The sequence below is a fragment of the Vigna umbellata genome, chromosome 5, assembly GCF_029865625.1.
Source record: "Vigna umbellata cultivar VRB3 chromosome 5, Vumbellata_1.0, whole genome shotgun sequence".
Lineage (NCBI taxonomy): Eukaryota > Viridiplantae > Streptophyta > Magnoliopsida > Fabales > Fabaceae > Vigna > Vigna umbellata.
This window is the reverse complement of record NC_142169.1, coordinates 69,709,332-69,768,226: the sequence shown is the minus strand read 5'-3', so window position 1 is coordinate 69,768,226 and position 58,895 is coordinate 69,709,332. Positions and strand designations below refer to the sequence as shown.

Genomic DNA, 58,895 nt, shown 5'->3' with positions numbered 1-58,895 from the left:
ACTAGAAAGGAAAAAGAAACATGATTAGATATTCCAACATTAATCATGTCATCTTGCATAAGAACAGTGGCACAGTTGTCAAGTGACAAGACAAAAGACTTGAGTGAGGCGAAATCGGCAACAAGTGAATCTTTCAATGAGATTAGATGACGGTGAAGGATTGATTGATGCTTTCATCATCAACTACAGTTTAGCAGCATGAAAAAGGATTAGGATGGCATGTGCTTGAAGAGAAAAACCAATGAACGGCTTAGAACATATCACGGCAACAACCAGGAATTGAAGGGTAAAAACACTTTAATCTGTTAATAATTATCTTTCAGTGGCAGTCTTTTTCTTCAATCCATTTGGATCTAATAATGTTCTTCTCTGTGCACATTGGAAGAACTTTATCTGGTATGATAAGCAGAGCGATAATATATATACTCACTGATTTTTCAACCAACTCATAATTATAGCCTCCAGTTTATACAGTGGCTGCCAAGAACCATTTCTGCTAAACAGTGACCATAAATGATTGTTGGCCTTCAGCTGATTAGATATTATTCATCAGATTCCAGAACCTGTCATTGTTGCACTGCACTGTCACCAATATCAATGTCAAATGCTTCATAATTGCATGTTTTTGCTTATATAAACATTCCAGAGATTAGATATTAACAAAAATAGTTCACCATTTTCAGTAAAAAAATCTTAAATACATTTACATCTTAAATATATAATTTAAATTAATTATTTTTATTTTTAAAAAATTCTTAAATATTTAAAGTAATCAGGGAATTACAAATTCATATCAATGATGAGGAACTACTCTTTAGCTAGGGCCCCTTTAGGATTGATAGCAGTTTTTCTTTTAAGTTTTAAAATAAATTTTGTTGGATAAACATGTAATCGAAACATTTTTACGCCGTTTTAAAACATTTTCTTTTTACATTTATTTAAAAAATTACAGATTTGATTTTTATTTTAATATATTAGTGTTATATTTAGGAATGATTTTTTTTGTTGTTATTATTACTACATCAATTTGTTATTACTACATCAATACTATCATCATTACTAATAACATCATTGTCTTTATGACAAAAAAATTATCACTACTAATCATATGCATTATTATTATTATTATTATTATAACCATTACACAAACATTTAATTAAACTAATTTTAAAATATAAAAAAAAACTTAAACTAATTTATTTTAAAATGAAAAATAGAAGTAAAATTAATTTTTAAAACTAAAATTCACCCTAAAACTAAAAATTGATTTTAATATTTAAATTCTTAAAACTTACAAATAGAAATCATTCAGAAGGAAACCTAGAAAGTAAAATTCAATAAAGTTCTGCTGTTCTGCTTCCTAAATTTCATTTAGAAACCTTAATTAATACTTTTTTTTCCAAATTAAAAATTCATTCTTTTCAAATTGAAATCCCTTTTGTGCTAAATTTAGTTTTATATCGGACTGAAAATTTTCCAAACTTGAAAAAGTTCTGAAGAAAAATAGCGTTCGTTCGTTTGTGTTTTTATTTTGATTTTTAATTACAAAAATAGGACGCATACGATGCGTTTACTTCAGTTGCATAGGTAGCATCTTCTGATTCATGGTTGACCGATTAGTCAACGACGAACCATCTTCTGTTTCCGATTTATTTGAATTTGCTATCTCATGCAAAAACTTGAGAAATAAATGGTAAAGTAAAACCAATATGAAAATTTTATAATAACTAATAAAAGCAGAAAATTTTCTTAAGGTGTTCATGTTTTGTGGATAAAATATCACAAATTTGGAAGTGACGGCATGATTGAGAGATTAGTGTTCATTTAATACCATTGCTTTATGTCAAGAAAGTATGACACAAAAGATAGACCTACAAAGCCAAAACTACTTGGACTAAGAAGTGTGACGGGACTGAACAAAATCATTAATTAAACTTTAATTTCCACACAGATCCTTAGATTAACTAACACAAAACAAATTCAAATTATTGATTATATTAAATATTGAAGAAATTATTATCATGTAAGCTACAAGTGTCGCACTCGCACAACGCAGACAGACAATATTCTAAAGTTAATTTGAACTTTTGTTTGCATAAAGATTTTACCAAACTGGTGGGGACCCATCTCATCAGGTTTGAGAAATTTCCAGTCTTTCCGTCTCACAGGTGAAAAGATAGGGTTATCACTTTTTTAGTATTTCTTATTGCACGTTTTCTGGCTCACTTTAATGCAAAATCTACTGAAAACAGAACAAGTTATGAATGATGGATTGGTAGTATTTAAGTATTGATCAGATAAGACAATGACAATGAAGATAGAAAACATGAAACCGGAATACAAACATTGACACTCCAATTATTCAAACAATCACACAACCGACAGATACATACATAGTAACATCATGAAAAAGAAATATAGAATACTCAAGCCACCTCTCAATTACAACGTAGAAAATAGAATCACCTATGATTCCACCCTCAACACGTAAAACAAAGAAACCTTTACCATAACGTGTTGTTGTGTGTTGTGTGTATCCAACAAAGGGCCCCAACAAGTCATGATGAAACACCACGCTCCTCATTCAAGCACGCCCCAACATGGAACTTTCTTGGTACTTTATAGTCTACGCTAGCATTATATGTGTACAAGCCAAGCTTGGAAGAGAGGACAGAGCATAAAATCAGGAATTAAAGGGAGGGTGGAAAGTGGGACCCCAGTTACCTAACGCGCATGCATTCAATCAACAAGAGAATTCAACACTCCGGGAGAAAAAAGTGTCCTCATTTACAGCACAGCCATCCACTACCATCACCCATCCCTTCAATCTCTCTGACCTTTAATCCTCCAAAAGCTAAAGGATAAAATATCTTTAATCCTCATCAAATTTAAATCTCCTAAACCCCATATTGCAGTGGCAAAGTGTAGTACCCCTCTATTGCCTCTTTCATCCCTTTTATTGGCAAAATATGAATACACCTCGAGGAACAAGATCAAAGAAGCAAGGATGATAAGTTCAAACTTATAATGCAATAAATCTAATGATTCAACACACAACTTTTTTCACCATCAATGTGCCCTTCAACCATTTTGTAACCACCACAATGGGCACTTAGTTATATTTCAGTGTACCAGTTTGGGACATCAGAGATTCCAAGTACTCAATGGTACCATCGATGACTAATAGGGGGTGCTTTCCTTTTGCTCCTGGAATAAAGTTCTCAAGAACTCTCACCAGTTTACGGATTTTATCCTTTTTCAATTGAATATCAACAGCTGTTGAGTTATCTTTAGTTTTCCTTGTAGCATACACCCCACCACTACTAGAACAGTTTGATTCAACATCACTGGCATACTCACACATTTTATCTAGCCTTTCGGAACTAGCACTCTCCACAAGTGGTGGTAATCTATTGAATCCACCATCAATTAACTTCTGCCTTTTGTTTGGCCAATCAGTGCTAACAACTTCCTCCTTCATATCCACAAACTGTTCTTGAATCACACAAGTTTTTTCAGTAACCAACGGAGAATGACCTGTGCTAGTTACCTCATCATCATCACCATCATCATCATCATAAAAATCATCAGAATAAAGCAATGCATTGATTTCTTCTGTGTCTTCATGCATTTCACTTTCTTCATTATCTACACGATCCTTACCAGTCTCTTCTGGTGAAGTGTACACGGGCCAATGCTTTGGACCTATATTTGTTGCCCGTGCTTCTTCGTTTACATCATAAACTTGAGTAAATTGGGTAGCGGTAACAATTGGACTCTGGACAAAAGGGAAGACAGGACTATAAAGCAACCTTGTCTTACTACCAGAGTGGTCAAACACAAGCAACTTCTTCTGCAAAGATGCATTTTGCATAGCCTCTCCAGTATGTGTTCCGTTCAAACATGGTTCCAAACTGGGATGCTGAAGGAATCCTTGCACTTCCTTGGTCTGCTCACTCTTCAAATCTGGGATAGCAGGAGCTGTGAACCCGGGAAATATGCTGACAGCAGGAAAGATGCAAGTGCTAGAGTTCATGTATGTTGAACGAACCAGCGAACTGGGCTCTGCTGAGGTGCAAGGGCTATTAAAGTAAGGTGATGGCCAAGCCACGTGCTGTGGGTAAGGCCAAGACCAATGAGCCTTAACCATCCAACGAAAAATATGACCTAAAGAACAATAGAACAGACCGATCAATGCTGATGATGAAAGACTTGAACCTTTCAGACGTGAAAATGAAAAGAGCATTTGAAAATACATACCAGTAGATGTTATGGCGTCTTGATATGGGTTTTTCAATGACTTGCTGCCTCTCTTAAGAACAAATGACAGAAACAGAAAATTCCAGCTTAAAGAGAAATAAATGCAAAGCAATCTACGTGACAGGCTTAAGCAGATGACGGAAGTACTCAGCCTGCAAAGAGTTAGAAGATATCACTCATAAAATTGTCCAATAGCTGATACCATAGATCTAGTGATCATTGATAGTAAATGTTCTATACGCAGAAAAGGGGCATAATGAAAATTTTCTTCAAACAGCTGGTTTCAAAATCATGTCTACAGTGTTAGGAAAGAAATGCAATTGCAAAACACTAAGAATCAGCAATAGGTTACTAACCTGACAATCGTGCAAAGGTTGAAAGCATGCTATCACTCTAACTATAATTGTCGGTTCACCTTCAATGCCATTCTCATGTTTCAAAGCCCGAAATCTTGTTTGGCTCGCTGCTTGGCACACCATAACTTCTTTTGGATCCTACCACACTAGAATGTAATGCACACCCAAGAAAAGGTCCCAATGGAATGTGATAATGAAGAAACCAAGCTAATTATAGATCAAAATCAGCTAGAACCACAGAAACATAACAATACCGAAGGCACAAATACCAGGCTCTATCTTCCCTCCCAATCTTTCACCCAATTCTATACTTATCTGAAGAAGTTATCAAACAGCGCTCGTCTTCCATGGCAGTAGTTAAGAATAAGGAACCTAACTCCAAAAGTAACAAAGTAAAAGGATTGACGGGACTGGGAACCTATAGAATAACTTTACAATATAAGTTCAAGCGTACAACTTGACGATATACATAAAACATAAGACCCAACCACCGCATGCTGATTTCTTCCTGTGTGACTTAAGATTTCACAATCGCTTAGAGCTTCAGCAAGATGTTATGCCTTCAGCACCAATTTCTCTGAAACAAGATTAAAACAAATTTGATGCTAGCAAACACAGTAGCAGCAAGGAAAACAACAAAGTTTTATATTATAAAAACCAAAACAAAGTGTTTTATTTTATTATAAATGAGAAAACATCAATAACCAGTAACAACGGAAAACTAATTCCAGAAAACAACTCATCCATTCATTTCTTCAAAAACATGAAACTGTAGAAGCCTCGGTCTTCTCTTAATTTTCTATCCAATTGGGGGAGAGACTAATCTGGCTAAACAAGGAACATAATAAGATTACAGAGAAAGTAATCATCATGATGTTAACTTGTTGGCAGCTAAGGAAGAAGGCCGTGAAGGCCACGTGACCCAGTAGGGTAATTACCCAATTACATTTTTTCAATTCCTTGAAATTTACAGTTGTTCTACTCAGCGACAAGAAATAAAAAGTAAAATTGAACCAACTCTGTAATCCTGAAGTCTGTCAGCAACCAAAAAAGGTTGTTAATTTAGCCAAGATGATCCCAATTAAAAGAAAAAAAAAAAAGAGACTGAATTTAATCATATCGGATATGGTAACCCCAATTGAATTAAAGCCTTCACCTTTAACATGATTTTGTGTTACCCAGTAACAAACCAAACGACAGATAAGAAAAATGAGAAGCAAGGAAAAAGTTACTCAGATTTGGAAAGACTTACAGTTGGAGGGATTGGCTGAGAGAAAGAAAGGCAAAGACAGTGAACGGTTTCAAGAAAATGTGAGAAAGAAGCAGTGGAGGGAGTTTGGGCAGTGGTGTGCATGCCCCCCACTATATACACAATCAAATCCCACTTTTGCCCTTCCTTTTTTTCCCTTTTTTTTTTCTTTTTCACCATTTATGCTATTTTGTTAGGTAAAATAATGATTTTTTTTCCTTCAAAAATAATTTTTTTCATTCTGTTTTGCCTTTGGAAAATTTCTTTGATTAGTATTTAATGATTTGAAAGTATATTTATCATTTATTTCAAGTAATAAATTTGAAGATATACTTTTTAGTTTATAGTAGCTAAATTTGATTATATTTTGTACTTTAAGTAACAGTTAAGTCTCTCTTGATGATTTGAAACCCAGATTTTAACCCATTATTTTCTATAATATTATAAAAATATTTATGCATTACATATGGTATTGTAAGTTCAAACATTAACATTTTTGTGAAATCAATCAAGTTAGAAATTCGCTTATCTCCTGTTCTGAAAAAAATCTTAAGTGTCTTTCTTAAGACAATGATAAATTCTATTAACTTAGGTATTTTTCTTAATTGACTTAAGAAAAATAAATTTAAAATGCATCACTGATGATCAAATTGTGTTTATTCAATAATCTTTTCAATAAAGATTCTAATGTTTTAATGCTATTGAAATAATTAATGTTAATCTAAGTATATTAAAATGACAATAATGATGATTTTTATCATTTATCAGAATTATATTTTACTTTTTAAAAATGTTGTTTAAATTATCCGTCGGAAAGAAGTGAAATTGCAAAATTACACGATCTTACTAGTTGTTATGTAATGATTGAAGATTTAGCCATGATTTTCTTTTGGTGACATGTAACTTCCACAACAGTCCTTATTTATTATTCATTGCTTCCCAATGTATGAAGCAAAATGTGAAAGTTGCTTAAGAAATGAATTGATGAATTATCTGGCGATTATCAAAGCAAAAGCATTGGCACATTTGTCATAGCGTTGAATGGTTATAATTATAACAATTATGATGACAATAACATTGCCCAAACAAAAGCCAGAGTTCAGTGGAGCAAAGACACAAACATGTGCCGTTCACTCATGGATAATCTAATACACTCATTAACTTGGTAATTTGTTGTTAGCTAGTCATTGAAATGAAACCAAACTCCAGGGCCCAATCGCCCCCACCAAAGAGACCACATTGGCACGAGGTACATGGAACCAATGATGCAACAAAGCACGACCATAAAAATAAGAGAATTATTATGCAAATACTAGATCATGTTCATCAAGTGCAGCTCCCATTTTTAGCCCACTAACCACAATCATCCAATCTAACATACTACACCCGTGCATTTCATGAAAAAGCCGAAACATACACAACAAAAGACTCCAAATTTATTAAAGGGCAACAATATCATTATACCATGGAATAATTCATGCATATATTGTAAGTTATCTATATGGTGTTGGGGTGAGATCTGTTGGGTACAAACAAAGTCTCACATCAGATAAAATAAGAGATGAGCATGAATTTATATACACATAAGATACATCTATTAGTAAGAGACTTTTTGGAGTGGATACCAAAAACAAACCCGTGAGGGTCTAGTCCAAAGCGGATAATATCTTACCAGTATAGAGACCTGTGTGTATGTGTGTGGTTAACCTCCCTACAAATTCCTCAGACAATGAGTTCATACATTGTGCTCATAAATCCATATAATAAGAAGTTGTTTATATTGACCGGAAAGATACAAACACCAAATGAGATTTGAGTCCAACCACATAAGAGATTGACACCACTTTCTACTCAAAACTTTAAGACAATGAGTTAATAGGTTTTTCATCTTTATATAGTGTTATACTCTCTCATTTCTATCTAATGTGAAACTTAGACTCACACTTGAATTTTCAACCGTATAATCTTATTTTGTACGAAGACTTATCAAATCAACATAACCATGGCAATATGAATAATAGGTAGTGTGGTGGAATGGGAAAAAATATGTCACATAACATAAAAGAAATAATACCATTTTGCTTGGAGAGGGCACAAGCACCAAATACCAAAATCTATAATGAAGTCTTTCCTTTGGGTTACAGCTACACCTAAGTGCGGTTGGATTGCAGAGACTGGATGCTACAATTCAGGGATTCCTTCCACCTTTTTCATTAAATAACACATACATGAATTGATTACTTTCTGATTTTATTTATCCCTTTTAAAAGGGAAAGGAAAAAAATTCATACCTTTAGGCTTCGCATCACTTTCTTTCCACTTCAAATGATATTTCAGCTAGCTTTATCAGAACCACTGATAGTAGTTGTCCTACTTTTTTCTGAGCAAAATGGCAAATTATTATCGTGAATACTGTCACGAGATCTTTGTTTGTTCGGAATTCCTCTGCTTGAAACCAACTTTAGCAGTATTGGAATATTGGAATGATTTGCAGTGCAGAATTATTCTCTTTGAAAACCTTCATCATAGTTTAATCATCACTGCATTGAAAGAAATCTTGCATCCTTTCACCGTGAAAATTTAGAAGGTCTGGTGATGGGAATGCAGCGTTGACAATTTGATTTATTTCCCACATTTGAATGTTATATCAGGTAATAGTTTAATTGAGTGTCAACAACGGTATTAGATAACTCCTTGTTAAAAAAATAAAATACTAAAACAAATATTCTACAAAATAATATACGTTAATTTCACTTTCCTTGGAGAACTTTAAGGAAATGTACCCATAAAATTGGTTTGGGTGAATGACATCTATACGTAAAATTTCCATTACTTCTCTCTACTTGCTTATTTTGAAAATTTTTTATACAATGAAGAAAAAGCTCTTGATGGAAATTTTTGTGTGCAACCTGAATTGAAGTCTGAACAAAAAAGGTATGCTCAATTAAAGACTCCTTAGTTTTTTACTATCTACGAAGCATTGGTCTTTTTTTTAGTTTTGGATTGTCTAATTAATATATAATTCAAAATAAAAATATATATTTTAGATTGCAAAATACGGTATTTTTTTAATAAATATACACAATAAAAAGAAGATGAAGAGTAAGGAAAAAAAGGTGGGGAACTAGAATAGGAAAAAGAAGATGAAAATTGAAACAGAGGCCCCGATGTAAGAAGAATACGATGAAGAATGAGGGAGAAGGATGCAAATAAATCAATTAGAAAACTATATGAAGATGTAAGTTGGAAGAAGCTACCCTTTCTAAGAAGCAATTGCATTCGACTGACAATGGCACAAGTCAACTAATAGGCTGAAGATCGTGTGATTCTATTTGCACTTAGCGCATTACTATTTACACAACTCTATTTTCATTCTTTCATGCTGCTTACAGCTTTTATATCTCTTTAAAAAGAATATCTTTCACAGAATTTAATTAATGAAAAATTAATAATATAATAAGTAGTTTTTGTAATGTAAACAAAAAAAAAAATACATTTCCGTTATGTAATATGTGAAATACACAATAGATATTAATTTTCCCGAAGATAATTTTCCAGATTCTTTTAAAAAAATGTATGATATGGATTTAATATCACTAATTTAAAAAAAAAGTTCTTCCGGCAGGGGCCTCTTAGAATTATTGTTACCTTGTTGATTACAGCCCACTTAACTGGAGTAAAAGTATTCGTTTAGGGTTAATCGTGCTAAGTGTTTATCCACAATTCAAGGGTGAAAGCACCATTATCATACTTTCTTAACATCCTTCATCACTTCTCTCCATTAATAACAACAGTTATTCTCATAACTGGGCCAAGCCAAGAAATTGAAGCAGAAGAGGAAAATAACTCAGTAAAAGATGCAACATATGAAGAAGAAGAAGAAAAAGAAAGACCCGGAACCGAGGCTGCATCAGAGGTTCAAGCGATACCTAAATGCTCATGAGATAAGCAATGTTCTACATTCAAGGATGGCTTAAAGCCAAAATAGTTCTATTTCCATGCAACTAGCACAAATATAGGATTGTAGCAACAGCTTTACCAACAAAAACAAATCGTGATAACAATATCCCTATTATTGCTATTAACAATAGAAAAACATGCTATCAATCTACAAGTGCGATGATCATGATAGACTAGCGAAGATCGGTCAAATGATCAAAACACTAGATTCTGTAAGATACCAAAAAAAAATTCATCCTTTCCCATGGAAGCAGAATTTAAGGTAATGTCGTTGTCAGATAATATTAATTTCCTCAAGAAATGAAAAAAAGAATAGTAAAGGTACGGAATATAATATTAAAAAAGTTTGAGATAGTTCAAGAAGTCATTTAGCATTTAGATCAAACAACTCAGCCACCTTAAATATCACTCATTGCATTGGGATACTGTTACACATGCCCATGGAAAGAGATGCTCTTATTCTTTGCGCGGAGACAGACAAACTAACAAGGTTTTCAATTCACACTCAGGACTTCGATTTCAAATTCCAGAACAGAGTTGGGCTGTATTCCCCAAGCAGGAAAGCCACCAGCACCATAAGCATAATCAGGAGTGCACTGCAAGATCATCAACAATGTGAAAAAAATGCTCTATAAAATTAAATAACCCTCCACTCCCAAAAGAAGCAACAAACAAACAGCAAGGAATTAATAAAAGTACATCAGCGCCAACAAATGGTAAGATACAGCTAATTTGAATTGACACCAAACACTCAGTTGGATGTAATATTGGGAAAAAAATCGACTAATGCAGATAAAAGCAAAGCATGTATATGTAGAGGAGAAAAGATGAAGGATATTCCTAAAAGTGAGAATGCTAGTTACACAAAAGATTCGAGAAGCTATGAGATTTTTCAAGCGGGAACATGTAAGAATAAGGAGTTGCTAGCATTACCCGGAGACGAGCAACTTCACCAATTTGCATGCCAATCACACCTTCATCCCATCCTACAGACACAGATAGTTGAAAAAAAAAAAAGGATATTACAATGAATTTACATTAGAAAACAAAAAATAGGAAGTATTATAGAAATAATGAATAATCAGTAAGTGAAAACGGTATACCTTTGATGACAGAGCCTTGGCCGATTTTAAAGGAGAAAGGGGTTTGGCCGGGATCCTTTGTGCTGCAAGAAAAAGAGTGATGAATGAGTATATTGAAAAGCAAGGAAGACGTAAATGAAATGGTAATCAGGTAACCTCCAAAATTTCTGAGTGAGGTCGCCGTTCTTCCCTGCACACAGAATCGACAACGGTAAGCACATGAAAGAAGGGTGAGATCTAAGAACGCTGGGAAAAGAGAGAGATTTAGGGTTTAGAAAGGGAAAGGGAGAGAGAGAGAAACGAACCGAAACCAGTGCAGTGAACGGTGACTTGTTGACCAGGAAGTGGCTTGGGACCGGTGCCAGGCCTCAACAATTGCTTCTCCACTCCCATTTTCTTCTCTGATTCCTTTTCTTTTCTCTGTTTCTTCTTCTTCTTCTTCCTTCTTCTCTTCACTCCTCTGTTCTGTCTCCTCTTCCGTGTTCTTCTTTTATACTCCTTCCTTCGCGAGATCTCTACTATGATATTTATTTATTAGTTATAACAATATACAACTATCTCAATTTTAGCATATATTTCATATTTTTTAAATTATATTATTTTTATTTAATAACTAGTTTACTTATAAAAATATAAACTACTCAATGAATAATTAAATATATTTCAGTTACTCTAAAATGGAATTATGATTCTTTTTATACCAACATTGATTTAAATTAAAAGACACGCATATCACATATAATATATAATAATAAATAAAACAAAATTAAATATAATAAATAAGTATATAATGTGAGGGATAATAATAATAATAATAAATTACAAAGCTCCTAGCTAGTTAAAAAAAATTCATAACTTATTATTACTAAAGTTTTCTGCTTTAAAGTATTTACCAAATGAAAAATTAGTAGCTGATCTTTTGTCTTAGTAAACAAACTCTATACGTTACTCAAGATATTTATGAAAAATAAATAAAGGTGAAACTGTTTCAAAGAGAATCAACAATTAAGGTGTAATTAATTAAGCATTTTGAAAATTTTGCTAAATGTTTGGATAAAAGCATACACAGAAACAATATTTCATTATATATTATTATAAATATAAATACACTAAGATTAAATTAAATTTTTAAATTTCATAGTTATTTTATCGTTACAAGAATATAACAAAATATTTTTAATCTATATAATCAAAATGGTGCATACAAAATATTTTTAATCTATATTATCCAAAAACCAACTTTAATAATCTTCCTAACCCAATAATTTTTCATTATTTTGGGGAAAAACAGTGGAAAACCGCTTGTCGGTCTCATGGGTGAAAACCGCTGGTCGGTTTAATGGGTGAAAACCGCTTCCAGGTGTCTCTGTCTCTGAGTTTATCTCCTTGCTGGTTTATTTGCTTTGTTGGTATCTCTCCTCTTTGTAGCAACAACGTAACTGCGTCTTCTATCGTAAGAGCTTAAAAAAAATTATAGAAAATTTAGATTCATTAATAATGATAGCTCCTAAGTCATCAAATAATATATAAGTTACTAACTTAATTTAGGTAGAATATTTTATATCTTACAGAATCTTAGTAGTGATGTGTATGGTTTTAATTAATTTCTATTACTCTATGTAACCATTTATAAATTAGTAGTTTAATAGTTATGTGATCAAATACATGTTATGCATTTTTTTTGTTATATAGAGAACACACAACTTTATGGTTTGATTTTAAAATTTGAACTTTAATTAAACAAAATATACTCATTTTTTAAACTGAAAAACAATATCATGTTGTTTACTTTTCATATATTTATTTAGCTAAAGGAATCGAAAAACTAACAATGTAAAACAATTAACTCAAATTCGATGAACTTTAAAGTCAGAATTCTACACATCTCTCGGTTACAAGTATTAAATTTTAAAGGACGAACTTAATATAAAAATAAATCAGAGAAAAGTTAAGATTAACCGAGAAAAAATATTGAAAAATATGAGAAATAAAAAAAAAAACTTTAAGTTTTAATTGCTATTAGTGTATACTTTTCAATGTCGACAAATTGCTATTTAACATGGTACATAAGCATAAATATTAACTTTAATAGTCTAACATAAAATTGATTAAATTTGTTCTTAGAAAGAAACTTTTCAATAATCATGTTAATTTGAAGGACTAAATTAACATTTTGTGCGTGTTACGTATAATATGAGATTAATCAAATAATTTCATACATGAAGTGGCTGTAGTTTAGTGGTAAGAATTCCACGTTGTGGCCGTGGAGACCTGGGCTCGAATCCCAGCAGCCACATCACATTTTTGTTTTGCGCGTTAAATCGTTGATATAAACGACGGCGTTTAGAATGTGGACAAAAAGTCTAGGTCAACGCACACACCCTTGCTTCTTAAAGAGTCGGGGGCTGTGCGTGTTCCTCACCGTATTGCGATCCATCAAACAGTCTCATTCAACCCCTCACAAAAGGTCGATTTCTTATTTATTTAATTATTTAAATTTCTCTATTTGCCGTGTTCGCAGATAATATGACTGAGATTTCAATTCCTTTACGTTGATTACTGTGAAGCAATTCATTTGATGTGTTTCTTAATTATTTGATTTTATTTTATTTTTGTCTTGTCCAGATCTAGAACGTAAGAGATATGATTGATGATGAAGCCTTGGGAGTCATTGCCAATTTTCTCGGCATCTTGATTTTTGCTTTGGTTATAGCTTATCACTTTGTCACAGCAGACCCCAAATATGAAGCCAGCTAAGATATATACTTTGAATTTTATCTCTGATATGTATTCAGTTTTGCTGATTGAAAGGTTCTATGTATGACTTTTTGATGAAACTAGAATTTGATTGAGGCTTATTATACCGGCTGAATCTTAATACTTTCGAGTCGAATGTTAACCATGTTTTTGTATATCTAGATTAGCTATGGATGCTTAATGGTACAATGCGCACGGAATTGTTTGAATTAACTAATTGAGAATGTGAATTGTTGATTGACCCTTATTAAATATTTCCCTTGTACACCAAAATTGTAGAGGAAAGATATGTACTTTAATGCAACAGAACAGACATTTTATTAGAAAGCAAATGGGAAAAATGTTATTTTACGATGCTCCATTACATGGGGCTACTTGGCATAGTTCACTCAATCAATGTACAGCAAACTAAGTAACTAAACATGGTGGGAATTGAAAGCTAGTGCTGCGGTGTGAACCTTTGTTTTACTGCAGAATTGCACATAAGCAATATTAGCTACGCTATATGTATCTGCTCTGGTGCATGTATACGTTGTAGCAAATTAATAATGGAACTACCTAATGTAGGATTGGTAATTGTGGGAGGAACTGGTGGAGAAGGGTGGAAGTGTGGGAATGAAGGGTGAAGGCAACCTATACTCAGGCCAGTCAGCTATTGGAGGGAATGAAGATAAATCACGCGGACAGGAGAATTCCCAATGTTGGGCAATGTTGATGCCACAAAATTTCTTGGGGTTAAATTGGTATGGAGATATTTCTAAGGATTGTTTGAGAATGTCTGAGTTGTTTGTGGGGAGGGGAGGGACTTCTTGTTAGAGAGCGAGTAGTAGTAAAAGGTTCTATATTGGATAGAATGTACAAATTGTTCAACATGCATAGCTTATAGCATTTGAAGACTTCAGTTTTCAAGAAGTTGAATGTAACTTTGCAGAAACATCTTTAAACTCAATGTAGTTCGGAGGATGCAGAATGCTTTCCAGAACATAGGTTTATAGTAGTTTGCTTCCGTGGTGGAGATGTGAATTTTCGTATCTAATAATTGGAAGTCAATAGCTTAAGCCTCTGCATTTTTTCAAGAGAATTGGGGTGATTTCTTTAGTTTTGTGTTTTTAAATTTTGGGTTGGATGAAGTGCAGATAGATTTACCTGTGCGATTTTTCTTATAGCATATTTATGAAAAAAAAAAAATCGGGTTCTTCCCTATAGATGGACATCGTGCATTTTATTGGTGTTCTGTCTTTCATTTAGCTATTTAGTTTCCGTGGCGAGAGTGGAGGAATAGTTTGAGAGTTTGAGTATCAGGAGAAGAAAACGATGGATATTTATTTCCTATTTTTGTCTTCAATATTAGAAGAGTTTAAAGAAGAGAACAGTGATTTTATTATATCTCATGCATTGTATGAATAACATCTTGATATGTTACTTTATTTCTCATGTCCTTCATTATGCTTAATCATAAGAATATATCGGTGTATTATTTGTATTTTTACCTTTGTCCATCAACTAAATAATGTGATGTTTTTCTTTCTTTCTTCTCTATTGAAATACTTAGTAATAATATAAATGCTGTTAGTTAGACATCTAATTAGGATGTTGGAAGAGTTTAAATTAAAGGATAAGACATTATAATTTGTATAGCTGTAATCATTCGCAATCTGTAATCGATAATACAAGAAAAAGTAGAAACAATAGCGATAACTCACATAAACTGAAAAGAAATACAGTTTTTCACACCATACGACAAAAGTAAAAGGAAAACACCACACAAGGCTCTCACACAAAAGGAATCAGGCCATATCTATAGGAAGCATGCAACTTGGCACTGCTACGAATCAGACTGAGACGGTAGCTTGCCCAGGATGAAGAAAAGAAAGGTAGTTTAAGGGGTGGAGGTGGAAGGTGGTGGGGAGAGGAATGGGATGGAGGGCATAGTAGTTGGAATTGTGAATGCTGGGATTGAGGGCAATGGAGGAACGTTGAGCTGTGGAATTGTTGGAATGTTAGGGATGTTGGTAGGAAGTGGAGGCAAAGTGGTAGGCAAAGATGGGATAGTGGGCAGTGGTGGAACATTACCCTGAGGAAGGGCTGGAATTGAAGGCATAGTTGGCAATGTTGGCAATGTTGGCAATGTTGGTGCACTTGTCTGCATAAGATGGCGAGCTGCTAGGCTCATGCTCATCATGCCTGAGAAGGTCAGAGCAAGAAGAAAAACTGAGATGAATGATTTGGTGGAGGCCATAGTATTCTGAAGTGCAATAATGAAGAGATATTGCTATGTAAGAAAATGGTATGTATTTTGTTTGAGATTGTATGAAAGGCTGAAGGATATATATAGGGCTTGCTATGGTTTCAGCTGAACTTTGTTTGGAGAAGAAAATAGAGCCTAAGAATGCTTTTGTTTGTTCACCTTCCTCTTTTATTTGAATAGATAATAATTATATTATGTTGGACTGATAAGGTGGTTGGGTGATATTAAGTTATAGCTCCCAATATGTCAAACGTAGGATGACCAACTCATACGTATTTAGGGGTTGGAAAAGGGGAAATAGCAGAGTTGAATTGAGTTGAGTTGGCTCATCTAACACAGTTCATTTCAGCTGCCAAACGTCACCTACATCTCACACACTCACGCTTTAGACATTCCGAGTCACACTACCATTTTTAGGCTTTGACCAAGTCCATATCACCACCATGTAAAAGGACTTTATTTTCATAATTTTTTAAAACAACCTTTTCCACTATTTTCATTTTTATATCACTGAATACTGATGCAAAGTTTCAATTTAAACTTACATCTTCTCACAAAATAAAACGAAAAATTCATATTGCATTCTCTTATTTAACTCTTAAAGACCGTATTATATCAATCAAGTAAAGAAAAAGGTATCCTTTAACCAAACATACTTTAGAACAAAAGCTAAACCGAGATACGTATACATATTAGAAGGCAGTTTTATAGTGTCTTCAAATTTCGTGTAATTAGAACGGTTTTGATAGATTCAATAGGTTTTTATCTTTTAGGAATCGATGTCATTATTAATTTAAATATTTTTTCTTCTTATTTTTAAGGATAAAATTGTTGATAAAAATTCTGAATTTCAATAGTTTTAAGGATGAACTCTGGACGAGAGAATAAAAAAGTGGTTACAAAGATGGAATTTTATTTTTCTTTAAATAACTGAGGTTTGTTCCAATATATTAAATAGTTTCATATTATTTAAGAATTGGGTTAAGAATAATTTAAATACACGTTCTTACTTCATTTTTCCAATGTGTCATTTAAAAGACAAAATTATCATGTTTATCATAAAATTTCAAAATATGGAATATTTAAGAGTTGTAATTATTCTTAGTTTCCAAAGCAACTTTTAGAAAAGGCTCACAAGGAATGGCCATATTATGCCATATGACAAAGTAATACAGAGCATATTCAACCCAATCATGACAGAAAAGTAGTAAATAAACATGAGACTGGGGAAGGTAGTGCTTTAATTTTTATTTTCGTGCATATACGCAATACAACATCAGCATCACCACATATATGTATCTGGTCGGAGCATGTACGTGAAGGAAATGGAGGGAAAATAATTCCAGCAGGAGAATTTCCCAAATCATGCAATGTTGGTGCTGTACCTTTTCTACTGAATTCAACATTAAGTCACAAAAGAAGAAAAGTAAGAGAAGTGTAAAACAAGTTTATAGAATATAAAAAGATACAAATTTCATCTTACAGATTTTGTAAAATTGAGTTACGAAATACTTCTTATCTATTTAAAGTCTACTCTAATTATGATATCATAATTATCTTGAAATTTATGATATAGATTCTTGATGGTGATATTGTGGGTGCATTACGTGCAACTAGTTAGTACTTTCTCGAATATAGATGCAAAAGCTAACCAGTTCGTTTTAATGCTGTTCTATCTTGCTGTTAAAGATCTTCTTCTCCATGTTGAATATTGGTATACGCGCAGACAATATTTCCAAGATCGATTATTTGCAGAAATGCTTATTGTCCAACATTGCACCAATTTTTATTGCTTTTTAGGATTACTCTGAATTTTGTTTTGTCAAATATTAATCTACTGGTGATTTCAGTGGAGCGCATGCAGATAAATATTTACGACAGCGATTTACAAGCCTTAACAAATCCCTTTATTCGTGTTCTGAGAATCAGCGAAAACAATATATTGCTGTTATAACTTGTTTTTCTTGATTTCTTTCTTTACTTATACTCGTTACATGCTGCTGGAAGATTTCAAAAGTGAAAGACATGATAATTGTATAACTGTGTAATCAGTAACAAGAAAGAGTACAAGAAAGAAGAAGAAATTCATAAACTGAAAAGACAACAAACAGGGGATATATGAGGTATGACATAAAGTAAATATTTCAAGGAGAGGAGGTGGAAGGTGGTGGGGAGAGGAATGGGATGGAGGGCATGGTAGTTGGAAATGTAAAGGTGGGAAATGAGGGCAATGAATTCATTGGAGGAAGGTTGAACTGTGGAAGCGATGGCAAAGGTGGAAGAGTGGTCTGAGGCAGTGTTGGAAGTGAAGGCGAAGGAGGCAATGTTGATTTAGGCAAAGAAGGAATGCTTGGAAAATTTGGTGCAGTTGTCTGCAAAAGATGGCGAGCTGCTAGGCTCATGCTCATGCTTGAGAAGGTCAGAGCAAGAACAAAAGCTGTGATCAATGATTTGCTGGAGGCCATAGCTGAATTGCAAAATATGAAATTGGTATGTATTTGGTTGAGATTGTATGAGGTAGAAGGATGGTGCTTGCTCTTATATAGGTTAAGAGAGGAAGTTAATCGAGCCTTAGCATTCGTTTATGTTAGTTCACCTTCTCGTATATTTGAATAAAACATTTTACTATAAAGATGATTGACTATTAATATTCAAACATGTAGGATGACAAACTACATTTGTTGAAACAAGGAAATCCAACAACAAAAGTGTATCTCTTTTATAATAATTTTAGCAGTGTTTCTATCTAACAATAACCGAACTGGGAATTCGGGGAAAAACCCAAAAGTTGTTTCATCTAACTTTGTTAGCTTCAGCTAATGTTTTGATTGATCACTTAAAATATCCCGTTGACTACCATATAATTGCAAAAAATTTGTACCCAGTAGATGAGTAGTTGGTACCTGCATATCCTACCGTAAAAATAGATTACAATCCACGGATTAATTCGATTAACCACTAGTTCGGATCAGATGAATTTAAAAAAAATTGAAATTTGTTTATACGAACCAACTCAACTCACTAATCCACATAATTTAATTTAATTATTTATTATTTTATGTTTCAATATTATTAGTTAATATATTTTTATTGTATTGTAATTGTGAATAAAGAAAAAGATGTTTCAATAAAACAAGATATTATAAATTTATCCGTCTTATAAATGGATAAGTACCACAAAAATTATCAATATTATAAACTTATTTATTCTCTTGTTGGATTTGCTTTTGAATTACATTTGAGGTTAAATTTTTTTATTTTGAATTGTCTCTCGAGTTTAATATCATTTTAGAGTGAAATTATTTAAATTTGAATTACAAAAGAATTGTAATTTTTTTTAGTTTAAAAACAAACTTGTAATTAAGTGAGCTGAGGCAACTTGTTTAAGATAGACCGAACTAGATTCAAATTTTTTTCTAACCTGTGGTGGGCCGGGCCGGGTTAGACCGGGTGGCCCGTTTTGACAGCACTGTTAAGGTATTTATTACTCGTAGATTGTGAATAGCGGATATTTTAATACCCATTTATAAACGCCATAAGATATATACTATCACATCACGAGTACCTGTTACCTGCACAAAATAAAAATAATGTTTTAATTTATATATTATTTAATTAAATTTAAAATAAAATTAATTTATATATTATTTAATTAAATTTAAAATAAAATTAATTTATATTTTATTAGATTAAATTTAATTAAAATTAAATTTTAATTTATATTAAATTTTATATATTTTTATAATTTTATTTTAAAAATATATAAAAAATATATTTTTTAATATTTACAAATATCAACGAATTTTAAAATATTTATGACTTTTTTAAAAATGAATATCTACACGGATAATAAACAAATTACTTAGTTTTTATTTTACAAGTCAGGTTACTATAAACACAAAAGTCAGATTTATATCCAACTCTATCACAAAAAAAACCAAGAAATGAAAGATGATCACAAAGTGTGAATAATTCTCCATTCCGGATTCTTAAACACTAACCTAAAAGTGTCTCTGCGTGTATAATACATTTCACTTTATTTATCTTTTTTTCTCTATCCCTGCACCACTGCTTTCCGTTTTTAATCACACTCACTTCAAATAACTATTTATACACACATTATCTTTTGGATGTACAATTTCTATTAGAACACGTCTAAATTGCATATCATCTTAATTGCATTTTTCAACCGTTTAAATTTGTATTTCCATTTTTAAAATTGTACAACGCCCATTAAATTTGTATATCATCTAAAAAAGAAACCTTTTAATTGAGAGGAGATTAGTTGGTGCATCTAAACTATATATGTTTTAATTTATAACTAATTAATCAAATTTAATATTATATGAAAGAGTAATGACTTTTTATCTTTAACATTTTCTGAAATCCAAGTTTACTTTACACGTTTATTTAATATACTTTTCACAGTTAAAGAATATATACCAGCATATAAGTTATCTTAAGATACATAAAAGGGAAGAGACTTGAAATGGATTATGTACTAGTAATTTTGTTTTACAATTATATCTTTTTTAATATGAAAGGTTGTGTCTATGATTATGTGGAGATAATAAAATGGATTTGATCCAAAATATTGTAATTACATTAATATTTTGAGTTATTGTTTCTCTTGGATTTCATACTTCTTGTCTAATACTAAGATATTATTATTATTATTATTATTATTATTATTATTATTATTATTATTTGGATTAAATATAATTTTTAATTCTAAATTATTTCAAAAAAAAATTGTGCTTTTTTTAAACTAAAAATATACATATTTTGTTCATGTATTTTATGTAAGTTATTAAAACATTCTCTTTAATAAAAATCATGGGAGTGTTTACCATATGATAAAAAGTATTTTACAATAAAAAAATCGAACCCTTATATCTTTATATTGAAATTAAGACGTGCAATTATAGGTTTTGTTTCCTCATGTTTTTTTATTTAAGAACTTATAATTTTTCTTCAGTTCGCTAATACTATTTTGGTTAAAAAATAATAAATTAAGAATTAGTAAAACTAATTAAAAATAAAGTTAATTGACAATTAAAATGCTTACTTTTTTTTATTCATTTTTTCTCGGGCATCTAAATAATTTTTTTTACGTAAAACAATATATTAAAACTAATTAGTGGTCTAAAATTACTCCACAATCAATAATAATAATAATGAATACCAACATGGACCAATCACAAAATAACACGTAGATAGTATTAAAATATTGTCAAAGTATGATTATCTTTTTACTAATAATAACAAAATTAGTCCTTCGGATAAATTTAACATTAATTTGTAGTTGAAAGGTAAAAATAATGGCATTAGTTTACAAGGACAGAATTGGATGTGTATATGTTCGGAGAATCCACCAAAATTACACTTTTTAGTTGAAATGAATATTGAGAATTACAATTTGTTAATGTCTGTAGATGGTAAACGAATCCTGCCAAAAGAGAAAACAGATGAAGCTTAAAAATAGCTTAATTAGTGACAATGAAAGGAACTTGTGCCTCCACAACAGTCAGAGCATTCAGAAATGGAAGATTTGTACCAAACAAAGAAATTCAATAATTTATTGAACTAGAAGACAAGAAGTCCGACGCAACATCACGAATCACAATAATTACTATGTTTCAGTAAAACTGTCTGAAACAACTTGCAAACTGAACATGACAAGTAATTGAAGGACACATAAAGCATCCGACAGAACCACACCTTGGGATTGCAGCAACAACAACAAATTTATAAACAGTACATTGAAGATGTACTGATAGATTTGAGGAAGTGTAGGCAGTCATGGTGTTTTTTTGACGTCCTCAACATCAATTAGGTCGGGAATTGGCACTTTAGGAAGCAGAAGCTCATTACATGGCAATTCAAGATGTAACACGCAGTCAGGGATTGTGATATTTGGGAGTGTAGCTTCCACGTCAGGAATGTCATCTTCTTCCGGTGGAAAGAGTATTTTTGTGGTGATCGACGTGCTTCTGCAACCCTTGTGATGGATGAAAATGTTAGAAGCAGAAGAGGGAAAAGGATAAACAAACTGCTACGACCCATTGTTGGATAATCAATGGTTTCTGCAAAGAAAATTGGCTTGGGTATGCTTGAGGTGGTAGTGCCCTTTTATAGACGACGAACTTCATCCTGTTGCACATGTTAGTTATCACTAAATCCAATCCAAATCTGTCTATGCAACCCCAATAATTACTACTAATTGAAAGTAAATCTTGAAAAAAGTCCATATGAATGAGGATTTTTTCATAATATTTACGAAAGATATACGAGTGATATTTTTTGAGATTTCGTAAGGTTGCTATCAGAGTTATTCAATAAATCTTTCCGTGTGATAACACGATAAGAAGAACTGATACATCCTTTAAATTCTCAAATTACGCATCTTATAAGTTCTTCCTAATTAATAATGTCTACTTGTTTTCGTAAACATTAAAGATTCAAAAGTTCTATATAAAGAAATAATATAAGCTTAATTGTAGTAATAAAAACGGTGTAAACTACTTGTTTCAAGTCTCGAATATAAGTTAAAAATCTGACTTTAGTTAACATAATTAATCAATATATATAATTTAATTTTACTGATCTTATTTTAAAATAACAATTCTCTTAAATTATACTTTATGAGAGAGAGAGAGAGTATTTTACGATAAAATATAAGTTAAAGGAAGAATATGTTAAAATATTTTAATAAATAAGATGAAATTAATTATTATTTGGATATATTTTGAGCCAATATACTAAACTTTATTTTATTTTTTTCATTTATATATAGTGAAGTCCTGAGGAAATAACTATTTTAACATTATTTTATTAAACTAGGAATATCGAGATTATTATGTTAGATATTTTGAATAGAAAGAAGTGAATAGGGAGCTGAGAAACCAATGAACTATTATTTATCATAACGTGTATGTATCCTACAACAACAGATGATATTCAAGTACAAGAAGTATAAAGAGAGGGAAGACAAAACAGCAATCGTAAGCATGCAATAAGACGAAAGAACAAAGCAAAATGAAAAGTCCCGAACAATAAGAGAACAAACAACGTATAACATAATCATGGATGAATGATGAGAAGCAAACTCCAAAGACGAAAAGTAGGTTCATTCAAGGAGTGGAAGGTGAAGGTGGTGGAGAGAGAGAAGGGAATGAGGAAGGGATGTTCGGAAGCGAAGTGGCAGGAAGTGGCGGAAGAGTGAGCTGTGGGATTTTTGGAACGGTAGGAAGAGATGGTTGTGGCAGAGATGGGATTGTAGGCAGAGGTGGAACAGTGGCCTGAGGCTGAGGCAATGTTGGAAATGAAGGCAAAGGTGGCAATGTTGGGTTAGTCAAAGAGGGAATGGCTGGTAAATTTGGCGTTGTTGTTTGCAGGAGATGACGAGCTGCTAGCCCAATATCCATGCTTGAGAAGGACATAGCAACGAAAAACGCAAAGATGAAGCAACTGGAATAGGAGGCCATGGCGGAACACTTATATAATGATCTTGCTTTCTTGATTACTCTTGAGGGAACTTTTGCTTTGAGCTTTTGTGAGTTGTGTTCATTTTCAGGTTGGCCTTTTATACAAAATTCATGACTCCATGTTTGCAAACCTTACGTAGCCACGTCTGAATATGTTGTTGGACTACCTGGTAGTGGTTGGCTTGTAAAGCATGGGAATCAGAAGTAGGACATCCAACTTTGTTTTTTCTTGAGGTTGTTGTGAAATATAAGAGTTGTTCGGTTTTAAAATGTGGTAAGTAGTCCAACGTTGAAATCAACTCTTGTATTTTGGAAAGCCAGACTCTCGTTTTCTTCCTTTTCTCGATTGACATGTTCTTTTTTCTTTTATTTTTTTATCCTTTGTACAGTGATATCTATACATATATATATATATATATATATATATATATATATATATATATATATATATATAATTTCTCTAATTCAACTTCTGATAACCTACATTTCCTAACTACAGATACTAACATGTTTAATTATATTATAGCTTCTTAATTATAAAAATTAAGTCTTTATTAGAATGGTATGATGCGAAAAGGTGAAAAAAATGAAAAAAAAAACGATAGAGAGTGAAAATAATAAAGTGTGAAATTATTTATGGGGTGATGATTCATTGGCCCTCCCTCATATTTTTTACTCCTACTTCACAACTAGTTTTATTGTTTTTTTTATTGAATAATATAATTTATATTGTTATTTAATGTCTTATTTAATTTTAATATTTTACTATTAAAAACATTATTTGTAATGTGAATGTTTTTAAATGAGGGTGTCAAATTTTTTTTTGAGATGATTCATTTTTTTAACTATTGTATCTTGACATCATGAAATAAAATATATATACTTACTTAACAACTTATAATAATGATAATAACAATAATATTTTATGTGTATTTATTTTATTTTTTAATTTAAAATTTTAATATACAGTACTATATTTGCATAAAATTGTAAAGTGAGAGAATTTTTTCTAACACTGTCGAACTATAATTTGGGTGATTTTTACCTAATAAGAAGGTTTTCTTCGTAACATTCCGACCATTCAATCTGACGATCACGGATTCTTTTTCACGAGGGGATATTCGAACTTTCACACAGTATAACTGGTCCTGCTTTCAGTTTTATTTTTGTGGTGTAAAAGTGTGTTGATGGATGTATATTATTAAAATTATACACACCAATTTCATATTATTTATTTAAGTTTTAATTTATAATAGTGATGATCGCGGAGTTTTAAAGGATTTTTTAATAATCATATAATATTTAGATATGTTAGAATTGATATATATATATATATATATATATATATATATATATATATATGATGCTGCTAAGTAATGCAGTCTAATAAGATCTAATTATATGTGTGCATGTGTTTGACTTATTTTTAATTAATAATGTTCAACACCTTAGTAAAGTAGTTATATCACGTTGAGTTAAAACTTAAATTTTATTATTTATATTATAATTATTAAAAGAAATTTTTATATGTTATAGATCATATATTAACTAAAAGTACAATTAAATTAGCACATATATAAATAAATGCAAAATTAACTTTATCTACTTTGTTGGTCAATTTCTTTTCCTTCATATTTATTTTTCATAAAAATAATATGCATTGAAATATTATCAGCTTTGTTGGCTTCGTCTTTCCAAAGTAAAGTTTTGGGAGATAACTAATGAAAGACAACCAGATGAATCATAGGAGATGAAATCTGACAATAATCATGGGTTTGCAGATCATGGTGTACTCGAGGATAGAAAAAAAGACTTTCATTATAGGAAAGGTAGGAAACCATTGATACAAACAAAGTCTTACATAGAATAAAACAAGATATAGATATAAGTTTATATACACATAAGATATTTCCTTGCAGGTCTTTTAGAGTAGTACCAAAAACAAATCTGTGATGACTTAACCAAAGGAATGTTTTTCTTAGAAAAAAATTTGGATAAAAATGAAAAAGTAAAACATAATTTAAAGTTACATTAAGGTTGAGTAGAGAGTGAAATCAGATTCTACAAACTTGATTTTATTTTTTAACTTATAATTATCACAAGTTTTGTTCATCTAGAGTCAGTAGTGATAGTTTTTTATTTACGTGATCAAGTTTTTTTTTTTTTTTTGGATTATCGATGACAATCATTCTCTGATGAATCGTTGAGTATTAAAGTTACTTTTGTATCAATATCATCATCATCATCATAATTCGAGGTTATTTTAAATACATATGCTATCGTTAATGAGGTTTGAGGTTTACTTGGCAACGTCAGTGGGACTGGTCTTTGCAGTAGTCTATGTCATCCAGAGTCTAATTCTGTGTGCTTTAGTTAGAAATTGACACAACATATATAAAAACTGACTGAAACAACATATAAACTGAAGATTACATTATTGAATGACACATAAAGTAAGTAGAATTTAAACGGGAACGGAACAAAAAGAACAAAATATAAACAGTACAGTGAATGAGTAACAATGGAAGTGAGCAGAGCAAAAGCAGCAGTAGTAGTGAGTGATAGATTTCAGGAAGTGTGTAAGTGCTCATGGGATTACTTTCACGCCTTCAACCGTTAGCTTGGGAATTGGCAAGGCAGGAAGTGTCACGGCAGGAACTGGCACCGGCAGAGAAGGAACTGGCAATTTAGGAACTGGCACCCCCAGATCAGGAACAGGGACAGGCAATTCTGGGACTGGCAAGGCCGGAGTGACAGGCAAATCTGGGAGTGGCACTGGTAACTCAACTTTGGAAACCAATGGAAGGTCTGATTTTGGCACCACGCGTGCCTCTGCAACCCTTGAGTCAATCATCATGGACGAAAATGTGAGAACCAGAACGGTTAAAATCGTTGAGAAACTGCTACAACCCATTGTTCCAGCTACCAAATCACAACACCTTTTTTTTATCAATTCTCTCTGCAAACAAAATTGCCTTTGGTAAGCTTGAGGTCCTAGTGCTCTCTCAGTGGCCTTTTATAGATGAGAATCAATGCAGCTGCACATGGTAGCCATTATTGCGTGTATTAGCATTGATGTTAACAGTTAAATAACTAAGTATAAATTCTTTTATACCATATTCATACTATCAAAATATTAATTTTGGCCTCACAAATTAATCATATAAACATCAACTTAAGTTATGTTCTGATGTGAATCTGAACATACACATAATGTCAATGACACAAGACACTTTACAATATTTCAACGTCAGTGCATGATTGACGATGCTAATTTTATGACAGTAACTTATTTTTTGAGAGGACCGTATGTAGCACAATAAACAATTACATTTTGTTCAGAAGTAGACTTTAACCGTAGCTCAACTCCATAAAACCGGTTTGTATACTCTAAATTTGTTTTATTTCTAGTCGATGTAGGACTTCTAATTCGATAGTAGTGGAACAATATGCCTAACAAACAACAAATATAGCTAGATAGATTCTATCGATAGCTCTGATATCATGTTAAGAGGTGGACTTTAAGCCTAACTCAATCCATAAAATCGACTTGTAAAGTGAGGTTTATATCCACTTATATACTCTAAATTGGCCTTTAACTCTGGTCGATGTCGAACTTCTAACAATTTTAATGACAAACATAACCAAATACATGCAGGTAAACTTCCTTTTTCTTTTACTTCATCAGGTTTTGATTAACAACGTTGACAGGATTATTCTTTGAGGTCGATGTTATGTAGAGCTTTTTTCTCAACATTAATAAGACAATTTTAAGGCAGATGTTTTTCATTCTGCGTTGTTAAGAGATATTCTTTTTTATTGTGAAACATTATACAAAATGTTATAGTCAACCAGAAAAAAGCAACTTTTTTTGGTTAACGAAAATAATTTGGATGTGCTGGTGATAATCTGAAAGGCCGTCGCTGTGTACTAAACCAGCATTCGCGGGTACATGCATGCAATTTAACACAAAAGCATGCAGTGCCAATGTGATGTCTAAAGTAATCATACCTATTTCATAGTTTCGATAATAATAATAATAATAATGTTGTGGTGGCATTTCAGTGGAGGAGGGGAAGAAAAGTTATGGTGGAGAATGAAGTTTACCAGACAACAAAAAACTTGAGCCCTAAAGGTTTGGGCCAGAAGGTATTGAGATAAGAACTAGTTGGCTCCAGCTTTTCTTTTACGAGACGATAAAATGTAACATTTTGTCATATTGGAGGGGTCGAATCCAAACAATGAGGCTGGCACATGTAATAAACCAAAACAACATAGTAATGTAAGTTGTCTCATTATGGATAACTTGTGGCTTTTGTTCAACTTATCATGATAGTATTCTATACACAGATTGAGCCACATGCACTTCACTCTATCCGGTTCTTCTCTGCTGCTTACAGCTAGATTCCTTAGCCTGATTCATTTACTTTTCATTATACGTGATGTAACACATGTAATTATTTCAAGAAACTACTGAAACAGATGTAAAAATAGTTCATATAGCGCAGCTGCTATTACTTATAGTATGCCAGAATTTGAAGATTTGATTTCCATCTTTAATGATTAACTATGTCAGGATCAAATAAAATATTTCAATGAGAAGTAACAATCTTGAGTACTAAAAATTCTTGTCTTACAGTACCTAGCTAATTATGATGCACAGGTTGTATTAGTAAAAGACATGTGCAATTTGCAGAAGTGACACTGAAACCAAATAAGGAAGACACAAACACCAATTATATCCGAGTCCAACCATACAAGGGATTAATACCACTCTTTATCCAAAACCTTAAGACAATATGTTAATGGGTCTTTCACCATTGTATAGTGTTCTACTTTTTCATTTCTATCTAATGTGATCCCAACAAGAATGAATAGTATTGGTCACCTTCCTGTAGAGAAGGTGTCCCTGCTTGGGAGGATGAAATTACAGAAGGGTTTTGATTGAAATGCTGATAATACAATGTCCTGCATGCATCTAGAGCCTCAACTGTTCTTTAGTTTTAAATATTGTAGATAAATGCAATATGGCCATGAATGCTTTGATAATTTTTGTATGGTGTATAAATAAACAACAAATCCTACAGCTCAGCTCTTACCTATGTGAAGTGAATACAAATAGATGGAGTTAAAAACCCGTAACTCAATTTGGCTGTATTGGAAGAATTTTTGACATTCATAACTATAGTATGCAGAATTTCAAAAATTTATTGGACTGGAAGATTGAAAACTTGATATAATAATGAACAAAGTACTAGTTTAAGGAGAGAGTGGCTGGTGGGGATTAGGATTTTCAGAATCTTAGGCACTTATGGCTTTGTTACAGATAGTAGCTGCAGATCAACCTCAGTAGGTTTGGGGTTAGAAGTGGTTGAATCATGTTTTGAAAAGCTAGCATTTTTTTACAATAGGATGTTGATTATAGTAGAATAATTGCCTCTGCAGACCTTGTTGAAGAGGTTAGTGTTAGGATACAAATAATGTCTCGTATAAGATAAAACAAGAAATGTACATGAGTTTATATACACAATATATCTTTATTGGTAAGAAGCTTTTTGGAATGATACCAAAAACAATTGAATTAAGATCCTTTTTTTTTCTCGTATACGCGTATAAAAAGATTAGGATATAACATTCCATCATAGCAAGTAGAAAATATATTTTCATTGATTATCTGGAGACACAATTCCAATATAAGAGATTGACACCACTTTCTATTCGAAACTTTAAATCCATGTGGGATTTAGATTTACAGTTGGATTCTCAACACTACTACATAGCAGTTACTCCTATTTTCAACAAAGCATAATAAAAAGATCCTTGAGTAGTAAGTATAACACCATTGATACCATATGCGAAATTAACTTTTTCTAATAGAGTTTGCAGTTTTCACACATGACAATTAAGATAAGTTATAAAAGTCGTGTACTGGAAATTGTCTTTGTAAGGCTTTTTCATCACTCTGTTTCATCAGATCAAGAAACTCAATTGAAACACCAGAAGAAAAGATTCCCGCTATGAACATGGTCTTCTTTCATGCCATGAAATAGCAAAATTTCTGCGTTGGCCACCCTTTTGAAGCACATGACACCGTTGCATCAAATGACTATATGTTATGTATTTACAACAAGAAAAGTGACAAAATGTAGTAGATTATACAACTATGTCCAACATGAATGTCTATATCAGATGCCAAACATTTTCATGTGCTGATGTGTAGACAGTGGACACATCCATGTTCTAAAAGCTACAATGATAACAGAATTATTAAAGAATCATGTAACAGGCAAAAACAGCCAATCAGCTAATCCCAATCAACAAGATGTGACATTATTTTATGGTTTAAAATAAATAAAAAAGCTAAGAATGAGGAAGAAATGCAATGAATTAACTTCTTTCCTGAAGAATTTATGTTTGGTGTACCATGTCTTATTGTCATTGCATGTAACATCTTTTTTCTGTCAGACAGAATAAGGTAATTCTTAGGCCTAGCTGATATAGTAAAAGTTACAGAAAGCAAGCTATTATGTTTCTTAGCCTATTTTGAGCAACCAAACTTGATGAAATTTCATGAAACCAAGTTCCAATCACTAATTTCATCAAAGGTTGATTAAATCATTCACAGTGATTGCTCTACCATTAGTGTCAGTTTTCCATTGTATTTGGTAAACTCATATTAGTTACTTTCTAATTTTTTCATCAGTGAAAAATCTTATTTAACCTCATAAATAAATAGTATTTTCTCTATTTCAAAATTATTCTTTTAACATCATAATCAACGTTTAAGAATTACTTAATAGATACAAACTTGAACAAAAATATCTTCTTCTTTTAAAATATTCTCTCTCTTTTCAATACAAATAATAGGATGTCATTGGAATTTCTGTTTTTATTTAAAATGGCTTAAAAAGGCCAAAGGAACTATTATTTAAAAAAAATTAAAAAGTTAGAAAATTTATTATTTGAATGGGGGAGGGTATTCTTTGGTAAATAGTTTATTTAATAACTTGTAAAAGTATAGTTTCCAATATTTTTTTTATAACTATTCATTTCTCCTTTTAATACTTAATAAATTTGTGTTTTACCCCTTTTCAAATAAGGTAGATTTGATTACAGTTTAGACATTTTAACTACTACTCAAATCAACATATAATGAAATTGTGAAGTTTACTTTTCTTTTTAATATTGGATAAGATTAACAGTAAAATATACAATATGAAACGAGTATTTTACTTGAAACGAAAAAAAATGTAATTAAAATCATTAATCTATAAATAAAAACTATAATAGTTTAAAATTAATTAAAAAGAACTAAATTGTAAATTGCCAATAATATAGTTGTATCAATGAAATAAAATAAAATTTGATATAAAATGTCATTTAAATTTGTCTTTTTATTTTAGATTTATATAATCTACATCAATTATACAAAAATTAACTCTAACTTTCTAGCTGTGATTAGGTTTTGTCTATCATGTTCTTCAGCTGGTCCTGGGCTATGCCACTATCTCATAAGGCTTGCACAAACATGCAATGAAACACAAGTCATTTATGTCCTGCACTCCTATAATTGATTCCTGTACTTCTCCACTACATTGAAAAGATAAAGTAACCACTCAGAATTTTTTCACCTTTACGTGTATTAAAAAAATAATCTATAAAATTTAATTATGGAATGAAGAATATAAAATATATAATCCAGAATAAATATTATACTATTTCATATAATTCAGTGGAGAATAACCTATATATTTATCGTTATAAAATAACATCTTTAAAAAAGAATTCAAAAGCATTTTGAAATGTTATTTCCAAAAGATAAGTAAAGGTCATTATAAACTTCTTCCTTCTTTATTCATTTCTTCGTTATCATGTTAAATAAGAACATGATTGTTTGTAACTTTAGAGTAGATAAGAATATGTTAAAGGTATTTCTTTTATAGAAATGCAAGAAACACTAAAGCAGACAATGGAAAGTTTAGCTTCAAGCCCAAGGTGTTCATTGCACTAAAGCATACAACCCAAAGGAAATGAGAGAATCAAATAACATAGCTTTCATCAGACCCAGAGTTCATTGCACTAAAGCATACAATAGACACACTGACATGGTAGGGTTTTATTCAAATCAATCCATCTATCTATCTAATAAATACTATAAAATACATAACTCGGCCTATGCTTCTTAAAATTCTAGCAAATTTCGAAAATGCAATTCGAGGAAAATAAAAGTGCAAACTTCAACACCAAAATATTTTGTTTTTGGCAGCAATTCTTCCATTTTCCTCCAATGTAGTTCCCCGGTAATCAAGCGTCCATTTCTCAAATGAACAATCAATGAAGTTGTAATAACCACCATGAATAGAGAGTTCTTTATTCGCCACCTTTTCTTCTATCCAGGGGTAAGTAAGAAGGTTTAACAAGGAATGGTTGATTGATTCCTGCATAAGATGAACATTTAAAGCCTTAAACTTGAAAGTATTCAACATTTTGCATGACTCCTAGTACTTAGATCGTATCAATGATAGCAATGGGGTGGGGACATTCAATGAAGACCACAATACAAAACTCAAAGAAATACACTTTTGTTCCTAAAGATGCAGATCCTATTTTTACAAGGGCAACATAAATAAGGTGTTTTATTTCTCAACATGAACTTCAGTTAAGGAGTTAGGACTGTCAGAAAATAGGGCAGAGTGATTCATCGAGGCATCTTTTCTTTTTGACTGGTTTCATTTCTACAATGCATTGGAAGCCAATACAGAAGTCAACATTCGCTTCCCAGTTCCCAATCCCCAATTATCCATTACAATCAATCAAGTATTTTTAGATACAAAAATCCAAAACTGGGGAGAAAGATTAACAGAATGAAAAAGCAACAGAAAACATAACGCAAACACACACATCAAATCTAAGAACAAAAATATATATCACCTTCTCACAATGCGTGCACTGCTCATCAAAGCTGAGGTTAGAAGCAGCAGCCTTGGCTTTTGTTCTTGCCTTCTTCCCACCAATGACCCAACTTTTTATAAAACTACAAGTAGAAAAATATATTTTCAATTTAGAAATGTATGTCACATTTCATTCAAAAAAGCATAAGAACAACCAAAATCTACAATTAAGTACCTTTTTTCAACATCATCATCTTCCATACTCATCAGGGCACGTATACCGCCACAGCAGCTGTGGCCAATGACTAAGATGTTCTCAACCTGCAATGAATGAAAGAACAAATGTTATTAGAATCTTGTGCAATCAAGTATTCCACAGATATTTCTTGCAAGCCATGTCTTATGAGATGTTATTATGAAGGTTGACTTCGGTTGTTCCCAATTTCAATCAAGTATTTTGCAGTCAACTTAGCATCGCTGCTATAAACAAATAAGACAAAAAAACTCATTCCTTCAGCCTCATTTCTGAAACTTAATATTAAAAATCAATCTCTCCATAAAAGTTATAGTTATCATAAAATCAGTCAGTATTTAACAAAAGTCATTTTGAACTTCAAAAAACTACACAATCTGCCGGAAGAAACTGAGAATAATTAAATAGATGATAGATAAAGTAACAAAAGCATTAGAAGTTTCAAATGATGAGGATAAATCTTGCCTTACACCTTTTAAGTAAAAAAAATATGCTTACCAGAAGGGAGTTCACAGCAAATTCCAGTGCGGCATTTGTTTCTGAGGGTCCACTCTGCACCGGGAAAAAGGAATTACAGGAAGGGTATCTATTTCGTTCAAACTTTAGCAATGATAATAATATGGTCAACACAAGCAGCCAAATCAATTGCAGTGAGACTTGTACCTCAAAGGTAGGAACCAAATTAGCAATATTGCGAATCATGAATGCTTCTCCTGGTTGAAATCCCAGGACAGTAGAGGGGCATACCCTAGAATCTGCACAAGCAATAACCATGAACTGTTCTGGCAATTGTTAGTAAAGAAGGCTTATTTGTAAATGCTTCAGTAGACAACTTGATATGAACTGAATGGAATAAGAAACAAACCATAAATGATAAGTTAATAAACAACCAAAGACTTGATCGAAAGGGTGGGTAGGTAAAATAGAAGACAGAAGACAGAGATCAATTACCTTTGGTGTTTGAACCTTCGCAAGATTTTCAAAGTGGTCAATATCTTTCCTGCCATAAACAGTATATATAAGCTTCTCCCTAAACTAGGCATAAAAAATGAACACTTCAAATAAGGGCTTTCTGAAGCTTACAAGTATTTATTCTTTTTAAAATTTAGAAATCTGTCTTTCAGGTCATTAAATATATCACACCCGTCTTCAGCATCAACTAAAGTATTTAGCTTTTTGTTATTAAGTTTCTCTGTAAATCCCGGAGGCCCCATTGAAGCCTTTAAAGTGTAACCTTGATTTCTCCTGCAAACATTAGAGCATCATATAAAATGCACGTAAAAAGAAAAGGAAGACTTCATCAATTAGTTAATTGCTTTTACTTCTAAGAAATAGCTGCAAAAGATGTAATCTATTCAAACAAATATTAGAATTAGGGCCCGAACATACTGAATACACGGCAGGAAAATTAGATCTGCATACTCATTAATAGATTGTGTACAAACAGATTTAAAGTTATCAAACAGGCAATTCAGCACAAGGAATCTGCAATTCTGTAACCTAAATCAGCTAGGGATCAGAACGGAGAATACTCAGTTTCATCCATTAAATTCGTTTTCCACTCAACGTTTAGGGGATATGCAAAGTTTATAACCATTTTCATTTATCTTTGCTAGAATAGCATTTACAAATCTACTATGAAACTTGAAACGAAGTAAAGATTGAATCTTGCAAGTTTCAGCTAATTACACTAGCTAGGAACGAACACCCAAGACATGAAAATCAACACAAGACTAGAAAGTAAGAGAACCGAGCACGATTGAAGCAGAGGAAGATGGGCACTGACCTAAATGCAGTGAAGAAAGTGAAATGGGAATGGTCAAAGTTCCCCTTTTTCGGCGCGGCGCAACCAAAGATCTGCTTAGCTATAATGATCAGTTTATTCACAATTCACAAGCAGAATAACAAAATGGGCACGTAAGAGATAAAACACATGAGATGTGAGTACAGAGCAATAAATACCGTTGATGTGGCAGATTTGGAAGCAAAGGGATCAGAGGAAAGAGAGAAGGATGCAGGAACTGCCATTACTGAAATGAAACTGAAATGAAGGTGGAAGTGTGAATAAAAAAGGCATTTTTCTGTTGGGAATTAAAATAGTAGTTGGTGGGTGAAGTTGGTTGGATTGTCTCCAAGAAAGACGGAGAAATCAAGGTATTTAAACAAAGGTAAAAGGGACAACAAAAAGGTTATTCCTTTGCTCCTCCACCACCAGTTACCCATGATGTTGTGATGGTACTCTCAAGCTTTGCTTTTGACTTTCTGACCTCTCTCACAGATCACAATTCCATTTTAGCCCACCAGAGGATAAGACCAAGTAAATTTTTGGAAAGTTCTCGAATATTACATATGTACGGTGAAAATAGAAAGTACCCCCAAAGGAAATGCACGTATAAGCCTCTGATCATATCAGATCAATCATACACCCTATTTCTACTGTTACTCATCCAATATTTCTTCTGATAAGTAGATTTATAGCTTTTGTAAATATCCTTTTTTTATTATTATGAGTTACATAACATACAGTTTAAATTATTTCAACTTTTTCTAATATTAATGGTTATAACAATATATATTTGTGATAGAAAATTTACACAGAATATATGAAATGAGATGATAAATTCAATTTTTAATATTGTAGAAAAAAAAAACTCAGATGTGTGACTGGTCACTTCTGGGTGATATGGGAATCCTTTAAAAAATATGACAAATCAATGAAAATAATTGAAAGAGCAAAATTGAATGAAGCAATATTTGAAATAGTACATGTCTTATTATCTAATCACTATGCATGAATGGCGTAAAATTGAGATTCCTTTATAAAAGGTAATTTGACCAAAAGGGAATTAGAACCTTAGAAATTCTCTAGAGTTTATATCCAGCAAGTCCTCAATGATATAAAGCTGATGATATAGAGAATTTGAACTCCTCAATGATAAAACACAGTGATGGAATTAGATAGGATGAAATAAAGAAGAGATGAATATGTCTTCTTTTAATTTATTTTGTTAAAGAAAGTAAGAACAATGAAATAATTTTTGGTAAATCTCACCTTTAATTTTTTTTTCTTTTTGTATAATTTTATGTATTTTAATTTTGAATTCCTGTGTCCTCTGCTGCTTTTCTTCTTTACATTATTCCCCCGTAAACAGAGCAAAAGACGACAAGAAAAAAAAAGCATGGAAAATTCCAAATGCTTTAGAACGGAGAATCTTTGTCTTTGAGGTTGTAGCTCTCATTTAGCCAAGACGTCTATTTATATGCATTACACGTGTAAGATGATGAAAAACTGAATACAATTGTTGCAAAAAGACCAAGAAATGAACTGCAACAGCACAGATTGAGGCCGATTCTAAGGATGTAAACATTTATGGAAGTGTTGGCAAAATTTTAAATAATTTATTAAACGCCTTAATTTGACCTTGTTTTCACCTAACTTTAAAAAATATATAAATAAGTAATTATACGAAAAATGCTAATAAAAAAATAGTTAACATTTTTTTCCAACAACAGTAATTGAAGAAACTAAATCTGGTAATTTATGTAAAAACATTACTTTTGTGGTCAACAAAACATTTTACTTGCAAAACAGAAATGGCAACAGTTCGTAAATGGTAGTATTTAAGTTGTTTTTATATTCCAGAAGTGGGCTTAATGAATTTATATTTCAAGGTTTATTCAAATAGGAATAAACACGACACTAAAAAATGAATATAATATTAAAATAAAAGAAAAGTATTTTACTCGATACTAGAATAGATTATTAGTGAAATAGGTTGTGAATGGATAAAATTAAAAAATAATAACCCTAAAAATAAAATTTTACTGAAGGACAAAATAGTAAAAGAGAGGTGGAGAAAGAAAGGTGTGGTGGTGGAGGAAGCAACACCCAAGGTTAAAATTTAATTTCGACCAATTAAATGAATTTGAACCGAATTAAGTACATAAGCATGCGAATCCAAGCAACTTAATGAAACCCACACAGATTGAAACAATCCAACCCTAACGGTTACTTGGAAAGGTTTGGGTCTACAAGCAACAACTTATAGATGAAGTTAGATTGGGCTTTTCTTTTAGCCCAATGAAGTTAGATTGGGCTTTTCTTTTAGCCCAAACCGGCTTTTGTTTAGTCTTCTTAAAATATAGGGTGTTGCTCCCTCCACCATCATATCTTTCTCCCTCCACCTCTCCAATTTTTTTTAATTCCAATTATATCCTCAAAATAAAATTTTTTACTTATATTATTTTAATTTATTTCAAATATCTCTCAATTCCGTTTAACAATTTGTCTTCAGTTTTACTCTACAACTCCATTTGTCTTCTTCGTTTCACTTCTCCTCGTATGTTTCTTTCTTCTTCATTTTCCTTACATTATTAAAATACATTAAAAATATATTCAAAAATAATAAATCAAAACATTTAAATTAAATTATTAAAATATTTCTAAAATAAAGAATAAACTAATAAAACAAACCCTAAAATTAAAAACGTAGGTGACATCCTTCAACGGATGTCAACATCCGTTTAAGGAAAAAACGGTCCGTTGAAGGATGTTGACATCGGTTGAAGGATGTTGACATCGGTTGAAGGATGTTGACATCCGTTGAAGGATGTTGACATCCGTTGAAGGATGTCACCTCTGTTTAAAGGTTACGTTTTTTATTTTAGGGTTTTATTTGAAGGTTTATTCGAATACGCACCTCGAGGAAGTAACACACGCACTGCATCACTCCACACATTGCACCACGAGAGCGACACTACACCACGAGAGCGACACTACACCACGAGAGCGACACTACACCACGAGAGGGAGACTGCTTGATAATTCTTTCCACCACCATCAACATTTACAACTTGTAGTATCTCACACCGACAAAAGAAAGAGAGGAAGAAATATAATGTTAAAATAAAAAAAAAATATTTTACTCATAAACGAAGGACTGGAATAAGTTATTAGTGGAATAGGTTGTGAATGGGTAAAATTAAAAAATAACTCTAAAAAAAATTTTACTTAGAGGCAAAATAGTAAATGGGAGTTGGAGGGAGAAATGTGTGGTGATGGAGGGAGCAACACCCTAAAATATAACGAATCAAATTAACTAATAATAAAGTTTATAAACAGCAAAATTTCTAATTTCATGCTTTGTAAAACCAGCATAATCGTTAATACTTATTTTAACAAATAAATCAGTGTTTCAGTGTAATTTTTAACAAAGAGGTGCACGACGAAGGAAAAATGGACAGAAAAACATGTTCAAACGCAGACCCACTCAAATTAGGATGTTTGGTTTTGGTCAGAACATTTTCTTGGGATGATCGTCGTGAGTCTGAGTGAGGGACCAGACTACATTGAAAGCGTTACAATTTAGAAGAAAGAAAAATCGACATAGTTCAACATATTTATAACAAGTACCCTTAAAACACGGTTAAAAAACTATAAAAATCCTTTTTTTATTGAAATTTGGAATGAGAACATTTTGTAATGAAAACTTCCATTGGATATTTCTTCACGAGGGTTTTAAAGAGAATTTGTTAGGATTTACTAATAAATAAACGGGGCAAACATCCCCACAGAGAAATAACAATCATTTGAGAGGAAGAAAAGAAAAAACTCAAGATTGATTTTTGCACAGCAGAAAGCAGAAATTCTTTCTGCTGAATCCTTCACAAGATTCAAAATGCACCGCAGAAAGGAAACAGAGGACTAATACTTATTCTGATTGATTTTTGCTTAAAATCATGCAGAAGACTAGAAGCACCAACCAAAACATCCACCCTTAAAATTATGAAAGCAGATTTTTACTAGATCAGCTGTTTCTGAAAGCGAACAAAAGCACAGGCACAGGAACAACAATTTAAAACATACAAGTACTATTAGGTACAAATCCAATACTAAGTATGACAATCTTTTAAAAACAAAATGCTCTTTAATCACATGAAATGAAATTGTGGATGATACAGTATGAGACATTTCATGAATCCCAATCAATTTCAACCAACACCATACTAACAGACAACCAAAGACCTAATGTTATACACACACCCAAACACATTCCATTCTAAAAAACACTACTTTGGTGAAATGAAAAGAGAGAAAAATACTAGACATGACCGAGAAGGAGCACCAGTAATGCTCCAAGATAAAAATCTTCTTCCTTCAACTTTTCCCATTCACTACATTGTTCAGGAAGTCTTTCTCTCAAAGCCACAAAATTACCAAAGCAGAACCCAATAGATAAAACACACGAAAACAACAATGCAGGATGGTGAATGATTGTCACACATACAGTTGAAGTTAAGGACTAATTAGTGAATGTGATGGTTAGAGAGAGAAAAGAGAGAGAGTAGACTAAACTTGAATGAGTAATATATCCTTCCTGAACAGAAGAGAACAGAACAGAACAGGAGAGAAACAAAAGAAATATTCCCCCAGATACTTATTAAAAGACTAACATAACAAGAACAAAAAAGGAGGATTAACACTAATGACCCTTAACCTTGTCATCTGCAACAGCATTCAGAATGGGCAAGCTACTGAGGAACTCGTCCAGCCCTTCAAAAAATCCAATCCCTTCGATATTATCCTCAGCATTCCCATTCCCATTTTCATTCCCTTCATCCACTTCATGCAAAGACTCCTCCACCTCATTGCTGAACTCTACATTCAAATCTAACTTCCCCAAGTTCCTCTCACTCCTCCTCCGAGAACCACCCAACGCACCCTTCTTACCAGAATCTGCCGCCGCCGCAACACCATCACCTTCACCATCCGCAACCTCACCATTCTCCACATTTCCGTTAACATTCCCCTCATCACCACCCGTATGACTATCAACGCCTCTCCTAGGCCTCTCAATCGGTTCCCTCCTGACATCACCACCATTACCATTTCTTCTCTTCCTCCCCCTCTTCCTCTTCCTCGTCCTCTTCTTCGCCACCGTCTCCATTCCCTTCTGATTCCCGCCATGCCAATCATCATCGTCGGAATCATCCTTCGTCGTGTCGGAACCCTCCGCGAACTCCGCAGACGCGTCATCGTCGTAGAAAACATAAGGCGCCTTCTGGTTCTTCCTACTCTGCTGCACCTCCCTTTTGAAAGCGCAAGGAATCAAAGGGGAAAAAGGGTTCCACTTCGAAGAAGAACCGCTGATGTCTCTAAAATCTCCAGAAAATCCCACAGGGAAAAAACCCCAACTGCAAAACGAGCCAAAACCATCTTTCGGCGGCGACCGTACCACAACCGCATGAAACCCCCTCCGACAACTCTGACACCGCAACGTACAATCCACGTACACCTTCGGATACTCGTACATAACGTAACAATAAGGGCACGCGGTCCAGAAACTCGCCCCTTCGCTCTCCGTCTCACTCGCCCGAGTCAACTCGCTCGCATTGTCCTCCTGACTCGGCACCTCCACCTCCACCCTAGCCCTAGGGCTTTTTTCCCGCTGAGGGACTTGGTACGGGGTCGTGGTCGGGTTCGGGTTTAAGTTTGGTTGCGGAGGTTGAATCGGGAAGAAGGTAACCGGAGGAGCGGGAGGTTGCGGCGGCGGTGGAGGAGGCGGAGGAGGAGGAGGCGGGGGTGGGGGTTGAGTGAGGAGTCTGAGTTGGTTGTCGTAGAAGGCTTTCTTTGTGGAGTTAGAGAGTACGGACCAGGCGTCGTTGACGAGCGTGAAGGCGTGAGCGGCGAAGGCAAATGGGTTGTGGTGAGGGTCGAGCTGGGTGGCGAGGCGACGGTACTGGACGGCGATGTAGTCGATGTTCTGAGTGTAACGGAGGACTTGGAGGATGGCGTACCAGTCGAGGTGGTCGTTGATCCGGGCCTCGCCGGCCATGAGGGTATCGATAACCGTGAGAAGAAGCTGGGTGGGCTCGTATCTCGGGTCGGACTCTCGGGCCCGAATCGCAAATGAGCGAGCCCCGTGCAAGTCACGTGCGCTTAAAACCTTGTTCGCCGTGTACAGCCAGCGCTCCGCCTCCCCTCTCGTCCCTCCGCCGTGACCATCCATTCCCAATCAAAAACCGAAACCGCTTTCTTTCTGTGCTACTTCCTCACTCCCTCACTCACATTCTCTCTGTGCTCACCTTGATTGGAACGAGTAAGATACTGCAGAGGGCGTTTTGGTAATTCCGCTGAGAATTGCAGAAACGAGTTTCACATGGCCGTTGAGTGCTGACATTAACATTGACCTTTCTCATACACGTACAAGAACAACCCTCTTCATCTTCTACCATTCCTCTCCCTTCTACCATATCTCATATATATGCCTTCTTCAGACAAAGACAAACTATGTTTCACGTTGGGACCCACTTTCCCACGTTTGACTTCCCTCCTCAGATAAACGCTGTCGCTTTTAATTTTTCATTCTTTTTTAAATTTCCACTTTACATTTTTTTATTCTAAACCACTTTTCAGTTTTCAGTTTTCTAAATTATATTTAAACGTTCTTCAAGTTAATTAGAAACGCTGCATGCACTGCCTTGTCGGTCATACTTCTTTCTTTTGTATTTTTTAAACCTGCTAAATGTAACCTCCACACACTAATTAATGTACTTAAAATATTTATTGAACACAGTTAATGCTAAGTACTCAAATTAAATATTTTTTATACTTTTAAATGCATTTTTTTATTATTTTCCTACTTTTATTACCTTAATAAATATCTCCGCAAGCATTCATTGTCGTTTTTTGGTGTTTTAAATCATCGGAAAACGCATGCAATTTGTGGAAACATTTTTTTTTTCAGCAATAAAATTTACAAAAAGGGTAAAATCCTAAAGTAAGTCAATTAAGTGAAGTTTTATTCTGAAAATTATAGTATAAGAAAAAGCAATTTGGTCCCAACTTTGGTACCAGAAAAATCCACACCAAACAATATTTATAGAAATTAAAACTCATGCCTATTTTATTTGGAATCGCCAATCATTAACGTTAAACAACAGTATGTTATTACGTGTGCAATCCTCCACCGTCCATTTAAACAACTACTAGTAATAGTACTTCAATATTTTAGGAAAACTATAATTAGCCGAAAAAAATAATAATCGGATATTTTTTGTCATTTCTTTCTAAATTTGACCTAACCAAGACCCTACAAGAACGATTTCTTTTTTTTATTATTATTATTAATAATCTTTTCGATTTTCAATTTAAATAATAACAAAACAAATGAATTTCATATAAAATAAGTACGCCCCGTATGCAATAATTAAAACTGCATATATAAAAAATAAAATACCTTTTTTGTAAGATTTACTCATGGAATTTACATAAATTGAAAGCAAAAATACTAAGGCTTAAAATCATAAATTTTACTTTCATTAATAACAATCAACTTGAAAAACGATAGTTTTTAAAAATGCATGTTACATAAAACAGTTCATTTAGGGACAGAAATTAAAGTTTTTCAATTAATTAAGGATAGGATTGAAAGTAAATCGCTTGATGATGAAGTCATATAAGGTTAATGATCAAAATAATAAATTGGATCTGAAAAAAAAATGAGTGAAGAAAAGTATTTAAACTAATTAACAGAAATTGAAACAAATGAATTAATTGCACAATAAAACGGCTTTCTCAATAATTATTATTCATAGGCGTTTTACAGTTTTTTAGTATTTCTTTTTTTTTTTCTCAGACCCCTCTATTCCAATAGTGAGTATTTTAGATTTATAGGAAAAAAAATTGATTATTTTGTAATTCAAACAATGGATCCTATGCAAAAATTACGACAAAATAAAAGAAAATTAAAAATTATCATAGAATTATGTTTGATGTTTGGAGGTCAATTATAACTCATGTATATTATCGGGTGAATTAAAAATTTTACACAAATTTTTGAAGGAGTTAATTAAATTACTGTCTTACTAATAAATATACGGAAAACATTTATTAAAGTTTTAATACTATAAGTTAATGTATTAAATATATTTTAATTGAGTATTTTCTGCTTTTATTATCACCTTAATAAATATTTATTCACTCGTTTCTTTAATCTTAATTGTATCGTATATTATTTATAAAAAAACTCATTTAAATATGGTTCTGAAATAAATTAACTAGTTTTTTAATTACGATGAACTAGTTAACGTTTAAGAGAAGCATATTTACCTAACAAAGAAAAAAAAAATAAGGTGAAAAAAATGAAAATAGTATTATTAAACGTGAATATTTTTAAATTAATATTTTCGAGTTTAATTTTTAAATATATATATAAACATCGGTAGTTTCATTATTTCCAGAAATAACCCTTTATTCTCTGGTGTGATATGATTTGAAGATGATTTTTCAAGATACTAATAATCAGACCCATTGTTCTCAACAGTGGTTGTCACAGTTGTAATAATTAAGAAGAAAAAAATAAACACGAAAAAAAATAGTAGAGAAAAACAATAAAAAATAAATTTGTTTGAATTAAATGAAATAAATAAATAATTAATCATATTTATTTGTTATTTTAGTAATATTATTTCAATTATTTATTTTATTATAGCTAGAATGAATACACGTGTACTCACATTTTTTATTACATTAAAAAAATATATAATTTCATTGTTTTTATGATTAATTAATTAAAATAGTTTGATATATATACATAATTATAATTTTTGTGAAAATAATATTAAAAATTATATAGAAATTGTTAAATAAATTATTCAATTATCTATTTTGTTAAATCAATAAATTATTTTTTATTTATTAAATCCACTTTATAAAATGATATAAATAAAAAATATAAATATTAATAAAATTAAAATTATAGTCAAAAACATAATCATTATATACTTAGAGCAACGAAATATGTTAATTATGTATGAATTTTGTGAATCTGGTGCGAAAAGTTTAATTTACTTGTATTTTATATAACTAATTATGTATGTTAATAACTAATTCTTTCTCTCTCTGTTTTTTTTTTCTCCATGGTTGGAATGAAGGAGAGCATCGATAATTCTAATAGCTGTTGAAGTTGTAAATTGATTCATTTTATACTCTGAAAATTAAAGAATCTTATCTAGTCGAAGATTGGAACATCTTTCACGGTTCCACCAATGACATCATACTGTATTCCACGTGCTTTCGGAAAGTGAGATAAATATAAAACAGTAACATTATTAGTTGGTTTAAAATCTTTTATGGTTACAATCTTTCTTCATTCTGGCAGGAAGTTTAACACCTTGGGTTTTATAATATTTTTAATTGGAGCATGCTCGTATAACAATAAATTTAAGATTTTAAGTCTTAAATAAAACTTGATTCACAAAAGTAAAGAACAGTATATTAAAAGTAATTTTTAAGACCTTTATATTAGAAGAAAAATAGATATAAGATTTTAGAAATTATGTGACTCAACTTCAGCACCAATAGTAGCTTATATTACTGCGTATAATGTTTTTCGAGTAATATTAGGTGGAGGTTTCACGTTACTTTATATTATATAAATATATATATATATATATATATATATATATATATATATATATATATATATATATATATATATAAATTTTATCTGTTAATTTTATATTATTAAATTATATTTAAAAATATAATATTAAAGTTTTCATGGATTAAAGTTTATTTTAGCGAGATTTATTTATTGAATTTATTGTATCACTCGTTATCAGTATATATGTTGTTTGTTGGGTCTATTATACCACATGTTATTGAATCGCTGTCAGACTACTCATTAATGTTTAATCTCACGCTCAATATGTATATATCTTAGTGTGAATGAAAAGTGTTAAAAATCTTACATCGACTATAAATAAAGCAAGTTTATAATATATAAATGGAGACAAACTTTAACTTATAAATTGATTTTGTACAATTAAGTTAGATTTAAAGTCTATTTCTTAACATCCACACCTAAAACTCTAGTTCAATTCACAGTTCTCAAAGGTATTAAACTACAAATAATATTTGTCCTTTGTAATTCTTTGCTCAAAATTGTGATAATTTATTTTTTATATTTTTTTCTCTATTTGTTTATTTAAACTTTGTTTTTATTTATAAGTCTACAATGATGTCATAACTGATGATACACTAGTAGAAAATAAGTCAAATAACAAAGACATGTTAGTATTAAAAAAATAGATACGTGAAAGACCTTAAACACTGGAAAATACGAGTACAATCCAATCTCGTAAGAACAAAGCTAAGGCACAACTTCTTCCACTTTAAAAATTTGTAGTATGACGTAGATTTTTCAAAATGTAAAGGAATATCTTTTAAAAATCGATTTAATATTAAACAAACAGAAGATGAAAGAAAAGAAAAAACCGAGATACAAAAAAGGACAATGATATTTTAACAACATTTTTTTTATAACATTTTAACACTGTTTACGTGTTATTATATGATTGGTCCAAAATTATTTCACAATCAATAATAATAATCATAAACACCAATATAGACCAATCACAGAATAACACGTAGACAATGTTAAAATGTTGTCAAAAAAATATTGTCAAAATATCATTATATATTACAAGAAAATTACCCTTTTCTTTGTTACATGACATAGCACATCTTACAATAGAAGAGAGACAATAAACAAATGCCAGCGTTTCTCGTACACAATATATAGAAGGTTAGAACTAGGATGTTGAGTTCTCATTAAATGTTATACGAAGGTGAATGTCGTGCGGACATAACACATATGTGTAATAAATATTCTGGGATGTAGAGGATAATGTGGCCATAGAAGATCTAACCACTACCATCCCCCAATTTATGAATATCAAATAGTACGCGGTTTCATTACACAAGGAAAATCAGCAATTAAAAAGTATGTAAAAAAATAACATATTTTTCTTAATCAAATCTAAACTTAAACATACAAATTTCAAATGAGAAATATACTCAATTGACTTACCGTAATCGTCATCACATCTGTTGTAATAAATATAATTTGGATACAAACTTTATTATATAAGTCAGTTTTGTAGAGTTGAGTTAGACTTAAAAATAATTTTTTAATATGGTATGTTGGAGTTTTTTCTAGCAAGATCTATATGACCATTCTGTTCCACCTGTTGTCGAATCTTGGACTACCCATTAATTATCCTCTCACGCTCGAAATGTCTATACTTTACAAATCTCATCTTATAAATCGGTTTGTGGGGTTGAGTTAGATTTAAAATCACTTTCTAATAACATCATCAAAATTTTCAAGTTTATATAATTTTTACTTACTATAAATCAACACTTAAATTATCCATTACAAGACATACAAAATACGACTATTCTTTTAAACATTTCAAACAAATAACAACTTTCAGTTGATACATAAAACTAATAAGATTTTAAGAACATTAATGCATTTAAAAATTATTCGAAGTCCAAAATTCAAATCTAATTACATGTCCCATAAATCAATTTCTTAAGAGCCATGATTTTTTAGTTCAAAACTTTAATGACATAATTTAGGACAAAATTAATTTTTTTTTACCTGTGTACTAAATTATTTTAAGGTTGAGGAGAAAAAAAAAAACACAAACTGAATTGCTTATATCTCTTACTATCAACATTTAAGACCACTCTGGACGTCTTGAAATGTTTTATAATAATAAACTTTAATTAATTCATTTTCATTAGTTAGTATGTATATAATGAATAATTGAAATAAAAATATTAATAATTTAAAATCAAATAACTTTAAAATTTGGGTCATGATGACTAACAAGGTCATGCTTGATCTAAAATAAATAAATATTTTTAATTACTATAAACCATATATAACATTTTCTTTAATTTTAAATAAAATTAATTAGGGATACATTATTTACATAACAAAATTAAAATATTTATTTTAATTCACATGACTATTTTTCAATCTAAATCTTTTATTTCAATTCATATCAAGAAAGACATTTAGATTTTTATAATGACTTTTTTTCAATCTAAATCTTTTATTTACAATTTATATCAACAAAGACATTTATATTTTTACAATAGGGGAAAATAGATTTTTATATCAACAAAGACATTAGGTCTTCACAAAACTGCCTGTTTTTATGTTAAATGGAAAAGGTATTCATTGGTTACCTTTAGAATTCCTTATAAATAATAAAAATATATAGTTTAATAAAGAAATTAGGAATAATTTATTTTCGTAATTTTTGTTTAGAAAAAATGCTTAATTTTGCTAGTTTTTTTTATGTAATAAGTATATTTTGTCTAATATTTCGTAAAATATAACTTTTATCATAATATAAGTTTTTCATATTTATATTTTTTATTTTAATTATTTATAATAAATTTTCATATAATAATACAAGCCTAATAGTTTTTCGAATAATAGTATAGTTTTAATGTCAAAATTCATAATAATACTTAATATAATTTTATTTTAAAAAGTAAAAATTTCTTTAAACGCTACTTTATAAAAATATAAGAAGGTGAATATAATATATTTAAAAGATAAAAATGAAAATGTTATTTAGTATAATATTTTAATAAATAGATCATGGTAAATAATTTTGATCAGATATTTATGTAAAATCATTTTATTTGTTTTTATCAGATATTAATCAAATTTAAAAGTTTAATCGGGTTTTTATTTTGGTGGACACAGAAAACACGAAAAGAAAAAGTAAGAATTTTTAAAACTCAAATTAAAAGTAGAAACATACATAATTTGTATTTTGTACAGCATGCTCCCAAAATGGGACAAAAGTTTGATGGAAATCGAGTTAGATAAGTCATGAAGTGAAAGGAAACCCTAAAGACTTTCTTTAACATTATTATAAATAATTACACCAACCTCAGCCAATTAAAGGTTGATTCCAGTAATTAAACAATCATTATAAAATATTGTCATATTCTGCGCATTATAAATTGATCAATTCACACACACGTATGTGAATAAATTTTATTAAATTCGAATTACTTTAAGGACGATCATTGTCGAACTAATCTTAACATAAAAAATTATTAAAAAGACATTTTCCTTACTTTAATATAATTTAGTTTAGAAGTTGACGCTTAAAAAAGAAGTATGCAAAGGGATTACTACAAATGGCTAGACATGAGATCACATCGGTTGTCATTATAGCTGGCGATTCACACAGTAGTTTTCTATACGGAAAAAAGAATATAAGAAAAAGAAAAAAGAAAAAAGAAAAATCTCTTAACTAGAAAAAGTAATAAAATATAGAAAATACTTATTTTGGTAAGCACCATAAAAGGGTCTTTATTTCTCCTATCTAAATTCGAAAGTGAGCAATAGCAGCCAGAAATTGGAAAACAGACACACACGCTACTCAGATATTTGTTGGAATCATTATCAGAAATCGGTATAACCCCAACTCTTGGAAACATCATCCACTCTCATCTCTTTCACCAGTTCATTCACCAAACATCCTAATCACCCATTTCTGGTAATATAACAACAAAAGCTAGCTAGGTAAGGTAAGCCTTCATGTCTTCCCTTTTACTCTTCAAACTCAAACTCAAACTCAAACTCTCTCAGATTCCTTGCAAATCAGCCCTTTTTTCTTTCTCTCTTTCTTTTGCATATCTCTTATGATTTCTTGCTTGTTCTTGGAAGATCTATCATAGTATATATCAAAAACCGTTTTGTCTGAAATTAACCAAAACCAAAACCCCCGACATACCGTACATGCACCGTCTGCTGAATTTTGAAACACTGATATGGGTATGGTTATGTGGGTTGGAAATTGGATGATTATGAAATTGTTTTTGAGTGTAGAATGGCAAGAAAGAAGATACCGATCAAGAAGATCGACAACATAAACGCGAGGCAAGTAACATTCTCGAAGAGGAGAAAAGGTCTTTTCAAGAAGGCTCATGAACTGTCAACTCTCTGTGATGCTGAGATTGCTCTCATAGTCTTTTCCGCAACCAGCAAGCTCTTCGAGTACGCCAGTTCGAGGTATTTGTCTGTCCGTACCATTCTTTATCTTCTTTCCTTTTTTCTTTTTTTCTTTTACCATTTTCTATTTTATTATATGTAATAAACATCTGCATGTGCATCCCCTCACCACAACTTATCCATTTTTCATCCTCTTCTGTCTCTCCTTTTGCCTTTTCTTTGCACAACTCACAGTAATTCACACATCTTCGCAATATCACCAAAATTCAACCTTTCATAATTTAACCACCATGAAATAACTAAGACAAAAATAGGAATATTTATATTAATATTTTAAGAATGTGTTTTCTATACTATGATTCGATTATAAATTATTGTATGTTGACTTTTAGTAATAACTATTTGAAAGTTCTATATGAATTGATTCACAAGTAGATATCACTGTATGTTTTTGCAGCATGAAATTAAAACTCTAAATTTGATTTTACCATATATAGTGTTAATGATTGCCAATATATATGCTGTTTTTTTTATAGCTTTCTGATTTTTGGAATTCACTGTACAAACAGTTCTCTATATACCTAAACAAAATGCTTTGTTTACAATCTTTTTCCTTTCTGAACTCATGCAACTTTGTTTTTCCATAAACAGTTTATTTTTTCAGGTTATGTTCTTATGCTCTAAATAACGACATATTCAACACTGTGTAGAATATGTTGATTTTGAATGCTTGATTAAAATTTAGTATTTTTAAATTTAGATGATAAAAACAGTAGGAGTTAAAACTTTATTATATGAAATACATTCAACACTGTCTATCTACAGTGTATATTGTGTTCTTCTTTTCAATCATCCAATCTTTGTCGGGGTTTCTGCAAAGCTTGTTTGATGGAAGTATGAAATTTGTTCTAAATAACTAGAACGAACTTCTGAATTTGCCTTAAGACTTTCTTCGTGGCTTCTCACGAACACTTGACTGTGCATGTGCACTGGGAATTTCTAAATTGTCCAATTCTTTCCATTGTTTGAAACTCTATCAAGAAACCAGAACTTGAATTTCGTGGCTCTTCCACCATCGGAACATTGACAAATTTGGATCACTCCCTCCATTTCTCAGCCTCTTGAACAAAACTAAAATATAAGCTATGATTTCAAGACGAAACAAACAAAAATGAAGGAAACCAGGGATATGATCTCATGTACAGTTCTAAAGAATTGAAGAAAATGATTTTAACTTGCTAAAACTGATTTATGAGAAAGAAAGTAAATGTGGTATAATTATACATATAATTGATAATAAAGTTAAGTCAGTTATATGTGTTCGTGTTGATAGATTCAAAGAGAAAATTATAAAATAAGTTTTTATCTTTTTACTAATTCTTTCTTCTTCTCTTGTTGGAATTATATATATCCAATTGATATGAGAAGGAAGAAATATTCTTCATATATTTCTCTCCTATCATTTTTGTTAAGGGTTAAACATTTCTGTCCTTATCATTTTGTTAACCGTTAACTGTTTTTTTTTTTTTTCTTTTTCACAAATTAGGTACAACTTCATTTTGTTAATAGTTATTGTCTTTGTAAACATGTTTATTAGATTCTTAGTTATTTTTCTCAATTTTAACACCCCATGTTTTAAAAAATATATATTGAAGTGATAGAAAATTAAAATGATTTGTTTTAGAATGAAATGTTGAATTTTTAACTAAATATATTATATTTTATTTACTAATAGGAATCCTTGAAGACCAGATATGCTAAAAGGGGTTTAAATTTGTGAGTAAATTTGTCTCATTACTTGTTTGAGTGGAGTTGAGTTAAAAAAAAATATATATATATTTTTTTTAAATGTAGATTAAACTGAAAATAGGTCTATTTCTTGAAAATAGATTAACCCGTAACCTATCACTACTAACCCTTTATTTATTCTTTCTATCACTTTTTTTTATAAGTTATGTAGTATAATTATTTATTATTTTTAATTATATAGGTTGATAATTTGATTTTTCAAAAACTAAAATGTTGTTTAATAATTAATATTTAAATAGTTGGGATGTTTAATTTATTTGTTTGTTAAATTATGTAAGTTCACACCATAATTTTCAACTAGTATCTTAATAATGATATTTAGTGAAATAAGTGAACAATTTGAATGTATTATTATAAAAATAATAAGTCTTGTCAATTTACTTTAATTTTATTTCAATATATATATATATATATATATATATATATATATATAAATTAAATTTGAAAAAACATGAGTCTACCCCTTACTCATCAATCTAAAGTGAGTCGGGTTGGGTTACAATTTTTTTTTTACGAAATAGTAAGTTGGATTGAGTTAACTCATTTTCAACTTAACTATGATAAACCAACTAGTGTGATCTGGCTTGACCCACTTTGACACATCTATTTAAGACTTATAAGTTCTTTGTTGGTTATTACTACACAACTCAATTTTTTTGAAATACATCAAGTTCTTTAGGATGAAACACTTAAAAGATTTCATTAATTAGAATATTCTACAAAGCTAATATGTCAACCAATATTGATTGTCCTTCTCCACTTAAGATTAAGAATTGAGAGCATTCTTAACTACCACTCTTAGCTACAATTACTTTCTAGGAGATTGTTTCAAATCATGAAAATTTATTTTTCTTGCACATTTACTTTTTACCAACCAACTCAAAATTTTCCAAATATGTCTTTGGAATATCTCCATACAAATGCCCAAGGAAGAAGGGTGTTCACATTATGTTGCTTCAACTCTAAGTTTAACTTTGCTATTAGAGTAAGTAAGGCCTTGTGTTAGGAGTTTAAAAATAAATAAAAATCTTATATTAAATGGAAATGAAAAAGTTGAATGATATATAAGAAAAATAAGACCTATAAACGTTAAGCCTTATAAGAATTTAGTTGATATAAAGTTATGTCTCTTATGTGAACAACTTATACCTTAGATGTGGTCAATCTATTAATCTATTTGATATCTGATAAAAGAAAAGTTTTAAGATGCCAACAACATTGTGTAGTATACTAATTCTACAAACTCAAGTGCAACAAATCTTAAAGAAAAGCTCATTTTTTCATCGAAATGTCCTTAAACTTATATGATATATATCCAAACCCTATACACTAGTGAGGCCTATATGTATATTCATGGAAAATAGTTCGTACACTAGTTGTGGCATACTCAAGTGCATACGTAGAAAAACTTTTTTATACCAGTTAAAAAATGTATTTTTATACCAATTCCAGAACAAGTATAGATTCAAAGGGTATAGAAAGTTTCACCTTTTATACTGTTTAAGGTCATAACCAGTATAAAAAGTGTATTCGCATTATACCTTCAATAGACCATCATTCATTCATGCATACTAGAGTCATTCTCACGTAGGAACAAAACTATCCATCACACGGTAAGTGAAAAGGCAAAAAAGCATAATCATCCAATGCATTCAGTTCATCATGTTCCATAATCATAAAACATTTTTAGAGAGCCAAATAAGATTTCTATTCCAATGTCTAATTGAATTGTAAATTACTAGCCCAACCTTATTTCATCCTTTCTCCCTTCCTATTACAATGATAAATAATGATAAAAAATTATAAGTCAAATATAAAAGAGGAAAAGGTTTGAATAGGCTTGGAGAAGGAGAAACAAGTGTGGTGACGTTTGGGGTTTTGATGTAAGAGTTTGCATATGAAGAAGAAGAAGTGGTGGTGTCTTCAATTGGTAGTTCCTTCATTTATAGATGGCAATGTGAATGTTGCTTCATGGTTGTGTGTTTAGGGGAAGAAGAAGGGAAAACATATCCCCAACTATGGGCTCTGTTTAAGCACTATGGCAGCGTTGAGGGTGATGTCCCTGACAACGATGGAGTTGCATGGCGGTGACATTGGCTAGATGATGGACGTGCGAACTGGGAGAGGCGAAGTCAAGAGCAACATCGATGCTGACAAGGCTTCTAATGGTGACTGCCATTGTCAACGACCTTGTGAGGAGCAACAATGGTGTATGCCTTATGTTGGCCTTAGTTAGGTTGAAAATGTAGATGGAGGAAGAACATACAAATGCAACCACTTCAGCTATGGTAGATGTTGGGTCGAAAAGTACCTTAGAAGAAGAAATCCTATAAACACTATAAATTAAAAAAAATTACTTTTTATATTAATTATAATTAGAATAAGTATAAAAATTATTCTCAAAAATTACAAAATTGTTACTTCATCACTTTCTATATCACTTCTAGTTCCAATTGGTATAGAAAATTTTATTTTTTATTACAAAAATATCAACAAACCTACTTTTTATACATGCTCAAAAAAAATTTCACATTAATTATTTACATAATTACAATGTAACTTTTTATATTGATGAATTAAAACTAATATAATATAGTGTTTTTTACAATGACGAATGACCTTGATGAATATAAAAATTTCATTCTCTACTTTCCTACCTTACCACAAAATCACTTCTCCCTGGTTTGCAACACTCATATTTAACATAACACTGGTAACCTTTCTCATCTATGACTTCAAAAAGTCACTTAATTAAATCCACGAGAGATATGTTAAACTGACAATCAGGCCACAGCCTATTTTGTTAACGTTAATGTACTTCTAATCATAACATTTTTTTTCAAATTAAGTTAGTGAGTTTTACATAGAATGCATGAAACTAGTGCATGGATCTTGTAGCATATGTATGTATTCTCCAGTAAATACATTTTTTTATATATATTATGACAACAATAAAAATAAAATTTGATCTTAGATTGCAAGTCTCCTGCCTAGACCTTCACAAGTAAACTATTATAATGAATTTAATATCTAATATATTTAATTAGTATGTGATCATGCAAGCAATAGCATATATGTGCCTTTTGTAGAATAATACCTTCCCTGATTTATTGTATTTTATCTCTCAAGAAAATTATCTATGCATGAACAAGAATCAAGTTATATTTTCCCTCAGTTAAGTCAGAAAAAGAAATCAAATTGCTCGATTAAATTATATCAAGTATATTTAATAAACTCCATGAGAGTATGGTTTTTATTGTAAGGGTGTATTCTACACTATGGGGGTTCAAAATTAAATTAATTCATAAAAATAATCAAAAACTGATAAAAAAAATAAAAACTAATAAATATTAAAAATTGAATTTGTTTTCAGAAACTTTTAGATATGTTTTTTTTTTCAACCGAGTTTTGGTTCTAATATCAGATTGAAAATAAAAAATTAAACAAAAATCAAACTATTTATGATATTTAAATATTATATATATTTGAAGTTAATTAGAAACTGACAACACTATGTGGATGTCTCTTAAGATTGTTTTTCTGTTTGATTATTATGTAGTTATATTACATGTATACTTACTAAAATATGATAACACATTTGTATTATAGTTTTTAATTATGAGATTATATGATTTATGTTTTAATCAGTAAGAAAGATGAAATTATAAATATAAAAATTATAAGAAATTCAAAAACATGTTTTTTTAATTGATATAAATATAAGAAAATCATGTTTAATTCATTCAAAAAAGAACAGCATACATATATCTTGACATGAAACACTAAACACTATATTTCTATCTAAAATTTCTAGTTTCAGTACAAATTTTCTTCTAGATAGAAAAGCAAGTTCTCTTATATGTGCATTGCCTATCTTGTTTAAATGGCATGGATAATAGTTCTTATAGTAGGAATCATAGGAAATCATTTTTACTAGTTAAAGTATATCTATAGAGTATAAATTTAAATAAAAGAATACAATTTTATTTTATTTTTTTACAAAATTGCAATTACAAACCTCCAAACCTTCTGCTATATATCATTCTTCTGACAAACATTAGAAACATTTTCATAACATACAATCATCTAAATTCATATATCAAGAGACTTATTGAGTTGTGTTAAAACTCTCATGAAGAACCAACACATAGAGAAAGTAATTCTTCAATCATTCATTATTTTTTGTGCTCTAAATCAAACATCTCAGACACATACATGTCAAATTGCTTCTCTTGCTTACTAATACCACTAGAATCACATGATAAATAACATGTTTACTCCATATCTTTTAGTATAACTTTTTTCAAATTAAGTCTTCATTTTTATAATAACTTTGTACTTTTTCCTTCTTCACATTACTCAGCATGAAACCTTGGTCAATTGCTTACACCAATTGGAGATAAAGTTAATTTAGAGTATATAAAGAAGAATAAATCTCATTTTATTAATTGATTTTATAAGATTAACTTACCTTTAACATTTTTTAACTCTATCCAATCATTTATTGTGAAACTCACATGTTGTAATTTCAGCATTTAGTCACTGGCTTCTAAATACGCCCAGTTGCATGGTTATATCAGCTTAATGCAAACCTATTAATATGAATTTAAATACTTCAATACTCCTAAGCTTTTTAACTAATTGATATAATGCAATTAAATAAAAATTAATCATAAAATAATAATACAAAGTTCTTGATTTTACGAGCCTCTTGCGTCTTCACAAAGGAAAAGGGAAGGGAATGTTTTGAATTTAATTTCAACGTCCTTGTCCTTTTCAGCATGCAACAAATAATTGAAAGGCGTAATCAGCATTCAGGTGTTCAAGGATCAAACATTGCATCCACTGGAAAACAGGTATAACTACGTTTAGTTTCTAATTTTCCTTTAATGATTAATTGATGAAACCAAAAGAACTCTGTTTCTGAGAGATAATTGAATGTTTTACTGCAATGAAAAAGGTTAGTTCAGTAGTGTAGTGCCGCTGTTTTGCCTCTCTCTTTTTTATTTTTTTTTATTTCTGGTGTTTTGGTTTGTCTAATGATTTTAATATACAAATTTGTTTTAGAGTCTAATGTTATAGATTTGATTTGTCTAATAACTCTATCTAGTGTTGTCGTTTCGAGCTATGCAATTCTCATTGTCATTTGAAAAAGTCTCATGATTCCATGTATTTTTATATGGTAGATTAATATTTATGCAGTCGATTATATATATAATCTGCTTCCCGTAACTGTTTGGCAACGAGAGAACGACAGCAATATTTCTGCAGCATTCTACATTCTTAACTTGAGAGGAACAATGGAGAAACGACAGAAAAAATGATTTGGACATAGTTGTCTTTGATAGCTTGCTTATTTACAATTGAAAAATCATGAAAGGCATTCTATTCTCATGAAATCTAATATAATCTATGTATATATATAGCTTGGAAGTAACTCTTTTGACATGCTGCACAAGGAAATAGAAGATAAGGCTCATGAACTGTGGTATGCACTCACTGCAACTTCTTTAATTTAGACTTAGATATATATCTATGACGCATGCCCCATAAAATATACATGCACGATAGAGATATATGGTTTCCATGAATGCACATGTTTAATGCAGTCAGTTGAACGAACAAGACTTGCAAGGATTGACAGTACAAGAGTTGCAGAAACTGGAGGAACTTCTCCAAAAACGTTGGATCACTATTTCAAAAATTAAGGTTTCTCCCAAATTATCTGTACTCTAAGTTCGTCATAGTTGTTTCCCATTACGAGATGAAATCTAGAACTTAATTGTACCTGTAAATTCAACGTTGTACACGTAAATTGTGCATGCTTTTGACATATAATACTAATCAATTAACGTGTTGATTTCAGGAAGAAAAAATGACACAAGAGATCAACAGTCTTAAAACAAAGGTAAATGCTCACACAGATTGCAAATCATGTCTGTCTTTGAGATATTATTCGTATTTCTGGTCAAATAAATTTGTACCTTAAAATATTATTAAACATTCGAAACCAACGAAACGTGATGTTTGTTTAATATAACCATCAACAATACTTTTGATCAAAAAGACAACTGCCAATGACAAACCTAAAAAAATGGAGACTTTATATTCAGTTATTCATCCAAAAAACTCCACGGCCTTGAATACGTAGGTCACATTCCTTATGTTTTTTCTCAGGGAATGTTAATCACTTCAAAATGGCATTTAACTTTAAAAATCACGTCTTGATTAAAGCTGGTAATAGTTGCTTCCTCATTTTTTCTGCTATTGGGTATGGAAAACTACGTTCTTGAATAATTTTCAGACACCCTAATAGTAAAAATGATTTTTTTTGTTTGTTTATAACAATAATGCAGCCTGTTGGCAATTTTTTCATCTATCTTTATTCACTCAACCTTTTTTCTGCAATGATATTTGGCAATTAACGTTGCTCGAGAAGGAAGCCGAACTTACAGAAGAGAACCAGAAACTGAAGCAGGTGACAGGCTTTTCAAAACCTAGCTCCTTTATTTGTGGTCCATGAGCTTTCTGGAGATATCTACTTTGAAACAAACTTAGCAACAATCAATATTAGTATTGTAACAGAACTTTTATGAACAGAAGTTGGTTCGAGAACAATGTTATGAGTCAATCACTAGCAGTTCGTCTGATTTTCCTCTAGACAATGGTAGTTCTGACACATCTCTCAAGTTGGGGTTAGTTTATTCTTCATTTCATCTTTCTATAATATTAAGAACATTATTTTATTAAAACATGTTTTAGTCTTTTATAATAGATTGTAATTAACATCGCAACATGTTTAAGACACTATCTGGTAGATCAAAATTTAAAGAATGCCTCATATTCTGGTGTTACTTCAAAAGCTCCTATTCTGATTTGTGTTTATCTTAATTTCTATGTTTATGCAGGCTGTGTTTATTTGAATGAAATGGTTCAAGTGAACAGATTAGCTTCCATTTCTGTATGAAAGACAAGATCAGTGTTGTTTTTGGAATTTGACAAACAATTTGCTTTTGAGAGTAGCAGCTGGAAAAATTTCACAGCTGGGGCAACTTATTTTGTAACCTAAACAGAACCTCGTACTTGTCATTATGCCATCGTGGCAGCTTAAACAGATAGGAATGGTTATTTATAATTCTAAAAATTTAGCAGACAATAAATTGAAGACAAATATATAAATTCTTAAATATAGAAATGATAGAAAAATTAGTACAATTTTTTAATAATCATAAGAAAAAGATAACTAAAATATATAAAATACAGTGGAAACATATCATTTTGAACAATTTCTATACACTGTTAGACAGTTATATAGGTACATCGTATGTGTAAACAAGTTGCTTTTCTTCTGCAAAAACTAGCACTCCTGCCTCCAACATAACTGTTATATATATATATATATATATATATATATATATTATGATAATAATATTTGTTTCAGTAAAATAATTAATAACCATTAACGACAACCATGTGTCTGAGTTTTCATTAATGACCATATGTCTAACATTAATGTATATACAGAAAGGCAAACCTCACTGCACATGTCAAATTTTAAATTCTAAGACACGTGCTCTACTTACTTTTCTCTTAGTACGAATATCTATACCGTATTTTTTTTAAAGATGGGTAATTAAGTTTTGTTTATTTTAATTATTATTTTTTATAATTAATAGAATGTTTTTTAAAAAAGAATTATTATTTTTTATTTGTATAATAATTATAAGTTTATTATATGGTCATAAGGCTGCATGGGATTGGATAAGATCACCTAGAAGGACAATTCGTTCAAACCATCTCGCATCATGCAATTATGATAAAAAAAACAATGTTAACCGATTGTACGATCATAGAAGATGGGAGACCTAGTGGATAATCTTCATTAATAATTATCCTTAAACATTGTTCTAATCAAGATTAAGAGTAAAAACTACTTAAAAGAGTAATGACTTATAATTGATTGTTATTAAGATTTCATTAATCACAAAGTTTTTAAAATATATAAATAGACGTGAGACTAAAAAATAAGTAATTGTATTTATTTTGAATTTAAAATTTTAGTGTAACACTTTAACCAATTTTATTTAATGTAACAAATCAAAATGCATTCCCAGTCATAAACTCTTTTTCCTTTCAAAATTCTCAACTTCACGGATTGAATAACATATTTTAAAAAATTATGCACATATTGAATTAATCAAATTGTTGACACTTTTTCGATTATATATATATATTTGTTACAATTTTTACCTTATTTTAGTTTGATAGTGTTTTATATCAATTTATCCGAATGTTTTTGTTCTAAGTTTTGTTTCTTATGTTTTTTTCTTTAATTATATCTCTTTTCCTCGTCAAAAAGTAAATATTCAATATAATTATTCTTTTGTATACATACAAAGTTTAACATTTGTGAATTTAAATTATTATTGATGTTGCTAAGTGATGCTGTTATCATTTTTGAATGGTATATATATAATCACACATAATATTTTGGTTAATTAAATTCTCAATTACATCTGTCAACATTTTCATAAGAATTCTTCGAACCCTAAAGTTGAACCAGATCAAGGGTGTTGCTCCCTCCACCCCCACACATCTCTTCCTCCACCTCCCCTTTACTATTTTGCCCCTTCCTCCACCTTTCCTTTACTATTTTGCCCCTCAGTAAAATTTTATTTTTAAAATTGTTGTTTTTTAATTTTATTCA

The 58,895-nt window shown here is 31.0% G+C and overlaps 9 protein-coding genes and 1 non-coding gene across 12 annotated transcripts; 3 read left to right on the top strand and 7 right to left on the bottom strand.

Moving 5' to 3' along the window:
• Nucleotides 1-2,320: 2,320 nt before the first annotated feature.
• Nucleotides 2,321-5,972, bottom strand: LOC124838777 (transcription factor SAC51-like). Its single transcript, XM_047314461.2, has 4 exons — nucleotides 5,869-5,972; nucleotides 4,617-5,193; nucleotides 4,261-4,412; nucleotides 2,321-4,167 (listed from the first exon to the last, which is right to left on the bottom strand). Exon 4 carries the CDS (start codon nucleotides 4,148-4,150, stop codon nucleotides 3,113-3,115), a length of 1,038 nt encoding a protein of 345 aa, XP_047170417.2. The 5' UTR covers nucleotides 4,151-4,167; nucleotides 4,261-4,412; nucleotides 4,617-5,193; nucleotides 5,869-5,972; the 3' UTR covers nucleotides 2,321-3,112.
• Nucleotides 5,973-10,138: 4,166 nt separating this feature from the next.
• FKBP12 (FK506-binding protein 12) lies at nucleotides 10,139-11,414 on the bottom strand. The gene is made up of 5 exons (XM_047314467.2): nucleotides 11,213-11,414; nucleotides 11,064-11,097; nucleotides 10,929-10,990; nucleotides 10,759-10,811; nucleotides 10,139-10,421 (listed from the first exon to the last, which is right to left on the bottom strand). Exons 1-5 carry the CDS (start codon nucleotides 11,298-11,300, stop codon nucleotides 10,320-10,322), a joined length of 339 nt encoding a protein of 112 aa, XP_047170423.1. The 5' UTR covers nucleotides 11,301-11,414; the 3' UTR covers nucleotides 10,139-10,319.
• Nucleotides 11,415-13,131: 1,717 nt separating this feature from the next.
• Nucleotides 13,132-13,203, top strand: TRNAH-GUG (transfer RNA histidin (anticodon GUG)). The gene has a single exon. It is a non-coding gene; the product is annotated as a tRNA-His (tRNA).
• A 329-nt stretch (nucleotides 13,204-13,532) lies between these two features.
• LOC124838779 (dolichyl-diphosphooligosaccharide--protein glycosyltransferase subunit 4A) lies at nucleotides 13,533-13,916 on the top strand. Its single transcript, XM_047314465.2, has one exon. It carries the CDS (start codon nucleotides 13,551-13,553, stop codon nucleotides 13,662-13,664), a length of 114 nt encoding a protein of 37 aa, XP_047170421.1. The 5' UTR covers nucleotides 13,533-13,550; the 3' UTR covers nucleotides 13,665-13,916.
• Nucleotides 13,917-15,272: 1,356 nt separating this feature from the next.
• On the bottom strand, nucleotides 15,273-18,435 carry LOC124838778 (uncharacterized). The gene is made up of 2 exons (XM_088115935.1): nucleotides 18,060-18,435; nucleotides 15,273-15,936 (listed from the first exon to the last, which is right to left on the bottom strand). The coding sequence occupies exons 1-2, from the start codon at nucleotides 18,375-18,377 to the stop codon at nucleotides 15,544-15,546; spliced, it is 711 nt and encodes a 236-aa protein (XP_087972061.1). The 5' UTR covers nucleotides 18,378-18,435; the 3' UTR covers nucleotides 15,273-15,543.
• A 4,375-nt stretch (nucleotides 18,436-22,810) lies between these two features.
• On the bottom strand, nucleotides 22,811-23,487 carry LOC148198850 (uncharacterized). Its single transcript, XM_088116503.1, has one exon. The coding sequence runs from the start codon at nucleotides 23,397-23,399 to the stop codon at nucleotides 23,046-23,048; it is 354 nt and encodes a 117-aa protein (XP_087972629.1). The 5' UTR covers nucleotides 23,400-23,487; the 3' UTR covers nucleotides 22,811-23,045.
• A 2,305-nt stretch (nucleotides 23,488-25,792) lies between these two features.
• Nucleotides 25,793-26,394, bottom strand: LOC124831157 (uncharacterized). The gene has a single exon (XM_047305066.2). It carries the CDS (start codon nucleotides 26,311-26,313, stop codon nucleotides 25,987-25,989), a length of 327 nt encoding a protein of 108 aa, XP_047161022.1. The 5' UTR covers nucleotides 26,314-26,394; the 3' UTR covers nucleotides 25,793-25,986.
• Nucleotides 26,395-31,376: 4,982 nt separating this feature from the next.
• On the bottom strand, nucleotides 31,377-34,781 carry LOC124831145 (beta carbonic anhydrase 5, chloroplastic-like). The gene is made up of 9 exons (XM_047305054.2): nucleotides 34,506-34,781; nucleotides 34,330-34,400; nucleotides 33,627-33,788; nucleotides 33,495-33,543; nucleotides 33,207-33,320; nucleotides 33,042-33,095; nucleotides 32,526-32,611; nucleotides 32,331-32,433; nucleotides 31,377-31,837 (listed from the first exon to the last, which is right to left on the bottom strand). Exons 1-9 carry the CDS (start codon nucleotides 34,569-34,571, stop codon nucleotides 31,637-31,639), a joined length of 906 nt encoding a protein of 301 aa, XP_047161010.1. The 5' UTR covers nucleotides 34,572-34,781; the 3' UTR covers nucleotides 31,377-31,636.
• Nucleotides 34,782-38,888: 4,107 nt separating this feature from the next.
• Nucleotides 38,889-40,781, bottom strand: LOC124831144 (uncharacterized). Its single transcript, XM_047305053.2, has one exon. The coding sequence runs from the start codon at nucleotides 40,550-40,552 to the stop codon at nucleotides 39,026-39,028; it is 1,527 nt and encodes a 508-aa protein (XP_047161009.1). The 5' UTR covers nucleotides 40,553-40,781; the 3' UTR covers nucleotides 38,889-39,025.
• Nucleotides 40,782-47,770: 6,989 nt separating this feature from the next.
• Nucleotides 47,771-57,332, top strand: LOC124831154 (MADS-box protein JOINTLESS-like). 3 transcript variants are annotated; one of them, XM_047305062.2, is made up of 9 exons: nucleotides 47,771-47,955; nucleotides 48,257-48,439; nucleotides 54,969-55,044; nucleotides 55,615-55,676; nucleotides 55,798-55,897; nucleotides 56,055-56,096; nucleotides 56,628-56,666; nucleotides 56,792-56,883; nucleotides 57,097-57,332. In XM_047305062.2, the coding sequence occupies exons 2-9, from the start codon at nucleotides 48,258-48,260 to the stop codon at nucleotides 57,113-57,115; spliced, it is 612 nt and encodes a 203-aa protein (XP_047161018.2). In that variant the 5' UTR covers nucleotides 47,771-47,955; nucleotide 48,257; the 3' UTR covers nucleotides 57,116-57,332. The 3 variants fall into 3 exon arrangements, with proteins under 3 accessions (XP_047161018.2, XP_087971317.1, XP_087971316.1); XM_088115191.1 differs by having other exon boundaries at nucleotides 47,773-47,950; nucleotides 56,789-56,883; XM_088115190.1 differs by having other exon boundaries at nucleotides 47,774-47,955; nucleotides 56,789-56,883.
• Nucleotides 57,333-58,895: the final 1,563 nt, after the last annotated feature.

What these genes read in the sequence shown, in the direction of transcription:
- LOC124838777 (XM_047314461.2), bottom strand. Translation starts at nt 4,150, where the DNA reads ATGGTTAAGGCTCATTGGTCTTGGCCTTACCCACAGCACGTGGCTTGG.
- FKBP12 (XM_047314467.2), bottom strand. Translation starts at nt 11,300, where the DNA reads ATGGGAGTGGAGAAGCAATTGTTGAGGCCTGGCACCGGTCCCAAGCCA. An exon ending in CGTTCACTGCACTGGTTTCG is followed by an intron (nt 11,098 to 11,212) that starts GTTCGTTTCTCT and finishes TTCTGTGTGCAG; the next exon opens with GGAAGAACGGCGACCTCACT. An exon ending in CCAAGGCTCTGTCATCAAAG is followed by an intron (nt 10,812 to 10,928) that starts GTATACCGTTTT and finishes CTGTGTCTGTAG; the next exon opens with GATGGGATGAAGGTGTGATT.
- LOC124838779 (XM_047314465.2), top strand. Translation starts at nt 13,551, where the DNA reads ATGATTGATGATGAAGCCTTGGGAGTCATTGCCAATTTTCTCGGCATC.
- LOC124838778 (XM_088115935.1), bottom strand. Translation starts at nt 18,377, where the DNA reads ATGGCCTCCAGCAAATCATTGATCACAGCTTTTGTTCTTGCTCTGACC. An exon ending in CACCTTCCACCTCCTCTCCT is followed by an intron (nt 15,937 to 18,059) that starts TGAAATATTTAC and finishes TTTCTTACATAG; the next exon opens with CAATATCTCTTCATTATTGC.
- LOC148198850 (XM_088116503.1), bottom strand. Translation starts at nt 23,399, where the DNA reads ATGGCCTCCTATTCCAGTTGCTTCATCTTTGCGTTTTTCGTTGCTATG.
- LOC124831157 (XM_047305066.2), bottom strand. Translation starts at nt 26,313, where the DNA reads ATGGGTTGTAGCAGTTTCTCAACGATTTTAACCGTTCTGGTTCTCACA.
- LOC124831145 (XM_047305054.2), bottom strand. Translation starts at nt 34,571, where the DNA reads ATGGCAGTTCCTGCATCCTTCTCTCTTTCCTCTGATCCCTTTGCTTCC. An exon ending in ACTTTCTTCACTGCATTTAG is followed by an intron (nt 33,789 to 34,329) that starts GTCAGTGCCCAT and finishes TAATGTTTGCAG; the next exon opens with GAGAAATCAAGGTTACACTT. An exon ending in CGAAGGTTCAAACACCAAAG is followed by an intron (nt 33,321 to 33,494) that starts GTAATTGATCTC and finishes TTGCCAGAACAG; the next exon opens with TTCATGGTTATTGCTTGTGC.
- LOC124831144 (XM_047305053.2), bottom strand. Translation starts at nt 40,552, where the DNA reads ATGGATGGTCACGGCGGAGGGACGAGAGGGGAGGCGGAGCGCTGGCTG.
- LOC124831154 (XM_088115191.1), top strand. Translation starts at nt 48,258, where the DNA reads ATGGCAAGAAAGAAGATACCGATCAAGAAGATCGACAACATAAACGCG. An exon ending in TTCGAGTACGCCAGTTCGAG is followed by an intron (nt 48,440 to 54,968) that starts GTATTTGTCTGT and finishes TGTCCTTTTCAG; the next exon opens with CATGCAACAAATAATTGAAA. An exon ending in TCAACAGTCTTAAAACAAAG is followed by an intron (nt 56,097 to 56,627) that starts GTAAATGCTCAC and finishes TTGCTCGAGAAG; the next exon opens with GAAGCCGAACTTACAGAAGA.